The sequence below is a fragment of the Silurus meridionalis genome, chromosome 4 (assembly GCF_014805685.1).
Source record: "Silurus meridionalis isolate SWU-2019-XX chromosome 4, ASM1480568v1, whole genome shotgun sequence".
NCBI lineage: Eukaryota > Metazoa > Chordata > Actinopteri > Siluriformes > Siluridae > Silurus > Silurus meridionalis.
Window position 1 is genome coordinate 14,175,126 of NC_060887.1, and position 72,089 is coordinate 14,247,214.

Genomic DNA, 72,089 nt, shown 5'->3' on the forward strand with positions numbered 1-72,089 from the left:
TAACTGTTTAGTTATTTTGAATTAATTTTTTTTTTCTCTAATTTTATAAATATTAGTTTTTGGGAAAACTGGATAAGGTGATGGGGCCACTACTACTGATTGCCTATTACCTATTTGTTGTACTAACCCACCATATTATAATTGCCTAGAATCTGCCTAAACTAACGTATAACACCACACGTGGTACAAGATTAATTGTTGTGTTCTATCATCAACTTAATGCATACATAAACATTTCTTACATTTTGAAATGTTTGTGGTTGAGTTAGGTAAAATCTGTAGCCATGTTGCTTTGATCCTTGTTGTGGTGGAACAGTGTGTGAGAGGATTTGAATGCTCAATCTGAGCCCTGTGTTGGTTACGAATAAACAAGAAGGTGCAATTCAATGCTGGCTAACGTTTCTTTTATCTAATATATATATATATATATATATATATATATATATATATATATATATATATATATATATATATATACAATTCTAATTCTAGAGTTGCTCGAGTTGCTAGTCAGTATCCAGCCTTCACTGCTGCAATCCAAGCATCACATTGTGTTTAGTTTTTTAGAAATGCAAACACTTTCATTTCTTACTAAAAGTCACTTCCTGGTCTGAGAGAGCACAAATAGCATGGTCCTAGTTTTAATATTGACATTTTTAATCACATGCTGTCTCCCACCAATGTTTTGAATGTTTACGTTAGCTAACCGGAAGCATCCTAGCACCAAAGAAGTCACTTCCTGACATGAAAGAATTGACATTGAAACGGTCTATATCTTTTATGGACTCGATAGGAAATATGAATTGTATTAGTAATGAAGGTTTTTCTGATCGCCCTATCACTTTAGCTGAGGTCCACAAGTCTATCAAAACTTGAAAGATTAATAAATTGCCATGTGTGGATGGCCTAACCTCTGCAAAACATCTGGCCCTCTTTTTATTAGAACTAATCAATGAAAGTATTAATGAAAATTATACATGAATATAAAAGAGAATGGGAAAATGTTATTAAATCCTTTACAGTAGTTAGACCCCATTTGGGTAATACAGAAGTGTTTAAGTGTGCATGCATGCATGTGTGTGTGTGTGTGTGTGTGTGTGTGTGTGTGTGTGTGTGGTGTGGTTTTCTTTTTTTTTTTTACATTTAATATTTACTTCTCTAAAGATTTGTTCTACTTAACTGTTCTACTTATTTCAGTATACTTTAACAAACACACTCTAAATTTAACAGACACACAAGAGTATTTATTACTTATTTATTCATTCAATTTATTCCTTCTAGCTCATCTTCATTCATGCTGTCACTCCCTTGCAATGGGTAATTTTCAGGTACCCTTCTGTTTATGAGAAAATCTTGAAGTTGTACATAAAACGCAAAAGAATCCATATTGCTAAACTGTCAAAAAAATTGTCAATAACAGGAAGTCATCGGTTTTGCGCCTGAGCATTTATCACACATACATTGACATTGCACTCAAAGTGTAAGGCGAAGACTAAACAAACTTACAACCGCTTTCTGTAATATGTTAAACAAGAATTGCATTGCATATGTAAAACAAAAATTTTGCACGTGCCAAAAGTCCTGAAAAAGTGTACGGCATGAAAAAGTGTACGGTCCAGTCAATATTAAAATTAGGTCTCTCTTGATAAAATGTGTGAGGTTTTATCTTTCTCACGCCTGAATGATTTAGAGATGTCCATAAACAGTGTCTGAATCAATTCACCGATTTTCTAATTTACATTATAGAACTGGTGTCTAGTGACCATGTTGAGGACCCAGAGCACGTTTGCTATGATCCAAAAGCTGCACAAAGGTCACTGGCACAGGGTTGCGGAGCTGCTGTGTGGGTCTTGCCTAAGCAGTGTGGAGTCACCAGATATTTGGCAGAACTGGCTGATAGCTGTCATTTGCTAGAGAACCTTCAAAGTGGCTAGACTCAAGTGTCTGTACACCCAACTTTCCCAGTTTAAATTTCTTTCTTGAATACTAAGCAGTAGGCTTCAAATACGAGCCTTAACCAAGCCATAAATGAATGAATAAATTTTTTTCAAGCCATGTATCGCTTAACTTGCACTTTACTAAAGGTGAAAATATACACTATATCACTATAACTACATATTTCGTGGTGCAGAATATTCCATAGATTAAAGTACAGTGCCCCATGCAGGGCAATAAAAATTTCCACTAGTCAGGTTTTTTTTTTTTGCAGTTGCAAGAAGACTGTGACTTGATCGAATTTGTTATACGAGTTTTTATTTTGTGCATATTGTCTAAATATTTGATTGTGACTGAATTAGCTTATCAGCATTGCAACCATTCTCCTATGGAGAAGCATTCATTAAACTGAACTGTGAAACTTACAGGTTAGCGTGTAAGTGTGTGCTGAACTCATGCTGGATGCACACTGTGCTATTTTTATAGTCCTTTGCAATTGTGCTTGTCAGACTGTATGAACATGTCACACTGTAGGATCTCAGTTGTCATAATGTCAGACTGTGCGACAATCAAAAATGTCACACGAGAAAGACTCATCCGAAGTTTTACATCATCAATCCGTGCCACGATCAGACTACTGTTCTCTCGCTAACGGTAGCTAGCAGCAAACAAAAACAATCTGTAGCGTTAATTTTGTTCATGATGTGCCTTGATAATAAACATGTCATACAAACACTCTATTTCCCTCCATAACTCAATAAGTTTCTCTTTTTACTGTACTGTTCACCTGACTCATTTAGACGTTTTCCCTGAGGTGGTTTGAAGTTGTCATGCTAATTGCATCATCGGGTTTGGCGCTTCTATTGGTTCTTGATTGGACAGTTATAGTAGGAAAAGTCACACTGCAGGAAAGTGTCTGAAATCTTCTGACACTGGCAGAATTTCATTAGACGTTGGCTATTGACTGGCTGTCAGAGAACATGTCAAAAAAGCATTCAAAGTGTACAGATTCTAGGATTATAGGAATCTTTTAAGATTTTTAAAATTTCTCTCCAATAACCAAACTGTGGTCAAAATTGCACAATGCACCTGGCTTTAGTTAATATTAGAATTACATAAATTCACATTTGTTTAATGTATAGTATTTTTGACAGGTTTGCCAGTTAGTTTACTTAAACAAAGACAGCAAATATTGCTGTAAGGACATAGATAAAAAAAATTATTCAGAGAATTAATTATTTGTTTGTCTCTGTATCTTAGTTGGAGCTTTTCAGTGAGATGTATACTTTGTTTGTCTGAATGATTTGCACTGGTGTACTTGGGTTGACTGAAACTCTTCACCCTGTTTAGAAAGGGTTGTATAATTGCAAAAAAATATAATTTTTTGGTTTGTTTGTTTCAGGTGGAATTATCTGATGAATAGTTTTAACCTAAGACTTCTGTGTTCAATTTATTTAAAAATTAGTCGTTCAAAATAATTTTTAATCATTCAAAAAATATTTCTCGAAAACCTTCCAATTCTTGATTTACATATACTATCTGAATTATTAGTTAATAAGTGTTAATTGCACTTTAAATGGTAATTAAAAATTATTAAACCTGATATTCCAGGTTCAATGTTGATAAAATGCAATTTTCTGATTTTTGTTTTAAAAAATTAACCTTTTGAAATTCAGAGTATACTTTTGTTCAGTTTCTTGTAGTGATAAAAATAATTAAATTGTAATAATTTAATGAATAATTCAATCTAGAAAAAAAGGGTAATTACAGTATTCCTCATAAACAAAATACAATGTGTTTCTGTAGACAACACAGTTTAATACTGCAAAATTATCTGAAATTACAATAATAAACCACTAAAATTACAGTATTGGTAAATCCTTTATTGCATCCAGGCCATAAAAAGGTTTCCACAATTATAATGTTAAGTAAATAAAGTAAGAAGTGTTGTTTAATGAAGCATTACTGTGAACAACCCTTTTTGTCAACAGCAGGGGACAATTAAAATGTTGTTTTAAGACCAGATGCTTTGGGGCAAAACATGAATGCTGCATAAAGTCATAGGTCTTCAACAATGACAGTAAATTGTAAACAATAATTTATTTATGAAAAACATCATACATTCAACAGGCCATCAATTCCTTAACTTAGCAGTGTATTTCATAAAAATAAGTAAAGTGCATATTTCACACTGAAGTTGAACAATTAAGATTAACACAAGTCAGTTTTTTTATATGCGTAATTTACACACACGTACAAGTCTGTTTGGCTTATCAGCATTGGAAGTGAAATTAATTTTAACGACAAAAATTGTATTAATGTGCGATAAGCACATTTCTGTTTGACCTTTTATATTACAAATATGAATATAAATGAGGCGAAATTAAAAACTTCACACGTTTATTCATGACTTCCTTTCTTTACTCAAAAAAACACCGAAAAATTCTTTTGAATCACTAAACATTTGTTTTACTGATGCACCAAAGTCTCAAATCAGCACCAAAATACACCATGATGCACACGATTAACGCTCTGGGATCCACAAACACGACGCCCATTTTGTGCACTTTTTAGAATATGTTTTAGATGTGAAAGTATGCATATTAAGCTCTCTATTGATATATGAATGATGTCTTTGAGGTAAATATTCACTGAGATTCAGGTTGTTTTATTTAAGTCTGTGAAGAGAGATGACAGCAGAGAGCGCCCCCGGTCTGTTTTCTTTATTTTACAAAAGCACAGCGTTTTGTTGTTTTTATGTGTACACAAATAAAAGTAGACCCTTTACAGATTCTAATGATGTATTGCTCTCATCTGTACGATCAAAAAAGACTGAAATTTTGATTAATCTGATGGAAAAATGGCACAAAATTCCGATGCGTTTGTCAACCACAGAGGGTTCATTGTTTTGTGGATTATGGTGCTGATTTAAAATTTGGTGCATCAGTAAAATAAATGTTGACTGATTAAAAATAATTTTTCTGTTGGAGTATATTTATTAATTTTTTATATATGAGTTAAGAAAGGATGTCATGAATAAACGTGTGTTGTGCTTGTTTATGGGTTTTGTACACAAACATTTCTTGCAAAAATCAGCTTGTTTTAACTTATTTTATTGCAAAAATACTATAAAATGTTCTTCATATATACTGTTAGGCCAACAAAAAGTTTTTGTTTAATTAGGTCAACTGACTGTTCAATGTAATTTAAAGAGTGGGGAAATAACTGTTATAGGATTTTTTTATTGATGTGATTTGTAGAAAGCTTACATACATATATTTGTGTTTGTGTTTGGTGTAGAATAGCGGAGAATAATAATCAAAAATAATGTTGAATTTCTGAACATGCAAAAAGAGCAGATGTACTTCATGCATGATCATGGTTGAGGCTCTGCTGGACACGATGGCGTGCTGGCGTGATGGGACCTAGTGAGGTCATAGAATTCGAACTAAGGGTTAATATTTAAAAAACAGTAGTGCAGAATTTCAGTATTTATTTAGACAATGTAAGAGGCTGTAAAAAGATTGTTCAGAGCTACAATGCATTATTTTATGAGCTCAGCTGGATTTCGGATGTCAAATTTTCCACTGCGCCCCCTACTGTATGTGGTTGGCACTGTAGCCACTGCTGGAATTTTCTTTTACAGTAGAATACATTTTTTGTGTACTTTTTAAAATTTTAAACGTTTTGAAAATCTGTCACTACTTTTACTTAGGTATGTTTTGTTGAAGTACTGTACTTCGCTACATTTTCATTCATAATCGTTACTGAGTACAAAAATATTTTCAAAAATACATTTTAAAATCATTTAAAAATGTATTTTTTACTCAACATATTTTAATCCAAGAAAATACATTCTTATGAACTATTAAGAAAATATTTAATTTTTTATTTTTTTTTTTTTTGGCTAAAACATGTACATACAACTTGTTTCACAAATCAAGCAGGGAACATATCTATATATCTAGTAAATTATATAAAAACGAAAATTAAATATAAAAATTCATTGCAATCCCTAAAGACCCCCTGGACACACTGGGAAACCTCTTCACTGCCACTGTAATAGACAAAAATCACAGCTGTATTTTAAAGGGATGGTTCACTACATACCAACATATAAAGATTAATCAATGCACACATCAGTAATGACAAATAGAAGCTCAAGCATGATTGCTTGAATTATGAGGATGAGTATTAGGTTCAAGTGAAAAATAAAAGCCTAAATTGAATCTGTTTGTCATATAAAGTGATGCTTTTAAAGTATTAATGTCACTAGGGCATTGCGCATGCTCAGGCTCTGCTGCGCACATTAACTTACGGATCTTGATGCAATGTGCTTTATTTTTGCAAAGTGATTTCAAAGTCATTTATGTATATAACAATGTTAATTCTGTCTATTATCATTTAAAAACACACTTAATTGAATATTTAATGGCAAAAAGTCAAATACATTTCATAAACTTTGTTTTTAAACAACTGGCTCTGTTTTATTTGTCGCCATCTATTTTTTGATGTTGTACATAAGATGCATATCTGTTACTGTACTGTAAACTATTTTACAGTGCAGTTTGTCTTTTTTACTTTTATTTTTATTATTTGTTTATTTTTTTATTATTACGTTATATACATTTTAAATAGTGGATACTTCGATCTACATCCTCGTTCTAGTGTAAGGTTGCAAATGTATTTTCTTGACCCCAAAATATATTTTTATATAAATATATTTTGGTTTAAATAAAAAATATTTTCGATTTCAAAAATGTATTTTATTGAGCATCACAGCATACAATTTTGTATTTTTTATTTTTTTTGGCCACATTTTTTTTTTTTTTTTTACTGTATGGCCATGCACGATTTATGGACAAAAAGAGTTGAATCCAGCACGGCAGAGTTGGAACGGTCAGTGGACACAAGGTGGGACTCTAAGTCAGGCTCGGTCACCAAGATCCTGACACTACTGGATGCAATCTTAGAAACATTAGCTGAGTATTCTGAAATCAGCAGTGGTCTAACAAAACTAGAAGCTGACTGTCTTTTGCAACAAATGCAAACAAAAAAGTTCCTGTTTCTTCTAGTAACATTTAAAAAAAAAATTTAATGAGTGCTTTTGTAACAAATGGATTACAGTCACCAGCCATATCTGTCACAGACTGCATTCTTGAATTTAGGGACTGAAATCAAATTGAAAAGTGTTCAAAAAGAGCACAAATCACGATTTTGAGAAAGTGCTTAAATTAACACATGACCTGATGAAAAAACATGATGTACACAAAATAGATGTCGCCTCCACCCGAAAAAGGAAACTTCCTTTTAAATTGTCTGCCTCCATGATCACAAGCTCTCTTAGGAAAAGTGGCAACAGTAGCAACAGAACCTCCCATCACTCATGGAAGTGCTGGATAACAGTCCTGAGGACATCTTTCCAAATGTTAACAAAATGATACGAGCATTTATTACTTTCCTGATGACATCATGGTAGTGTTGACTGTTCTTCACAACAGACTCTAATTAAAAAATATTTACGGTCCTCAATGCTTACTGTTCGTCTAAGCAATTTGTCTCCGCTCTGGTTTAAATGTGAACTGACAGAGACACTTGATCATCCCTGTGTTTATCCCTGTGTTTAACCGGAAGCCCCGTCATCTGAGGTCAGGTAAACGTAAGTTCAATTCCTCAACTTCTCTTCTTCGTAATTCAGCATGCAGCTTTCATAATATACTTTTAGTTTTGCCCACCCTGTTTTATGAAGGCCCACCGATTAAAAAATTTCTGGCCTCGCCCCTGTTTAATATACAGTGAGGAAAATAAGTATTTGAACACCCTGCTATTTTGCAAGTTCTCCCACTTAGAAATCATGGAGGGGTCTGAAATTGTCATCGTAGGTGCATGTCCACTGTGAGAGACATAATCTAAAAAAAAAATCCAGAAATCACAATATATGATTTTTAAACTATTTATTTGTATGATACAGCTGCAAATAAGTATTTGAACACCTGTATATCAGCTAGAATTCTGACCCTCGAAGACCTGTTAGTCTGCCTTTAAAATGTCCACCTCTACTACATTTATTATCCTAAATTAGATGCACCTGTTTGAGGTCGTTAGCTGCATAAAGATACCTGTCCACCCCATACAATCAGTAAGAATCCAACTACTAACATGGCCAAGACCAAAGAGCTGTCCAACCTGAAAAGAGCTGGGACCACCGTTTCCAAGGTTACTGTTGGTAATACACTAAGATGTCATGGTTTGAAATCAAGCATGGCACGGAAGGTTCCCCTTCTTAAACCAGCACATGTCCAGGCACGTCTTAAGTTTGCCAATGACCATTTGGATGATCCAGAGGAGTCATGGGAGAAAGTCATGTGGTCAGATGAGACCAAAATATAACTTTTGGGTCATAATTCCACTAAACGTGTTTGGAGGAAGAAGAATGATGAGTACCATCCCAAGAACACCATCCCTATTGTAAAGCATGGGGGTGGTAGCATCATGCTTTGGGGGTGTTTTTCTGCACATGGGACAGGGCGACTGCACTGTATTAAGGAGAGGATGACTGGGGCCATGTATTGCGAGATTTTGGGGAACAACCTCCTTCCCTCAGTTAGAGCATTGAAGATGGGTCGAGGCTGGGTCTTCCAACATGGCAATGACCCGAAGCACACAGCCAGGATAACCAAGGAGTGGCTCTGTAAGAAACATATCAAGGTTCTGGCGTGGCCTAGCCAGTCTCCAGACCTAAACCCAATAGAGAATCTTTGGAGGGAGCTCAAACTCCGTGTTTCTCAGTGACAGGCCAGAAACCTGAATGATCTAGAGAAGATCTGTGTGGAGGAGTGGGCCAAAATCCCTCCTGCAGTGTGTGCAAACCTGGTGAAAAACTACAGGAAATGTTTGACCTCTGTAATTGCAAACAAAAGCTACTGTACCAAATATTAACATTGACTTTCTCAGGTGTTCAAATACTTATTTGCAGCTGTATCATACAAATGAATAGTTAAAAGATCATACATTTTGTGATTTCAGTTTTTTTTTTTTAGATTATGTCTCTCAAAGTGGACATGCACCTACGATGACAATTTCATACCCCTCCATGATTTCTAAGTGGGAGAACTTGCAAAAGCAGGGTGTTCAAATACTTATTTTTCTCCCTGTATATATATATATATATATATATATATATATATATATATATATATATATATATATATATATATATAAATTACATCTGAGTTAGCCTTTTTTATGCCCACAATGGTTGACAGAGAAAGAGAAATTCATTTGGTCTTGGACATACTAAAAAAAGTTTTCCAGAAAAACTAGACATCGTGAGGAGGTCGGCCAACCCTGAAGCTAGCTAGCTTATCTCAGCCTGGGAAAGGGTTTGTTCTCTACTTCCAGACCAGTGCCTAGGAGCGGTACCACTGGCTTACAGCCTCTGAGGATGCCTAATTGCAGATTCATTCCTGAATCCCCTTTGGCCATACACAGACACTATTACTGCAATTACTGACAGATTCGGACTGCCTAATCAGTTAGCTTTAACTAAGATAGCAGCAGTCATGGATGCTCCTGATGTTCAGCCTGGAGATGTAGCCAGTTTCAAAAAGTTTGCCCTCCAAATTCAAGCTTTTGTGATTCTCCTGAAGTCATTAGGTTCTGAGGGAGATGCGGAACTACAGTGCGGCTCTCATGTAGCCCCTCTACTCGTCAAATTACCCTCGGATCTGTGTGCCTCATTCAGACAAAGTACAACTCCTCCTTTTAATTGGAGCAGACCACCCTCACCTTATAACACCTATTGAGCCTGTACGCCTTGGGCCCCCTGGAGGTGCAGCAGCAATCAGAACTAGACTAGGTTGGACATAACAAGGTTTAACACCTTTTCTGCAGCAACAGCTACAGTCTCAGCAATCTCTTACACCCCTCAAATGGATGTCTTCCGATGTCCATCAGTGTCATCAGCAAAGAATTATCCATCATACAATACCATCAGAGAGGCATCTGACTGGCTCCAAATGTACTCTTTAGCAGGACAATGTACCCAAACATACAGCCAATGTCATTAAGAACTTCAGCATAGAATAAAAGCAAAGAGTCCTGGAAGTAATTTTTGGCCCCCACAGAGCCCTAATCTCAACATTATCAAGTCTGTCTGCTATTACATGAAGAGACAAAAAGATTTGTGGTTAGTTCTGCAAGATGTTTGGAACAACCCACCTGCTGAGATCGTTGTGCAAGTGTACCTAGAAAGATCTCCGCTGCTTTCCATCTTTTCATGGTGAAAATGTATGAAATATACACCAAATAAATATTTTGAAGTACAGCACATTTTTTTTTTATCTTTGTTTTCATCTTTGAATATATTACATTTATTATTGTATAAGTCCAAGGTTTCAGATTTTTAATATCAATTTCAAACTTCATAGTTTTTTTCCCATTTTTTCTTTTTTACATTTATCACAGTCAACTGAACACACAGTATACAAGATCCTTTGCAAGAATATACCATTTAATTTGTCTACTTCATGAAACAGAGTTGCAGAAATACCATTACTTTTTAAGCATTTTTTTTCTTTGTACATTTAACAAGATTCATGCGCAAATAAATGTAAAATGAATGTAAGTTTTCACTGAAGGCCTTAGTAAAGAATGCACAGCCCAACACTGGTGTGCACTAATGGTAAACTGTGTGTTGAGTAATGGTTTTTCGGACACTTGGTCACATTTGGTCATGTTTACTGCTGTACAAAGATCAATTTCTTCTGTGCCAGACACATTTGGTCCCAATTTGCTCTTATAATTCTCTATAACTCTTCAAGGAATTTGTTCTTCTATATTTTGGAGTGTCCTTGAGGACATTTGTGTTTATCAGCCACAAGTGTGTTAGTAAAGTCAGGTACTGATGCAGGTGAGTTGAGGAGGCCAATTCAGGCCATTTCATCCCAAAGTTGTTCAGTAGGGTTTAGATGAGAGCTCTATGCAACGTATATGTTCTTGGAGCTCGCTTTATGCACTGGGGCATTGCCATGATGGAACAAGTTTGGTTTTCCAAATTCAAGTAAACGCAAAATCTTATGCTACCGCATTAAAGGACATCCTATACAATTGTGTGCCTCCAGCTTTGGGGTAACAGTTTGATGGAGAACCACGTATGGCAGGAAAGGTCAGGTGTATGCAAACTTTTGGCAATATAGTGTAACGAACTCATTCGAAATTATTTAATTTCTTTATTCTGCAGCACTGTATTGGAATTTAACACACTTTTCCATCTTTATAATGAAAAAGATTATTATTTTACAATCACAATTTTCTCTTAAACATCAGAACATAACATATGCTTTGTTCTATAAAATAAAAATAAATTATGTTAATATTTTTTGATAAATAACTATCTGTATTTTTTATATAAAAGTATACTTCAGCTTCTATTTGCTAATATTTGATTATGGCACTATACACATAAGTATGTACATTAACACATTTTGTAATTCTCTCTTTTTTCACTCAATTACACACACACACACACGCACACACACACACACACACACACACACACACACACACACACACACACACACACACGCACACACAATGTTTGGCTCGACACTTTAAAGCACTACTGAAGTTAGTAATGTAGTTATTCAAATACAAACAAACAAATAAACAACAAGCCACCTTAAATCCCACCCCCTCTTATTTCTTATTAGCCACAGACAACCAATCACATTTCTTCTCTGAATCTTACACACAACTTCATATTTAAGGATGCATTCAAAACAAACTGAATTTTAACAGAAATAAAAACTGTTACATGCTTACATATAATCTGAGAAATCTGACATACAAGAGGAGGAGAAAGCCAGTGTGTGTGAGTGTGTGTGTGTGTGTGTTAAAAAGAGGAATGGTTAATGGTTGATCACAATTCAGAAGGAGTAAAGCTTTGTTTGCAGTGTGTTTGCAGAGTAAGTAATACCAAATTGCCCAAATGGTTGTTTTTGGTCTACATATAATAATAATAATAATAATAATAATAATTTAAAAAACAAAATAAATCCATTATAGAAATTTAGTGCACTACATAGGGTGCACTATTAAGATATGGCCCTATCCCCTATGTAGTACATTATTACTTCCTGATAGATATATACTAATATATATATATATATATATATATATATATATATATATATATATATATATATTTATATTATTTTAATACCCTATGAACTGCACTTACACAGGAAGTAATAGTACACTACATAGATAATATATATATAGTCATATAGATAACTATACAGGAAGCCATTATTTCATACCCTATTAAAGTACCTAATATGTTAGAATGAAGCAAAATCTTCTATATACTGCACTATATAGGGGCTCATATTTCATAACCTATAAAAAGCAATACTATAATAGGGCAAAGCTAAAATCTCTGTTTTCCACTTGATCAAATATATATATACACGAAATTATAATCAGAAAGCACAGTTCCCTGGCAGACATTTAGTGAACTACACAGAGAGTAGTTTGCGATTATTGCATACATAGAGCCCAAATATATTACGGTGATGGTAAAATTCTGTATAGTAAACTACACTGGGTGCCATTATTTTTATAATCCTATACATTGCACTGTTTAAAAAAGCTAATCCACATTGATTTATTTGTACATTTCCCAGGGTAAGAAATAATACCACCTACATGGAATAAAAAAAAAAAAATAATAATAATGGCACCCTATATAGGGCATTATATGTAGAAAATCTAGCTCTATCTTAATAAAAAAGTTTGCTCCCTGCAACCTAAATAGGTGAACATAGTGTGCACTATGTAGTGCACTATATACATAATAAGAAAAATGTTTATATGTTGGTGTATGTGTGTGTATAAAGCACAGGGATGTGAACAAAATCAGCTGTGCTGAGTCTAGATACGTAAAGTGGATATAAAGCTCATTTTCCTTTATTTAAGGCACCTTCATCACTGTAAATTTAATTTGGCATTCAATTTGGCATAGAAAGGCAGAAAATTCTAGTGCTTTTAAAACAAAACAGACATATACTCGTTTTTAAAAAGGTTCTCATTTTGAGAAAAAGCAAAATAACATTGAGAAAAGAAATACAATTTCTGGTTTTGCTGCAGCTGGGATGAGATTGTTGGCGTTTAGTTTTTAGCTATAGAGCGAGTGTGTGGTGTGTAGCCAGGGCTTAATCAGGGCTTAATCATGATTGATAGAGCCATAGCAAAGCATAGCTGTTGAAATGTTAAAGTCTAAATTCCCAGTCTAAATTCACTTCTTCCATTTAGACTGATGGCAGTCCGTGACTGATGGCATTAGACTGATGGCATTTGTTTGGCTGGAGTATCGGCTGCTCTATCACTGACCTTTGACCCTGACTCAGTGGCGTTTGGCTCTTTGAGCACTTTGAGTGCAGGAGGCACAACAGGCTGACTTGTAGTAGGAGTAAACGCAGAGCCGAGCCTGGACCACCATGAGACAGTTGGAGCCTCGGTCCTTACAGCTCTCATCTGTCAGGAAAACAGGAAAAGGTGAAAATGGGCAAGAAAAAATAACAGCTAGATAGGAATAGGAATAGAAAGAAATGCTAAAAAAATGAAAAAGAGGGATTAAAAGTTCAAGTTCAAGTTTCAAGTTTAACTTTATTAATCCCCGAAGGGAAATTTAGAGAATAAATAAAAGAAAGGAGTAATGAAAAATAAAAACAAATGGATGATGGTAAGGAAGAGGGAAACGCAATGGAGAAAGTGAAAAGAGTAAAAGAGATAAAGTGTAAAATAGAAAACATGCTGATCTTCAAATATAACACACCTAGAGAGGGGCTGCAGGGGCCGGAGTTACACTTCTGTTTGGGGTGTGGTTTATGGGTGGAGTCACAGGCAAAGCTCGGCTGTTTATCCGGCGTCAGACACCGAACATCTCGAATCTGTAGTCCATCACCGCAGGACTTGGAGCACTGTAAAGGAGGATGGAGAGCGAGACAGACACAGAGTTAGACAGATGAACAAACTCCTGCTCTGTTCTACCATATTTTGTGAGCTTTAGTGTCAACAGGAAGTCATTTGGGAAAGCAGATGAAAACCCTATTCCTGCCTCACTTACTTTTTTTCCCAAACTCTTTCATTCTTAGCACCACCATTAATTCTTTTTCTCTACCCAAAAGTTTTTACTGAATTTTTTAATTTTTCCTCCAATTTTGTATTTTTTATCTTTTGTATTGTTTTTATCTTTTGTATTTTATGAACAGCCCAAACTTCTATCCCGGACTCATCCCCTATTTTCAATCCCCTCTTTCTCACCGCACTCCACTCTGTGGTGAACCACTGTGGTTCACATGGCTCCAGCTCACAAGTCTGGATGGGGGATGGCTTTTCCAGGTGCGCACACTCGCTGGCTGGTGTCATGCTGAAATCACTCCCCAGCTTCTGGATACAGATCACGTCTCTGCGCTGGGTTCCGTTCCCACATGGTGCGCTACACTGTAACCGAACACACACATACACAAACATTATGTTAAATATATAAAATTACATTAAACAAGACCCCCCTCCCCCACACACATACAAACTCTCACCTGTCCCCATGGCCCAGCGAACCATTGTGCTTGTGCAACGCAGGGTCCTGAATTACACGCCTTCATATCAACTGGTTTCTCCTTCACACATTCACCAACAGCTCCGCTTGACACACACACAACTTCACGCTTCTGCACACCTGGACCGCAGGGGGCGGAGCACTGACACACACACACACACACACACACACACACACACACACACACACACACAATTAACAAATGCCCACACCATTCATAATTGTTACAATCTAATGAGCTTAAATTTGCTTAGTAGGAACTTACTGTGTTTGTCCAGTCAGTGAAGTACCAGTTGGAGACACAGGGACCCATGTGACAGTCTTCACTTCTTTGTGGGCGGATCCTGGCATTACACTCACTGTCACTCACCTCACTGCCACGGTCACTGACACAGCGGACATTACGTGTCCTTTTACCCGCACCACAGTCTACTGAACACTGAACATGACAATATAAACACATTTAAAACACACACTTCGTATATGTCTGTGTGTATGTGTGTGAGAGACAAACTCACAGCACTCCAGTTTGAGGTGACCTGCCAGTGAGAACAGGAGTGTGTGTGGCAGGCCTGAGTGGTGTTGGGCTGTGGGAGACCGGAGCAGCGTTGAGGGTGGACTCGGGTGGAGCGGCTGGAGAAGTTCTGCCTGCACTGCAGTTGACGGTGTTGCAGACCCCAGCCACATGAAACGCTGCACTCGGACCATGCTCCTGCCTCCCAGCTATACACATTCACACACACACATTAAATATAAACAGCTATAAATAATGACGACTCTATAATATAATACAGGGTAGCTCACTATGGTGGGCAGGGATGGAGGTTACATGGCTCCTCCTCTGCGATGGGCTTAGACGCCGAGTCACACTGCCTCTCATGCACTTCTTCATTAGTGTGTCTGTTCACGCACAGCGTCTCTCTTTGCTGGAAACCTACACACATATACACACACATGCGCACACACACAATTCAGATGTATAATACTCATTTCCACCACAAGTGGGCAGACGAGACAATATAAAACCAGATAGTGGCGCATAATCACGAACAGACATGCAGCGGATATTGTACATACACACGTGCACGCATAGCACACACACACACACACACACACACACACACACACACACACAGCATCATAGTAGAGTCCATAATTAGGCCTAAGTTTGGCACACAGCTGTTTTCCAGAATATTTGGTTTTGGTGTGTGTGTGTGTGTGTGTGTGTGTGTGTGTGTGTGTGGGTGTGGGTGTTTGCTCATCACTTAGAGGGAAAAATCCCAGTGTGACAGAAATGCTGCACAATATGGCAAAAAAGCAGCCAAAGTGTAACGTAATAACCTCAACCTTGAGAAATTGATCAGTGATCAGCACACACGCACACACCCACCCACACACACACACACACACACACACACATATTAATACACTCACTCACTCACTCTCTGCACACGGAAGGGAAAAAGAGCAAGACACACACATACATGCACTGACCTTTGCCACAGGAAGCAGAACACTCACTGAGCTGCCCCAGCCTCCACACAAAAGGACTCTGATTATCTAATGGGATGTCGGTCCTTGGGGGGATGCGAACATTACGATTAGGCCCAATGTTGTGAGGTCGAAGCCTCTCCAGTGTCCAACTATCAGATGTAGAGGGAGCAGAGACAGGGGAAGTGGCAGAGTCTTCAAACGTTACAACAGCACCTGTGTGAGAAAGTACAGATGTTTTCAACATATATGAATATGCGCATGTACAGCACTGCGACACCACTTCTCTTTATCATGTCTATTTGTGTGTATGTAAGACATGCCTCTAATCCTACATTCCTCTCTTTCAGTAATACAACTGTCATACTGTCTATCCCACTTGGTAGTGTATTTTCAGTAAAAATGTGTAATGATGTACTGCTTTTCACTTTTATCATATCTGGTATGATAATTAAAATTAGCTTCTTCATATGATAATCATTTTTAAAACCTTACTTATTTAACAACACAGTGAACTTAAGTCGAACATACACTACCAGTTAAAATGTTAGACACACCTTCCCCTTCAGTGGCTTTTCTTGATTTTCAACATTGTACATTGAAACTAAAGACATCCAAACTATAAAATGTATGGACTTATGTAGCAAACAAAAATTGTTAAACAACCCACAATATGTTTTATATTTTAGATTGACATTTAGCTTTGATGACAGTTTTGTCCACTCTTGGTATTCTCTCATCAGCTTCACAAGGTTGTCACCTAGAATGGTTTTCCAACAATCTTCCCAGAGGTGTTAAGTACTTGTTGGCTGTCTATCCTTCACTTTCAAACCATCTCAACTGGATTTATATTGGATGAAAGTGGAGGCCAGGTCATCTCATGCAGCACTCCAACACTTTCTTAGACAAATAGCTCTTACATAACCTAAAGGTCTGTTTGGGGTCACTGTGCTGTTGGAAAACAAATTGTGCAAACCAGATGGGATGGCATGTCGGTGCAAAATGCTGTGGTAGACATGCTGGTAAAGTTACCAACAGTGTCACCAGCCAATCACCCCCACACTCATCACACCTCCTTCTCACAGTGGGAACCAAACATTCAGGAACCATCCGTTTACGCTCTGAAAGTCTAACAAAAATATGGCAGTTAGAACCAAAAATCTCAAATTTGGAATCAAACTAAAGGACAGTTTTCCACTGATCTAATGTCCATTTCTTGTGTTTCATCATAGAATTTTGGAGACTGCATCATTTTTGCCAAAATATAGATTTGTACAGTAGATGTAGTAGCACTAATATAGCTTTTGACTCTGTACCCACCCTTCTAGACTGACGGGGTAAAAGCACATTTAGAATGTAAGGAATGCCACAAATGAACTCTTGACAAGGAACACTTGTGAATTGCGAAACATTAGTAGTGTTTCCCACGTAATTCCATATGTGTTTATTCATAGTTTGGATGTCTTCAGTATTAATGTACAGTGTTGAAAATAATACAAATACACAATCGCCACTGAAGAGGACGATGTGTTGATGACAACCACATAAATATATAACATTATTTCTAATTAGAATTTAGGAGCATTCTCTACCCTGCTGACTAATATTCCAGGAATCTCTATATAATCACCAAGAAGAATGTAAGAGTGAAAGAGAGAGCAAAAGAGAGACAATGTATTTGTGGTATAATTTTGAAGAGGCGATGCACATAATTGGATAGTTAAGACCAGATGGACGTACATCAGAAGTCACAGCACAAACCGCAAACAGATTAAGTACATCTGGTCCTGACTGTTTTAACAATAACGTATTCACTAGACTGCAAATATAAGAGAGAATAAAACACATGCCCTTAAATTTCAGCTTGTTCTTTGATGCGGATATTTAATGATTTGTAATTAAACAGTGTTTTAATTGACCATTTAAAGGACCCCATATGACAGTACTATAAGTGTGTCCTCGAATACACATGAAGAGATATAAATGTTTGTAGACAAATACAAATGTGATCTTTGTGTAGACGTTTTGGTGTTTGTCAAATAAGACTTACCCGTCTCACGGAGAGATGCGCTCCCTCCATTCCACTCTTTCACTGTATTTTTCTTAACAGGTATATAGTACTCAAAATCTACACCTGAATTTTCCTTGTGAAAAATAATCTATAGAGAGAAAAAAAAGCTTTTTTTGAGACACTGTGTGTGTTTGTGCCTCTGTGTTTGTGTGTGTGTGTGTGTGTGTGTGTGTGTGTTTGTGTGTGTGTTTGACTTACATAGAGCTGCAGCAGTGACTGTGTGGGTCCGGGGGCAGTGAGGATTTCCCCGTGCTTACGAGTGTACACAAATTTTGTTCCTCCTGCTTCATATTCACCTGGAGGATCAACAGCCCAGCGGCCATTCACAATTGACTGACCAGTGCCGCTACGCAAGGCTACACACAAACAAGCACATACAAACACACAAATCAGTAACAATCAGTTGTACATTATGATATACAACCCAAACACTATTAGAATGAGTACTAAATATACACCGAACAGGCATAACATTATGACCCCCTGCCTAATATTGTGTTGCTCCCCCTTTTTTTTGCTGCCAAAACAGTCATGACCCGTCAAGCACTAAAAGCATTTACTGCCTCAGTAGTTTGAGCTACAGTAGCTCATCTATTGGATTTAACCACACAGGCCAGCCTTCTCTCCCCACGTGCATCAATGAGCCTCGGCCACCCATGACCCTGTCACTGGTTCACCACTGTTCCTTCCTTGAAACACTTTTGATAGATACTGACCACTGCAGACCGGGAACAGCCCAGAAGAGCTGCAGTTTTGGAGATGCTCCTTCCCAGTCGCCTAGCCATCACAATTTGGCCCTCATCAAACTCCCTCAAATCCTTGCGCTTGCCCAAATTTTTGTGCTTCTAACACATCAACTTTAAGGACAAAATGTTGACTTGCTGCCTGATATATCCCACCCAATAACAGGTGCCATGATGAAGAGTTAATCAGTGTTATTCGCTTCACCAGTCATAATGTTATAATGCCATAATATTAGTAGGGAACTTATTTAAGCCAAACTAACATGCAGTAAACATATGAACACACAAAAATACACACCAAGGTAGTTAGGGCTGGCACTACGTTCTGTGATGTTGATGGCTGTCGCGCCTGCTGGAATATCAAGAATCTTGTGATAACCCAGAGGAACACTGCTATTCTGAAAACTTCCTGACACTCGAACACATGAGCCATCAGTTCCACCACACACACCACACCGATCACGCACCACGCCGGAGCCTAACAGGCCATCACACCCTTCACTCTGAGAAGGCAAAGATAAAGTGAAAGAGAAAGAGAAAAAGTGAATTTTTTATCAGTCATTTTTTTTGACACTGATAATCAGCAAATTGCAGTTTCTGCAGTGTCTGTGTATGTGTCTATTTGTGTATAAATTTCCTACCATGCATCGGCCTCCAACACACACATCATTGGGGGTATTATTAACACACGGTGTTCCGTCTCTTACTCGCTCTGAATGGCGAACGTAAAAACGATAGCCGACTGGCCGACATGTCAACTCACACTGCTGATCCACTGAGCCTGAAAATGTAAAAAGGGGAACAAGGGATGGAGGGATGGGGTTAAGAAAAGATTAAATGTGATGAGCTATTTCCTGATTTGATGAATTTTCCAAGATTTGCTAGCAATTTTTTTATTTTTTTAATTTATCCATTTATAGTTACATTTGTTGTGGAAACTAAATTTCTGTCATACATTTATTGCTACATTTATCATGCAGCAGTGACACAAAAAGTGATAAGGACATGACATAATTAGACAGCCAAGTTCAGAGATTCCAGAGGCAACACGTAAGTGTGTTTGAGGAAGAGAGCGTGTTTGAGTTGGACAAAATAAAATGCATTTCCTTGGTTTTGCTTTTGCTCTTTGGCTGACATTCCTGTAAGTACACAAACTAGACCTAAAGTCCTTTATTTCAGTTGGGGCAAAGCTTACGATCAACTAGGACTGCAAAAGGATTTCCTGCTTGTCCAATCTGTCACAGTTATCTTTGAGAGATTACAGCAAAGACAATGACAGAACCAAAGCTTGTCTTACTGTCCCACAACCCCCCTTTTTTCTTTTAGTGAATGCTGGAATCTCTGCCATTTAAAGCTGCACTCCTGCTATGTCACTGTCTAAACAAACTGTGGCTGAGGGAGCTTGGCAGAAGAGAGAAAAAGAAAGAGATAAAGAGACAGAGGTTGAGAGAGAGAGAGAGAGAGAGAGAGAGAGAGAGAGAGAGAGAGAGAGAGAGAGAGAGAGAGAGAGAGAGAGAGAGAGAGAGAGAGAGAGAGAGAACAGCAGTACCTGCACAGAGGAAGAGAAATAAAGAGAGAGAGTGAAATATACCACAAGTTTCAATAGACACAAAACCAAACAACAAAAAGCCACTCTAGTATCAAACCTGCAGGCCAATATTAACAATTCAGTGCTAGCACATCATAAACAAAAGTTGATATGCTGAATTAGCAGCAGTAATTGGATAACCTGAGGTAAAATCTAAATGATACATTACAAGATATAGTGTAATATAGATGACCACACACAGAGTGAGTGAGTGAGTGTGTGTGTGAGAGAGAGAGAGAGAGAGAGAGAGAGAGAGAGAGAGAGAGAGAAAGACACACTCTTTCACACTCCCTCTGCTCTAACTGTGTGTAACGAGTATGTGGGAATAACGTTGTATTCTGGTGATATCATGCTACAGCTGCAACTCCCTGCCTTACACACACACACACACACACACACACACACACACACACACACACACACACACACACACACACTTCAGTTCGCTCCCTAAAATCTGTTTATCGTTCCTGTCTCACTGTTGCTCCACCGTTTGAATCCAGAAAACTCCCCTTACACTCGGTTTACAGTTGAACTCTTTGAGTTCTCCTTCTTTAATCAATTTATCTACATTCTTTCTCAAGCAAAAAAGAAGACAAGATCCCTCTATCATTCTGTTGACTACAAGTTTTTGTTGAGAAAGTAGATGCCACAATTAAGTATTTTTATCTATTTTACTTATATAAAGACAAAACTGATTTTAACCAAGCACTTGCTATTATTCAGCTCTTTATTAGCATTTCTTGTTCTAATAACAATGCAAAACACTTCCGTAATGCATCCTCAATGCTGTAAATGTCCTCATGTTTCGCAGTTTGTCTTCCACTCTTCTTGTCTCTCATTTCCTGCCCCCTTGTCTGGCAGATGAAAGTAGCAGATGTGTGCTGTTTTTTTGACACTGTAAGAAAAGTATTAAACATAAGCCTATTTTAATTATCCTGTGGGCCAGGTGTAATCTAGATGTTCTGCTTACTAATAAGTTCCATATTAAACGATTCAGTATTGTCCACAGAAGTCTAGGATCAGGCAATCAGTATAAGAGTGATATATTGAATGTTTACCTCAAAGAACCACACATGGACTTATCCTGTTTGTAAATGTGCAGGTACATGCTAAAACGGTTCAGTTTATAAGCAAAACAAATCCGTTTAAAATGACCATTTGTATACATTACATGTGTCATACAGTTGATGACTAAAACTATATTTGTGCATGCAGAACAAATTTAACAGTTGTATCTCCTGCACCATTTTGCTGTAAGATGTTATCATTTTAATCTTGAATAATTTAAGATAAACTTTATATTAAGTAAGGACCACCGATCCTACTTCATGTGAGCTGAAGTACGGAAAAGGCTCTGCATTACCTGAGGAAAGACTCACCAGCATAAAGCTGAAGGAATGAGAGGGAATGTGAAGAAAATTAACAAACAAGGCAATCCCATGCAGATGTTCTGGCATGAGCATGGATATGACACCGCATTTTAAGATGTTGTGATGACAACCTGCTCTAAAGATTTTAGAATCGATTCCAGAAAAAAAAAAATGCTTACACAAAAAAATTACCTTCAAGACTACAACCTTCAAAATCCTGAAGCTTGTGGCCAGAAAAGTGCCTGAAAATCTTTTCTTCAGCTACCATAGAACTTTTTACAATGTCAATAAAATAAAGAATATAAAATGCAACAATTTCAAATATTAAATAAATAAAAATTACTTTAGTGATTATTTTGGCAATCTGCCAGAATATCAAGTCAATAAAAGTACACAGACTCTTGGATGAATGTAAAATTCAACATGTGGTTATATTTTTTGCAATTATCTTTATAGACATTATTTGCTTTGTCTCTCTATCCTTCTAAATAACCATTAGGTCAACCATCAGATCAACCTTTACTGTCCTCAGATTTCCCTGTCTTAATAACACTCAAGGGTCTATTTGCAGCCCATCTCATAGTCTTACTATAGCATTGTCTCATCAGTAAGTTTCCAGCCAGGCTTGGACCAGATCATCTGTTTGATCTGCTATGTTTCACATGACTAAACACCACCTCTTTGTCATGTTGCAAATGGACATGCTTACTCACCAATATTCCAATTCCAAAACTTCCAAATCAGTTCTGAATATATGAAGCCATGGACCTCTTTCCAGTCAGTTTATTGTGGTACAAATGTACGCAACTTAAGTTAAACAAAACAAATACCAGCTGAAGAAGCAAGACTACAGTTAATCTGATATGATTAACCCAGAATAATTTCTATGCAAAATAAATGAAACAACTCAGACTTTGTATATTGTATGTGACTATGTAATTCAGGCCGAGAAAGTAGAATTTTTACATAATCTTGAATCATTTATAGCCACCCTTTACACATAATCTAGTAGTTGTAAACACTCTTTACATACAATTCAGAAGTTGTAGATACTCTTTACATACAATCCAGAAGTTGTAGATACTCTATACATACAATTCAGAAGTTCTATCCAATCCGGGCAACACTTAAAACTGGCCTTTGCCTAAAGAATAATGCCAACACTGGAGAATCACATGTTTCAAGCATTCTGTTTGTGAACATTTTCATGAAAAATGTTTGTTTAAAGAAGGTAGCTTTAGCAACTATTTACTGTTATCTTCTAAATTAGGGCTCATGTGTTTAGTTCTTCAGACATATTAGACATTGCTTTGTCACTCTATTACTTAATTACCCTTCGTTACCTACAATACAAGTATGGCAAGTCAAAACATTTCAAGAATTTATAGTTATTTTTCAAGTTTGTAATGTTTTCTCTATTGACAAAATTAAAAGAGCCAGATAATATGAGCTAGGAGAAGGTTTTGAAGAGCAAAGGTGGTTTTTTCACTAAACGTTCAATGTGCTCATCTGGGCCAAATACATTTTCTCCAAGGCCCTGCTATCCGAAATATTCTATATATATAATCTATTCTATATTATAGTGGATGGATGTCGAGTGTCTCAGTGTAATTTAAATTATAATTTTTTTTAATGATATTTGTCCTAAGATGCAAAATTACTAGGTTCATTATTTTACAATTATGCATGACATTCTTGGGGTCAATATTGTCAATACAGTCAATTTAATGGGGTTCCAAATGTCTGGTCATGGTCTAACACCAAACAACTGAATATTAAAGCCTTTGCCTAGGCACTGTGTTCCATTCCACTGGAAATCTGATTAGTCTCCAACCTCAAAGGCTTAGTGATACCATGTATTTTCTCAAACTGGAAAAGATTTGATCGTCTGTAGGGTAACTTTTAAAATCATTTGCATTTTTTTAAACTTTAAGCCTCATATAACTCTGCCTTCTATCTAGTCCCCTTCTCTTTTTCCCCCTCTGCTATACTATGTATATTATGTATTATTGTTTTTTGGATAATGATTGTGGTAATGTTTGTTTGCTCATGTGAATACCCATTTACCCAAACTCTACTTGTATTTTCATTATATGTGATATTTCTAATGCTATTTGTGGTTGTATAATAAGAAGGATAATGTATAGTAACATTTTGAATAACCATAATATGGAATGTTGCACAACAAAAAGTTCAAAAACAAGATTCCAAATTTTGCTACCATAAATGTATACAAAATATTCAACGTTATCAAGTAGTGAAGGTCTTAGTTTCTGTTGCTCAATCCTATATGAAAGTAAAACATACTACTTTTTTCTATATATATATTGTAAATATTTTAAACTAGTGTAACTTGTCACACAGCTGAAGTACATTCTTTAGGTAAAAGTATAAAGGAAAATGAAAGCACACTAAGCTATAGAAGCGAGCAGGTTGTGGAACTCGACACGTTAAGTAAACTTCTCAGCTGGTAAGTAGCCCCACATTTTCCATCTCGTTATTCTGTTGGATTGCATAAAAGTGTGAGTGCTTAAACATTAAATCTAAAATCTGAGTTCAGTATGTGTATTAAAACATAACATAAAAGTATTTTCATTTTTCATTATAGTCCCTGGTCTAAAGATCTGCCTTGAGCTAAAATATTTACTAGCGTATGAGATTGGATAAGGTAAAACAAAGCATCTGTAACACTACATTTACATTGTTTACACTTTTTACTGTAGGCCTTCCTACAGTACTTTCCAGTGTTTGGTTTACTCCAGTAATATACTGATATATTTCAACAGGAGAACTTGCTTTCAGGTAATTCTGCAATGGGACAGGGTAACAGTGGCCACAGATACTACACCATGTACCATGGTACAACATTGGATGCAGCAAAAAAAATCGTGCGTAAAGGTTTCAAACGCTCCTCTGATGGTATGCTCGGGCCTGGCATCTATCTGAGCAAAAGTGTGAATAAAGCTGCATGTTACCCTCTGAATCCTAAAGGCAAGAGACTGGCCATCCTGAAACTGCGGGTACGAGTGGGGAAGGTGAAGAAAATTGACAGGCAGGGCCATCCTTTACAGAGAACATGGCATTATCATGGGTACGACACAGCATGGGTGCCACCAAACTGCGGCATGGTGCTAAGCGGCCTGGAAGAAAACTGTGTCTGGGATCCGGACAGAATAGAAGTGCTTAAAATGTGGGAAGTTTCAAGATCATGATGACCTGGTATGCTTGGTTATATGCCTTCCTTCAAATTGTATAATAACATGCTGATATTTTTTCTACTTACTAGAAAGAAACTCTTAGAATATAATATAAAAATAATTATTAGTTGATATTCTGATATTTACATATTTTTCGCTGCTAGGCATCACTGAGCACAAATATATCTTCCTTACATTATTTTATAATTCTTGCTTCTGCATAAGGTCCTGATTTATTTATTTATTTTTTATCAGAAAAGTGTATCAAATACCAGGCACAATATTATAAGGCTATTAGCTCTAAACCAGTAGACTTTCCTCATAAACAACTGGGCAATATGATTTTTTCTGGAAAGTGCAAAATGTACATTCTTTTCTAGAAAGTGCAAAAAGAAAGTAAAAGTACCTCTAAAAATTAAGGTGAACAGTGTGGGAAATGTTATTATTTAAATTAAAACCACCAATTGTTACATAACTCAATCCTTTCTCTCCATCTTTAATGTTTTGATTGTTTTTTGTGTCTTTTGCTACTATGGCTGTGTAAACCAAACTACATGTAGGCTTATATTTAGATTTGTTTGAAATAAATGCTGGACTCTAAATTTATCCTGTTTTTTTTAAAACCTGAATTCTGAGATCGAGTTCAGGATATCCAAACGACCTGATATAAATGCACTTTTGAACTTTGAACTCCTATGCTGTTTATCAAGTTAAGAGTATTTATTCTTAAATAGCAGCATCATGTTGAAGCTGTGGGAATTTTCCAGTAAAACCCGAATGGTTTCAAGTTAAAGATGATAATGAGAATTTTTACTAAATGGTTCAAGTGTATTACTATATCTCAGATCATGGGACATTCATTAAAGCTGATATATATGCCATGTATAGAGATTTGGAGAGAAGCCTTAAATCCTTGCAGCAATATGGAAACCACAGATCTAACATCATGTACCACTGTAAACAGCGGAAGCAGTGCAGAAGATCCAGATAACGTGATCAAAATGTAAATTAGATCTCTAAAAGCTTTTCTTTTTATCATGTTAAATTTTTTTTTTTATTTGAGTTGAGTTAGTTTTGTTGAGATTATTTATAAGCAGTTGCATCATGATAAAATTCTGTGAAATGTTTCTATTAATCCCACAATAATTATCCCATAATGAAATCCATTAAGCTAAAATATTTACATAAGTGTATGCCGATTGGAAAAGCTAAAACAACAGACTTGTTACACAGGCCAGCATTTTTTTTTTCGCTATAGACTCTCCTTCAATACTTTTTCAGTTTTTGGTTCCGTTCACGGATATACTGTGTTGGGTCTGCCACCTGACAACCAAATCTCAATATGTTACATTTCAAATAACATAAATTAACAATATATGAGTTTTCCATCATAAAACAAGCTTAAACATGAAAACTTCAGGTGAATCCTCAATGGCACATAACTATGGCTGCCACAGATACTACATCTTGGATGTCACTGGAGATTTCAGACCCTTTGCTGATGGTATGCTGTGGCCTGGCATCTACATGAGAAAAAGTGTTAAAAAAGCTGCAAGTTACCCCCTAAATCCTAGGCCTGGTGAGAGACGAGCCATCTTAAAATTGTGAGTACGAGTGAGAAAAGTGAAGAAAATGGACAGGCAGGGCCATCTTCTACAGAAGACTTGGCATGAGCATGGGTACAGCACAGCATGGGTGCCACCAAACTGCAGCATGGTGCCAAGCCTGCCAAGCCAGTTTTCCTCCAAGCGGCTTGGAGGAAAACTGAGTCTGGTATCCGGACAGAATAGAAGTGCTTGACGTGGAAAGTTGAAGAGAAAACCAAAGACAACCCGAAGTGCCAAATTCTTTGATGAGGTTCTACTGTTATTTGACATGAAACAAAAGCTGACTGTTCTCACAAAGCACATTCAAAAGGCTTTGTACTAAAAGAAACACAGGGCTAGTGGTGCTATTCTTTTGAAGTCTTATGTTTATATTATGTATAAAGACAAAACTGATTTTAACCAAGCACTTGCTATTATTCAGCTCTTTATTAGCATTTCTTGTTCTAATAACAATGCAAAACACTTCCGTAATGCATCCTCAATGCTGTAAATGTCCTCATGTTTCGCAGTTTGTCTTCCACTCTTCTTGTCTCTCATTTCCTGCCCTCTTGTCTGGCAGATGAAAGTAGCAGATGTGTGCTGTTTTTTCGACACTGTAAGAAAAGTATTAAACATAAGCCTATTTTAATTATCCTGTGGGCCAGGTGTAATCTAGATGTTCTGCTTACTAATAAGTTCCATATTAAACGATTCAGTATTGTCCACAGAAGTCTAGGATCAGGCAATCAGTATAAGAGTGATATATTGAATGTTTACCTCAAAGAACCACACATGGACTTATCCTGTTTGTAAATGTGCAGGTACATGCTAAAACGGTTCAGTTTATAAGCAAAACAAATCCGTTTAAAATGACCATTTGTATACATTACATGTGTCATACAGTTGATGACTAAAACTATATTTGTGCATGCAGAACAAATTTAACAGTTGTATCTCCCTGCACCATTTTGCTGTAAGATGTTATCATTTTAATCTTGAATAATTTAAGATAAACTTTATATTAAGTAAGGACCACCGATCCTACTTCATGTGAGCTGAAGTAAGGAAAAGGCTCTGCATTACCTGAGGAAAGACTCACCAGCATAAAGCTGAAGGAATGAGAGGAATGTGAAGAAAATTAACAAACAAGGCAATCCCATGCAGATGTTCTGGCATGAGCATGGATATGACACCGCATTTTAAGATGTTGTGATGACAACCTGCTCTAAAGATTTTAGAATCGATTCCAGAAAAAAAAAAAATGTTTACACAAAAAAATTACCTTCAAGACTACAACCTTCAAAATCCTGAAGCTTGTGGCCAGAAAAGTGCCTGAAAATCTTTTCTTCAGCTACCATAGAACTTTTTACAATGTCAATAAAATAAAAATATAAAATGCAACAATTTCAAATATTAAATAAATAAAATTACTTTAGTGATTATTTTGGCAATCTGCCAGAATATCAAGTCAATAAAAGCACACAGACTCTTGGATGAATGTAAAATTCAACATGTGGTTATATTTTTTGCAATTATCTTTATAGACATTATTTGCTTTGTCTCTCTATCCTTCTAAATAACCATTAGGTCAACCATCAGATCAACCTTTACTGTCCTCAGATTTCCTGTCTTAATAACACTCAAGGGTCTTTTGCAGCCCATCTCATAGTCTTACTATAGCATTGTCTCATCAGTAAGTTTCCAGCCAGGCTTGGACCAGATCATCTGTTTGATCTGCTATGTTTCACATGACTAAACACCACCTCTTTGTCATGTTGCAAATGGACATGCTTACTCACCATTACTCCAATTCCAAACTTCCAAATCAGTTCTGAATATATGAAGCCATGGACCTCTTTCCAGTCAGTTTATTGTGGTACAAATGTACGCAACTTAAGTTAAACAAAACAAATACCAGCTGAAGAAGCGAGACTACAGTTAATCTGATATGATTAACCCAGAATCATTTCTATGCAAAATAAATGAAACAACTCAGACTTTGTATATTGTATGTGACTATGTAATTCAGGCCGAGAAAGTAGAATTTTTACATAATCTTGAATCATTTATAGCCACCCTTTACACATAATCTAGTAGTTGTAAACACTCTTTACATACAATTCAGAAGTTGTAGATACTCTTTACATACAATCCAGAAGTTGTAGATACTCTATACATACAATTCAGAAGTTGTAGATACTCTTTACATACAATTCAGAAGTTCTATCCAATCCAGGCAACACTTAAAACTGGCCTTTGCCTTAAGAATAATGCCAACACTGGAGAATCACATGTTTCAAGCATTCTGTTTGTGAACATTTTCATGAAAAATGTTTGTTTAAAGAAGGTAGCTTTAGCAACTATTTACTGTTATCTTCTAAATTAGGGCTGACAGAATCTCATGTGTTTAGTTCTTCAGACATATTAGACATTGCTTTGTCACTCTATTACTTAATTACCCTTCGTTACCTACAATACAAGTATGGCAAGTCAAAACATTTCAAGAATTTATAGTTATCTTTCAAGTTTGTAATGTTTTCTATTGACAAAATTAAAAGAGCCAGATAATATGAGCTAGGAGAAGGTTTTGAAGAGCAAAGGTGGGTTTTTCACTAAACGTTCAATGTGCTCATCTGGGCCAAATACATTTTCTCCAAGGCCCTGCTATCCGAAATATTCTATATATATAATCTATTCTATATTATAGTGGATGGATGTTGAGTGTCTCAGTGTAATTTAAATTATAAATTTTTTTTTAATGATATTTGTCCTAAGATGCAAAATTACTCGGTTCATTATTTTACAATTATGCATGACATTCTTGGGGTCAATATTGTCAATACAGTCAATTTAATGGGGTTCCAAATGTCTGGTCATGGTCTAACACCAAACAACTGAATATTAAAGCCTTTGCCTAGGCACTGTGTTCCATTCCACTGGAAATCTGATTAGTCTCCAACCTCAAAGGCTTAGTGATACCATGTATTTTCTCAAACTGGAAAAGATTTGATCGTCTGTAGGGTAACTTTTAAAATCATTTGCATTCTTTTAAACTTTAAGCCTCATATAACTCTGCCTTCTATCTAGGCCCCTTCTATTTTTTCCCCTCTTCTTTACTATTATGTATTATTGTTTTTTGGATAATGATTGTGGTAATGTTTGTTTGCTCATGTGAATACCCATTTACCCAAACTCTACTTGTATTTTCATTATATGTGATATTTCTAATGCTATTTGTGGTTGTATAATAAGAAGGATAATGTATAGTAACATTTTGAATAACCATAATATGGAATGTTGCACAACAAAAAGTTCAAAAACAAGATTCCAAATTTGCTACCATAAATGTATACAAAATATTCAACGTTATCAAGTAGTGAAGGTCTTAGTTTCTGTTGCTCAATCCTATATGAAAGTAAAACATACTACTTTTTGCTATATATATATATTGTAAATATTTTAAACTAGTGTAACTTGTCACACAGCTGAGGTACATTCTTTAGGTATAAAGGAAAATGAAAGCACACTAAGCTAAGCACACTAAGCTATAGAAGCGAGCAGGTTGTGGAACTCGACACGTTAAGTAAACTTCTCAGCTGGTAAGTAGCCCCACATTTTCCATCTCGTTATTCTGTTTGATTGCATAAAAGTGTGAGTGCTTAAACATTAAATCTAAAATCTGAGTTCAGTATGTGTATTAAAACATAACATAAAAGTATTTTCATTTTTCTTTATAGTCCCTGGTCTAAAGGGCTGCCTTGAGCTAAAATATTTACTACCGTATGAGATTGGATAAGGTAAAACAAAGGACCTGTTACACTACATTTACATTGTTCACACTTTTAACTGTAGGCTTTCCTACAGTACTTTCCAGTGTTTGGTTTACTCCAGTAATATACTGATATATTTCAACAGGAGAACTTGCTTTCAGGTAATTCTGCAATGGGACAGAGCAACAGTGGCCACATATACTACACTATGTACCATGGTACAACATTGGATGCAGCAAAAAAAATCGTGCGTAAAGGTTTCAAACGCTCCTCTGATGGTATGCTCGGGCCTGGCATCTATCTGAGCAAAAGTGTGGATAAAGCTGCACGTTACCCTCTAAAACCTAAAGGCAAGAGACTGGCCATCCTGAAACTGCGGGTACGCAGTGGGGTGGTGAAGACAATTGACAGGCAGGGCCATCCTTTTCAGAAAACATGGCATTATTATGGGTACGACACAGCATGGGTGCCACCAAACTGCGGCATGGTGCCAAGCGGCCTGGAAGAAAACTGTGTCTGGGATCCGAACAGAATAGAAGTGCTTGAAATGTGGGAAGTTTCAAGATCATGATGACCTGGTATGCTTGGTTATATGCCTTCCTTCAAATTATATAATAACATGCTGATATTTTTTCTACTTACTAGAAAGAAACTCTTAGAATATAATATAAAAATAATTATTAGTTAATATTCTGATATTTAAGTTTTTTTCGCTGCTAGGCATCACTGAGCACAAATATATCTTCCTTACATTATTTTATAATTCTTGCTTCCCGCATAAGGTCCTGAATTAAATTTTTTTTTATCAGAAAAGTGTATCAAATACCATGCACAATATTATAAGGCTATTAGCTCTAAACCAGTAGACTTTCCTCATAAACAACTGGGCAATATAATTTAACACAGCTGAAAAAGAACATGTGTACATTCTTTTCTGGAAAGTGCAAAATGTACATTCTTTTCTAGAAAGTGCAAAAAGAAAGTTAAAGTACCTCTAAAAATTAAGGTGAACAGTGTGGGAAATGTTAATATTTAAATTAAAACCACCAAATATTACAAACCTCAATCCTTTCTCTCCATCTTTGATGTTTTGATTGTTTTTTGTGTCTTTTGCTACTATGGCTGTGTAAACCAAACTAAATGTAGGCTTATATTTAGATTAGTTTGAAATAAATGCTGGACTCTAAATTTATCCTGTTTTTTTTAAACCTGAATTCTGAGATCGAGTTCAGGATATCCAAACGACCTGATATAAATGCACTTTTGAACTTTGAACTCCTATGCTGTTTATCAAGTTAAGAGTATTTATTCTTAAATAGCAGCATCATGTTGAAGCTGTGGGAATTTTCCAGTTAAACCCGAATGGTTTCAAGTTAAAGATGATAATGAGAATTTTTACTAAATGGTTCAAGTGTATTACTATATCTCAGATCATGGGACATTCATTAAAGCTGATATATATGCCATGTATAGAGATTTGGAGAGAAGCCTTAAATCCTTGCAGCAATATAGAAACCACAGATCTAACATCATGTACCACTGTAAACAGCGGAAGCAGTGCAGAAGATCCAGATAACGTGATCAAAATGTAAATTAGATCTCTAAAAGCTTTTTATCATGTTCAATTTTTTTTATTTGAGTTGAGTTAGTTTTGTTGAGATTATTTATAAGCAGTTGCATCATGTTAAAATTCTGTGAAATGTTTCTATTAATCCCACAATAATTATCCCATAATGAAATCCATTAAGCTAAAATATTTACATAAGTGTATGCCGATTGGAAAAGCTAAAACAACAGACTTGTTACACAGGCCAGCATTTTTTTTTTTTTGCTATAGACTCTCCTTCAATACTTTTTCAGTTTTTGGTTCCGTTCACGGATATACTGTGTTGGGTCTGCCACCTGACAACCAAATCTCAATATGTTACATTTCAAATAACATAAATTAACAATATATTAGTTTTCCATCATAAAATAAGCTTAAACATGAAAACTTCAGGTGAATCTTCAATGGCACATAACTATGGCTGCCACAGATACTACATCTTGGATGTCACTGGAGATTTCAGACCCTCTGCTACTGGTATGTTGTGGCCTGGCATCTACATGAGAAAAGTGTTAAAAAGCTGCAAGTTACCCCCTAAATCCTAGGCCTGGTGAGAGACGAGCCATCTTAAAATTGTGAGTACGAGTGAGAAAAGTGAAGAAAATGGACAGGCAGGGCCATCTTCTACAGAAGACTTGGCATGAGCATGGGTACAGCACAGCATGGGTGCCACCAAACTGCAGCATGGTGCCAAGCCTGCCAAGCCAGTTTTCCTCCAAGCGGCTTGGAGGAAAACTGAGTCTGGTATCCGGACAGAATAGAAGTGCTTGACGTGGAAAGTTGAAGAGAAAACCAAAGACAACCCGAAGTGCCAAATTCTTTGATGAGGTTCTACTGTTATTTGACATGAAACAAAAGCTGACTGTTCTCACAAAGCACATTCAAAAGGCTTTGTACTAAAAGAAACACAGGGCTAGTGGTGCTATTCTTTTGAAGTCTTATGTTTATATTATGTATAAAGACAAAACTGATTTTAACCAAGCACTTGCTATTATTCAGCTCTTTATTAGCATTTCTTGTTCTAATAACAATGCAAAACACTTCCGTAATGCATCCTCAATGCTGTAAATGTCCTCATGTTTCGCAGTTTGTCTTCCACTCTTCTTGTCTCTCATTTCCTGCCCTCTTGTCTGGCAGATGAAAGTAGCAGATGTGTGCTGTTTTTTCGACACTGTAAGAAAAGTATTAAACATAAGCCTATTTTAATTATCCTGTGGGCCAGGTGTAATCTAGATGTTCTGCTTACTAATAAGTTCCATATTAAACGATTCAGTATTGTCCACAGAAGTCTAGGATCAGGCAATCAGTATAAGAGTGATATATTGAATGTTTACCTCAAAGAACCACACATGGACTTATCCTGTTTGTAAATGTGCAGGTACATGCTAAAACGGTTCAGTTTATAAGCAAAACAAATCCGTTTAAAATGACCATTTGTATACATTACATGTGTCATACAGTTGATGACTAAAACTATATTTGTGCATGCAGAACAAATTTAACAGTTGTATCTCCCTGCACCATTTTGCTGTAAGATGTTATCATTTTAATCTTGAATAATTTAAGATAAACTTTATATTAAGTAAGGACCACCGATCCTACTTCATGTGAGCTGAAGTAAGGAAAAGGCTCTGCATTACCTGAGGAAAGACTCACCAGCATAAAGCTGAAGGAATGAGAGGAATGTGAAGAAAATTAACAAACAAGGCAATCCCATGCAGATGTTCTGGCATGAGCATGGATATGACACCGCATTTTAAGATGTTGTGATGACAACCTGCTCTAAAGATTTTAGAATCGATTCCAGAAAAAAAAAAAATGTTTACACAAAAAAATTACCTTCAAGACTACAACCTTCAAAATCCTGAAGCTTGTGGCCAGAAAAGTGCCTGAAAATCTTTTCTTCAGCTACCATAGAACTTTTTACAATGTCAATAAAATAAAAAATATAAAATGCAACAATTTCAAATATTAAATAAATAAAAATTACTTTAGTGATTATTTTGGCAATCTGCCAGAATATCAAGTCAATAAAAGCACACAGACTCTTGGATGAATGTAAAATTCAACATGTGGTTATATTTTTTGCAATTATCTTTATAGACATTATTTGCTTTGTCTCTCTATCCTTCTAAATAACCATTAGGTCAACCATCAGATCAACCTTTACTGTCCTCAGATTTCCCTGTCTTAATAACACTCAAGGGTCTTTTTGCAGCCCATCTCATAGTCTTACTATAGCATTGTCTCATCAGTAAGTTTCCAGCCAGGCTTGGACCAGATCATCTGTTTGATCTGCTATGTTTCACATGACTAAACACCACCTCTTTGTCATGTTGCAAATGGACATGCTTACTCACCATTACTCCAATTCCAAACTTCCAAATCAGTTCTGAATATATGAAGCCATGGACCTCTTTCCAGTCAGTTTATTGTGGTACAAATGTACGCAACTTAAGTTAAACAAAACAAATACCAGCTGAAGAAGCGAGACTACAGTTAATCTGATATGATTAACCCAGAATCATTTCTATGCAAAATAAATGAAACAACTCAGACTTTGTATATTGTATGTGACTATGTAATTCAGGCCGAGAAAGTAGAATTTTTACATAATCTTGAATCATTTATAGCCACCCTTTACACATAATCTAGTAGTTGTAAACACTCTTTACATACAATTCAGAAGTTGTAGATACTCTTTACATACAATCCAGAAGTTGTAGATACTCTATACATACAATTCAGAAGTTGTAGATACTCTTTACATACAATTCAGAAGTTCTATCCAATCCAGGCAACACTTAAAACTGGCCTTTGCCTTAAGAATAATGCCAACACTGGAGAATCACATGTTTCAAGCATTCTGTTTGTGAACATTTTCATGAAAAATGTTTGTTTAAAGAAGGTAGCTTTAGCAACTATTTACTGTTATCTTCTAAATTAGGGCTGACAGAATCTCATGTGTTTAGTTCTTCAGACATATTAGACATTGCTTTGTCACTCTATTACTTAATTACCCTTCGTTACCTACAATACAAGTATGGCAAGTCAAAACATTTCAAGAATTTATAGTTATCTTTCAAGTTTGTAATGTTTTCTCTATTGACAAAATTAAAAGAGCCAGATAATATGAGCTAGGAGAAGGTTTTGAAGAGCAAAGGTGGGTTTTTCACTAAACGTTCAATGTGCTCATCTGGGCCAAATACATTTTCTCCAAGGCCCTGCTATCCGAAATATTCTATATATATAATCTATTCTATATTATAGTGGATGGATGTTGAGTGTCTCAGTGTAATTTAAATTATAAATTTTTTTTTAATGATATTTGTCCTAAGATGCAAAATTACTCGGTTCATTATTTTACAATTATGCATGACATTCTTGGGGTCAATATTGTCAATACAGTCAATTTAATGGGGTTCCAAATGTCTGGTCATGGTCTAACACCAAACAACTGAATATTAAAGCCTTTGCCTAGGCACTGTGTTCCATTCCACTGGAAATCTGATTAGTCTCCAACCTCAAAGGCTTAGTGATACCATGTATTTTCTCAAACTGGAAAAGATTTGATCGTCTGTAGGGTAACTTTTAAAATCATTTGCATTCTTTTAAACTTTAAGCCTCATATAACTCTGCCTTCTATCTAGGCCCCTTCTATTTTTTCCCCTCTTCTTTACTATTATGTATTATTGTTTTTTGGATAATGATTGTGGTAATGTTTGTTTGCTCATGTGAATACCCATTTACCCAAACTCTACTTGTATTTTCATTATATGTGATATTTCTAATGCTATTTGTGGTTGTATAATAAGAAGGATAATGTATAGTAACATTTTGAATAACCATAATATGGAATGTTGCACAACAAAAAGTTCAAAAACAAGATTCCAAATTTGCTACCATAAATGTATACAAAATATTCAACGTTATCAAGTAGTGAAGGTCTTAGTTTCTGTTGCTCAATCCTATATGAAAGTAAAACATACTACTTTTTGCTATATATATATATTGTAAATATTTTAAACTAGTGTAACTTGTCACACAGCTGAGGTACATTCTTTAGGTATAAAGGAAAATGAAAGCACACTAAGCTAAGCACACTAAGCTATAGAAGCGAGCAGGTTGTGGAACTCGACACGTTAAGTAAACTTCTCAGCTGGTAAGTAGCCCCACATTTTCCATCTCGTTATTCTGTTTGATTGCATAAAAGTGTGAGTGCTTAAACATTAAATCTAAAATCTGAGTTCAGTATGTGTATTAAAACATAACATAAAAGTATTTTCATTTTTCTTTATAGTCCCTGGTCTAAAGGGCTGCCTTGAGCTAAAATATTTACTACCGTATGAGATTGGATAAGGTAAAACAAAGGACCTGTTACACTACATTTACATTGTTCACACTTTTAACTGTAGGCTTTCCTACAGTACTTTCCAGTGTTTGGTTTACTCCAGTAATATACTGATATATTTCAACAGGAGAACTTGCTTTCAGGTAATTCTGCAATGGGACAGAGCAACAGTGGCCACATATACTACACTATGTACCATGGTACAACATTGGATGCAGCAAAAAAAATCGTGCGTAAAGGTTTCAAACGCTCCTCTGATGGTATGCTCGGGCCTGGCATCTATCTGAGCAAAAGTGTGGATAAAGCTGCACGTTACCCTCTAAAACCTAAAGGCAAGAGACTGGCCATCCTGAAACTGCGGGTACGAGTGGGGGTGGTGAAGACAATTGACAGGCAGGGCCATCCTTTTCAGAAAACATGGCATTATTATGGGTACGACACAGCATGGGTGCCACCAAACTGCGGCATGGTGCCAAGCGGCCTGGAAGAAAACTGTGTCTGGGATCCGAACAGAATAGAAGTGCTTGAAATGTGGGAAGTTTCAAGATCATGATGACCTGGTATGCTTGGTTATATGCCTTCCTTCAAATTATATAATAACATGCTGATATTTTTTCTACTTACTAGAAAGAAACTCTTAGAATATAATATAAAAATAATTATTAGTTAATATTCTGATATTTAAGTTTTTTTCGCTGCTAGGCATCACTGAGCACAAATATATCTTCCTTACATTATTTTATAATTCTTGCTTCCCGCATAAGGTCCTGAATTAAATTTTTTTTTATCAGAAAAGTGTATCAAATACCATGCACAATATTATAAGGCTATTAGCTCTAAACCAGTAGACTTTCCTCATAAACAACTGGGCAATATAATTTAACACAGCTGAAAAGAACATGTGTACATTCTTTTCTGAAAGTGCAAAATGTACATTCTTTTCTAGAAAGTGCAAAAAGAAAGTTAAAGTACCTCTAAAAATTAAGGTGAACAGTGTGGGAAATGTTAATATTTAAATTAAAACCACCAAATATTACAAACCTCAATCCTTTCTCTCCATCTTTGATGTTTTGATTGTTTTTTGTGTCTTTTGCTACTATGGCTGTGTAAACCAAACTAAATGTAGGCTTATATTTAGATTAGTTTGAAATAAATGCTGGACTCTAAATTTATCCTGTTTTTTTTAAACCTGAATTCTGAGATCGAGTTCAGGATATCCAAACGACCTGATATAAATGCACTTTTGAACTTTGAACTCCTATGCTGTTTATCAAGTTAAGAGTATTTATTCTTAAATAGCAGCATCATGTTGAAGCTGTGGGAATTTTCCAGTTAAACCCGAATGGTTTCAAGTTAAAGATGATAATGAGAATTTTTACTAAATGGTTCAAGTGTATTACTATATCTCAGATCATGGGACATTCATTAAAGCTGATATATATGCCATGTATAGAGATTTGGAGAGAAGCCTTAAATCCTTGCAGCAATATAGAAACCACAGATCTAACATCATGTACCACTGTAAACAGCGGAAGCAGTGCAGAAGATCCAGATAACGTGATCAAAATGTAAATTAGATCTCTAAAAGCTTTTTATCATGTTCAATTTTTTTTTATTTGAGTTGAGTTAGTTTTGTTGAGATTATTTATAAGCAGTTGCATCATGTTAAAATTCTGTGAAATGTTTCTATTAATCCCACAATAATTATCCCATAATGAAATCCATTAAGCTAAAATATTTACATAAGTGTATGCCGATTGGAAAAGCTAAAACAACAGACTTGTTACACAGGCCAGCATTTTTTTTTTTTTGCTATAGACTCTCCTTCAATACTTTTTCAGTTTTTGGTTCCGTTCACGGATATACTGTGTTGGGTCTGCCACCTGACAACCAAATCTCAATATGTTACATTTCAAATAACATAAATTAACAATATATTAGTTTTCCATCATAAAATAAGCTTAAACATGAAAACTTCAGGTGAATCTTCAATGGCACATAACTATGGCTGCCACAGATACTACATCTTGGATGTCACTGGAGATTTCAGACCCTCTGCTACTGGTATGTTGTGGCCTGGCATCTACATGAGAAAAAGTGTTAAAAAAGCTGCAAGTTACCCCCTGAATCCTAGGCCTGGTGAGAGACGAGCCATCTTAAAATTGTGAGTACGAGTGAGAAAAGTGAAGAAAATGGACAGGAAGGGCCATCTTCTACAGAAGACTTGGCATGAGCATGGGTACAGCACAGCATGGGTGCCACCAAACTGCAGCATGGTGCCAAGCCTGCCAAGCCAGTTTTCCTCCAAGCGGCTTGGAGGAAAACTGAGTCTGGTATCCGGACAGAATAGAAGTGCTTGACGTGGAAAGTTGAAGAGAAAACCAAAGACAACCCGAAGTGCCAACTTCTTTGATGAGGTTCTACTGTTATTTGACATGAAACAAAAGCTGACTGTTCTCACAAAGCACATTCAAAAGGCTTTGTACTAAAAGAAACACAGGGCTAGTGGTGCTATTCTTTTGAAGTCTTATGTTTATAGCATCAAAATGCTACAGGTCTATTGATATAAAATCGAAAGAAATGCTCTTAGCCAGTGGACAGAAGACTGTAGTGAACCAGCTTGTACTTTTATTATCTGTAATGTAAATAGTGGTGAGTCACTGCTGGAAAGCACCTCATGTACAGACCCCCAAAAAAACAAGTCCACCAGATTTTTTATACTTGATCCTGAAGCACAATACATTTAATAGCTCTTAATTATGTTATAACTGTTATAAACAGTCATTCATCAGCAGTCTCTATTCAGTTTCTCTCTTGATGTTTATGACCAGAAAAAACCCCCAGCAGGTCATGTTACTAAAAAACATGTAAACAAACTTAAACTCCTCTGTCCTCGGGAATGAAGCCCAAAAAACAGATTGCCCTTTACAAAGCACTGGACACATGAGTGGAAGGATGGACAGATGGATGGATGGATGGATGGATGGATGGATAAATGTAGTAATATATGAAAAAGTGTATAAATAGGTAAATAAATTAATGGATGGAGAAACACCTGTTGGCTAAATGATAAAACCAATAGATGGATGGATGACTGACTGACTGACTGACTGATTGAATGGTAGGAAAGGTAGGTAGATAAATAGATAAAGAAATGAATAGCTGTTCAGATGGTTTGAAGATCTACAGATGAAAAGATAAGTTGTTTAATAGATAAACAAACAAAGTGATTAATGTATGCATGAAAAAAAAAAGTTGCAGTAGAAAGATGTTTTTGTATATATATATATATATGATCTGTTGAGTGAAAAAACTACATAAGAAAGGAACTAGATGTAGAAACAAAACAAAAATTTGAGACATAGTATGTAAATTCAGTTCATTACTAAATTCTAATTAGTCTATCTATGCTTGTTTTCTATTTTTCTTCATGTGACAGTCCTGGCCTCCGTGTGTGTGTGTGTGTGTGTGTGTGTGTGTGTGTGTGTGTGTGTGTGTGTGTCCTTATAATTCTGAAATTCTTTCTTCTTTATTCAGCTTCTCTGTTTCTCGTTGTCTCTGTCTTATCCTCTATCTGTCTATCTGTCTCTTTGTTTTCGGTCTCACCTTCAGTAAAAGGCTCCCAGTCATAAATGCGACCCGTGAACTCTTTGCTGTTGAACATGGCACACTGTTCAGCTCGTGGGTCCACCTGGGAACTGGAACATGCCTGCAGAAAGAAAATTGTGGAATGAGTGATTAGAGAAGTGCATCAGTTTATTATTACTCAACCACAATTCTGAATTCTAACCATGGCTCTGGCAATTAGCACGGCTTGAACATTTTCCTCTGCAGGAACGTTATTTGGGAATAAGATGTCTGAAAGCTGATCTAAAGATTAAATTAACATACATGGACATATGCACTGCTAGAAATGTTGCATGGCTATCCTGATCTAAACAGAGAGAGGAAGAAAGAAAAAAGAGAGCGAGAAGCAAGAAATTTTGAGTGTGTGAGAGAGAGAGAGAGAGAGAGAGAGAGAGAGAGAGAGAGAGAAAGAAAGAGCAGGGAGTGAGGTTGGAGAGGAAAAATTCAATAACAAGGCACAGAAGTGAGTGATAAAATACAGTAGGAGGGGGAAAATGAGGTGAAAGAAAAACAGAGGGGCAAAAGAGAAACAGATACACAGACAGAGAGAGGGGGTAGAGACAGAGAGCGAGAGAGAAACAGACAGTCGGACCAAGAGGTTTCGATACAGTATGCTGCACTGCATAAGTGATGCTTTAGTCACCATATGGAAGTAATCTAAACCTTGGAAATACACACTCTAAATTTCTTGCAGGAGACAGACTGAGAACGTGAGAGAGAGAGAGAGAGAGAGAGAGAGAGAGAGAGAGAGAGAGAGAGAGAGAGAGATTGATAGAGTACGAGTGACAGGTGGAAGAGAGACTAAGGTTTGAGTCAAAAGTTCAAAAAAAGCAAGAAAGAGCCAAGAATGTGAAATATAGCAGATGAATAAAGGAATGTTTCAGAATGGAAAGAACACACACACACACACACACACACACACACACACACACACACACACACACATACACACTCACACAAAACTCAGACAGACAGGAAGACATCTCAAAGGACTCATAGATAAATACAGACATAATAAAAAAGTCACCTATTAAATCCAGTGATTAACTGGCGAGGGTGAGGGTGATACAGTGGATGTATGAGCTCATGATAGTTTAATGCAAATTAAATGCTAATTTCTGATAGAAACATAAAATATGATTTGTGTGTGTGTGTGTGCTAAATGCTCTTCATGGCTGCGTCTCAAGCCACATACCACTGTAATACATGTGGTAAGCCAAATATGGTGATTGCGGGGTCTTATTATTTTGCACACTCTTTTCTACAGTAGGGTGCGGTTTGGGATGACATGGAAAGACTATGAACTACACACACCTACACACATATAGAAACTAACCAAAAACCAACCACCCCAACCCCACACACAATCTTCTGTTTAGCATGCAGGTGCTGTGGGCAAGCTTAATGTCTAGCAGTGTCGGTTACAGTGAAGTTTCTTCCTGTGGCTGCATCCCAAACACATTAACACACTTCACAGTGAATGCTCTGACTAAATAAAACATTTTTACATTACAGCACAGTGAAATTATTTCCACACATATCCCAGTGATGTTAGGGAACTGGGGTCAAAGCGCAGGGTCATTTAGGATACAGCTTCCCTATAGCACACACGGTTAAGGCTCATCTTTCTCAAGGATTCAAGCGTGGCAGCTTAACGATACTATTGCTTGAACCCCCGACCTTCCGATTAGTCATCCAGATCCTTAACCGCTGAGCTACCATTTCCCATAAATACATCAAAGCTTAACATGTTTAGGCCAGATAGTGCATGTACAAAGTTTTGCAACAATTTTTGCTCTCTAGCTATTAACAATTACAACTATGTTATTTGATTTAGTACTTTTAGTAATTTAGTAATACTACACGGCCTGTGACATGACCACACACCATGTTGTCATGGTAACTTTGGTTTAAGGTAAGAATTAAGAATATAGTGGGATTTAGTCTGGAGCACAAACATATGCTATGTTTTTAGGTTAGCCACTGGGAACTCATCACATTTTATTCTCAAATCTTTATATTATAATTCATTAAGGGGTGCCATTAATTATGTCTGTTAGGTAATTTTGTTTGCTAAATAGATATTAACACTGACTGCTTTGACACCTGCTGCTAATACACACCTGCTGTGAACGGAAGACACACACACACACACACATACCCACAAACAACTCAATCAAGTCTCATTATCCAAAAGAGTCTTAACTCAGTGTGTGAGCTGGGTGTAGGGTTCTCTCTCACCCCCCAGCACACACACACGCACGCACACATACACAGGATTAGATGTCCATAGAGGATGAATATGCTGGGAACTTGTGCTGACAAAAAAAAACCAGCTGTCACACACACACACACACACACACACACACACACACACACACACACACACACACACACACATACACACACGCCACTATCAGCAGTGGGTCACTTACAGTGTATGCTAAGCTGAAATATTTACAGTGATCACTAACTGCTTCTCCCACATGAACAAAAACACAGCTGATTCCACTACAAGTATATGATATACTTGATAATAACTGTGTGTGTTTGTGTGTGTGTGTCTGCATGTGTGTAGTTCATTGTGTGTGTGTGTATGGGGCTTCTGTGGATTTTGTGTCTGCTCACAAATTCTTTTGCACCTCTGGAGGGAGTGATATCTGGTGTGTGTGTGTGTGTGTGTGTGTGTGTGTGTGTGTGTGTGTGTGTGTGTGTGTATGCATGTGTGCTTTAATAACTATAGAAATCTGAGCAGCTGCTTTCAAACTTATGCAGCTGGAAAGTACAATTCAGAGAGATATGAGTGACATAAAATGATGCACAGACACACAGACACGCACACACGCACAGAGCATTCCCGTGAGAGGATTCTCGGGAAGATTCTGACTCAGCAGTGTTTCCATGGAGAGAGAAAACAGGATAGACACAGGTGATAGACAGCTGTCTCAGCTGGTATGCTTCTTCATTTCCTGTCCGAAGACTCAGCCGCTACAGGCTGTGTCCCAAATGTTAATGTTAAGTGTTCTTTACTGGAATTTATTGTGTGGTTTGAAACAGTGTATACATACTAATTTAAAGGAGCAGTAAGTAAATAGGATGCAGAATTCTAAACAATATTGAGAACTACACCTTTTAACCATGTCCCTTCACACACACCACTTCATGCCTATGCCATAAATCTTCATCCCTTACCTCTTTATCTCTTCACTTCCCACAACTTCATCCCACACCCTCTTATCCCACACCCCTTCATCCTTTCATCCCACACTAGTTATCCCACACCACTTCATATTTTCATCCCACACTCTGTTATCCCACACCTCTTCATCCTTTCATCCCACACAGTCATCCCACACCCCTTCATCCTTTCATCCCACACCTCTTCATCCTTTCATCCCATGGTTATCTCTAACCCCTTCATCCTTTTATCCCACAGTTATCACACACCCCTTCATCCTTTCATCCCACACAGTTATTCCACACCACTTCACCCTTTTATCCCACAGTTATCTCGCGCCCCTTCATCCTCCTTTGTCCCAAAATGTCATCCCTTTATCCCATTCCACAATCTCTTATTCCACACATTTTCTTCATTTATTTTCTTATAAAACTTTATTACTTTATATCAAACACTCTTATCCCACACATCTTAAGCCAACAATGTACATCCTCTCTTTTCTTTATCCCACAACCCTTACCCCACTTCCCTTTATCCCACACAACTTCATCTCAATTTCCAACCTGCCTAACTTTCTAACTAAATTTTGGCATATGAATATCCATTTCATTTCACGACTTTGTTTTAAATGATAAGGTATTTGCCCTCTGATTGCCCACTTTGGATGATTTTTGGTAGAAACGTGTGGTTGATCACAGGTTTGTTAATATTTACTCAGTAACTATGGAGGAAAAGGAATGAGGCATAAACAGTGAGAGAGATAGTGCTGTAACACATCTCTCTCACCTCCTCTCTCTCTCTCTCTGTTGCTCTCATTTCCTCCTTTGCTCTGTTTTTCTGAAACTCCTGAAGTGTGTGTGTGCGCAAAAACAGTGCCCTCTTTCATTGCGATATAACTTAGGTGCGTCATTTCTGCTGCTGCTTTCATTCTTTTTCTTAGTCTTGGTTCCTCCTTCTCTCTTTCTTTCACATGGAAACACACAAACATACACACACAAACAGAGGAAGTGAATCTCAGCCATACATTGGTGAAATGGATGATTCATCCATCATGCGATCACACACTTTTGCCAGAAGTGGTTAAGAGAACAGCTTCCTGAATATGTGTGTGTGTGTGTGTGTGTGTGTGTGTGTAAGTTTCCTTTATTTCCACTCACACCCTTTTTAAAATAGTGCAACTGTGACACACACACACACACACACACACACACACACACACACACACACACACACACCACAAACACAGCTATGGGTAACCTCATGTCATTTTAACAATGCCTTTTATGGGGTTATTTACAAGAGCTATAATAATGCCAATTTTAGTGTTCAACTGCCATAATTTCTGAACCATAAATAACTGAATAAATGAGCAGCTAAATATAATAAGATAAATGTGACGCATAGTAAAAAAAACACAGAAAATAGACCCATTCCAATTCAAGTCATGTATAAATGATTACACGAATAACATTCGTGCCTTAAGTTGTCAGAACTGAACCGGGAAATTGATATCAAACAGAATGGGTTTTACAGAAAAGAGCTATGGATTGAAAACATGAAAAAAAAAAAAACCACAAAACCACAAAATGTGCTCGGAGGAGAAATGTCCAAGTCGGGCTTCCATTCAGTCTGAGAATACGATGACCTGAACACTACCTTACAGACCTGTCTCTGTTTCACATCCTGCATCCTTCATTAATAAAAATCATATCTAGGAAACGTGGATGGTCTGGCTTCCATTCACCACGAAGGAGTGAGCAGGGAATAATGTATAAAAACTAAGTTGTGGATAGCAGACCAGAGATGCAATGATTATTAACAGACAGATAAGCAGACAGACAGATATAAAGACAGATAGGTATATAAGAAAACAAATAGACAGACAGAGAGATAGACAGACCAACATACAGGCATATACACAAGCAGACAAAGAGATAGAGGCTTCCATGGATCACAATTGTTTGTCCAGCACATCCCACAGATCTGGGGAATTTGGAGGCTACGCACACACACACACACACACACACACACACACACACATACACACACACACAGATGCCCATGTGCCCATCATAGATGTTTTTGGTGGTAGACAGGAGCATGGGAACTCTGGGAACTCTCTACAACCACACTGCCCAACACACAGAAGACTGTGATGCACTGCAAATTCTGAATCCTTTTTATCATAGAATTCTTTTGAACCTTTCCAGCATCAATGCTATCTGCACTGTGCTACAGCAGCTCTTTTGTAGGATTGGACCATTCATACTAGCTCTCACACACCACCCCAGCCTTCAACTCACACGCATCAATGAGCCTCATTGCCAATGATTCTATCAACTGGTCACTGGTTCTCCGAAGCCGATTACCTTTAGTAGGTTCTAAGAACTGTACTCTAGAAAACACCACACATGATAAACATGATCAAATTTGACAACTAGCTGTTTAAAAAATTAGCCTACCCAGCATAACTTTATGGCCACCCGCCTAATATTGTATTGGTCCCTCTTCTGCTGCCAAAACAGTCCTGACCCTTTAAACATTAACAGCATTCTTCTTCAGAAATTTAAGCTATAGTCTTCACTCAACACGTGAATTAATGTGCTTTTACCCTGTTTCTGGTTCACCTCTCTTCCTTCCTTGGACAACCTTAAATAGATACTGACCAATGCAGAACAGGATCACCCCACAGGAGCTGCAGTTTTGGAGATGCTCTGACCCAGCCATCTGACCATCACAATTTGGCCCTTGTAAACTCGTGCAAATCATTCCACTTGCCAATTTTTCCATCAACACATTAACTTTGAGGACAAAATGTTCACTTGCTGCCTAATATATCCCACCCACTAACAGGGGCCATGTTGAAGAGATATATTCAATGTTTTTCACTCACTGGTCATAATGCTATAATGTCATAATCTTATACCTGATCAGTGTAGATAGGAAGACAGAACGGTGACCATAAAGAGAAAAGACAGAGAAATATAAAGACAGAATGATTTATACACATACAGACAATCTGAGAGAGAGATACAGATAGCATAGGCATTCATGCTCTCAGACCTTTCATTTCTTTTTCAATAATGTCCAAATACTGTAGCCACTTTGTGTATATAAGTATGTGTGTGCGTTGCTGCACCCTGCCAACAATCTCTGAAGTATGAAATGCTGCCTCGCTCCAATGTAAGACGTGTCTGAAGCTCTTCCAGCTTGGAGCACACAGGGTGGTACTGCAGTAGTAGATGAGGCTCCAGCCGTCTGAGCACACTCCCAATAGCACTAACTTGTTCCAGCACTTCCAAACACTTCGGCCAATTCATCTTTTTTCTCAATACATTTAAATCTTAGTGCACTTCAGAATTTTGGAGCCTATTGTACGAGGTGCTTTGCTCCAGACCGCAGGAAGTGGATATGCTAAAGGATACATGGGAGAAAGTCCACAATTTTTGGACAAATAAATAAAGCAGAGGCACGTGAGAAATCTGAATTTCCTTTAATCTGCTTAGACAGAGTTTCAACAAACTCATAGCTTTTCTTCTAATTCAGGCCCCTTCTTACTTCCCCAAACTGCAGAAATGTCATAATGAGTGTTCAGCGTTACCAACATGCACTCATTAATGTATTTTCAAGTGCTATTATCTATGATAAATGCAAGAGTTTTCTAATCTAATCTAAAAGCAGCACAGAAATGTCGGTTTATTTTTCCAATATAGAAACCCCAATAACTTAAATTCACAAAAAAAATAAAAATAAATAAAGCAATTACTAAAACTTTGCGTGGAACGTTAGTTACTATAACACTTAGAAATGTATTTGATGGTTTTTGTCCAAAATGCAATTTGTACCTCTGGAAATATTTTGGCTCTTACCTCCACAGTGCACTTCCGAAACTCTCTGTCTTTCCCAGAACACCTATAGTGCTGTACAGGAACAACAGGGGGTGGAACGTAAGGTGGTTGGGCATAGGGTTGCGTGTCTGAAAGTGGGTGTGGCCTGTGGAGAGGTGACGAGTAGGGGGAGTATGAGGCTTGAGGAGGTGCACGCCTAGTGATAGATCTCTGTCTCGGTCGCTCCTTTGGCTGTGTATCTCCTTTGGCTGTCTCCTTTGGCTGTGTATCTCTTCGGTCATTGTTATCTTCTCGTTGGCTCTCTGCTTCCTGTATAGCTGCAGGTCTTTTGACTTGCAGTAGTTCTGTGGTTGCATTTCCATGGAGACGGGCATATCGCGTGCGCCGGTTTTGGCGGTGAAGTGGGAGTGAGTATGGGACCCTGCCGTAACCAAACTGACCAGGGCGGATTGATCTGTGGGGAAGAAAGGGATAGAGAGAGTTATGTCAGAAATAAAAAGAGAAAGAAAGAACAAAAGAAATAGTTAACCCAGTTACACTCACCTCCTCACAGATGCTGGATCTCTGTTGTTCGAGACTGATCTCCTACTCCCACCTACTCCAACTCTTCCAGTCCCTTCACTGGCTGGCCGTCTGGATCCTCTTCCAGACTGACCATATAAAGGCAAGGATGAAGAAGATGGTGAACGGTAAATTGAAATGGGCTGGTGACTGGTCGATATGGCATCTGGTCGGTAAAAAGAAGGCACATGATTGGGCAGCTCCTGTCCTAGCCCTTCAGGGGTATCTCGATATAGAGGTAGTCCAGGACTCTGATTAGCTGAGTAAATTCTGTCATTGCCAGGATAAGAGGAAGGGTAATAAGGCATGTGAGGGGGAAGTAAGGGGTTGTGACTTGATACACCTGGCGGCAGGTAACTCGGCCCATTCCAAGTTTGGGGTGGTTGCACGCATTGTCTGCGCCGCTCAGTGACACCCATACCACAGCTCTGAGAACATTCTGCCCAATCACTCCATGCGCCCCATACACCTTCTAGCCACACCGCTTCTGTCTGTCGAGGTGGCGACCAATCACCTGTAACAAACAGGGAGAGAGAGAGCAGGTAAACAATGTGAAAGGAACACTTCATATTCTGATAACATCTGTCTGTTTTCTGTTATCTCAAAAAGAAACAATGCCTTGGGCAATTAGAACCTGTAGTGTGCACAACAGTAGGTAATGAACAGCTGTAAGTAGCGATTGAGTAATGCAGTGGAATGTGCTGGAACTTGCCTCCTATCAGGTGTGGCACTGTCCTTGCTCGGAAACACATCCACAAAAATAACATTTCCAGCTCGTTTGTTTGTTTTTTCACTACCGTGTGGCATGTCTTTCCTGTAGCGTTGACTCTTTAGCACTCTATTCTCCTGTTGCCCCAGGCATCCCCACTGATTTGGAAAATTACCCTCATGCTTCTGCTTTACATTTGGACACACATGACCCAAATTCTATATCTATAGATAGATAGATATATATTAGTTATGTTCAAGTTAACCTACTATAGAACTTGTGCTGCAGAAGACTTATCTTCTTAACTTTAGCTTAGGAGCTTAATCCAAGGAATTTTAGCTCAAGGCTACAGTTTCTGGTACTTTTATTGCAGTCTCTGTTTCTAGCCTTCTGATAGTGGTTCCAGAGCTGCTGCATAAACTATTCCTAAAACATAGAGCCAGTTTTCAATCAGCAATATTTGTTCAGTTCTGGAACCAAATTGCTTTAGGTCTGGAAACAAGAACGAGTGATAATAGTTTGAGTAAATCTGATGCCTTGAAAGAAAAGCTGTTTTTATTCAGTTGTTTGCCTGAGACCTTCTTTCAGAGGAACCTAAAAACATTAACTTTAATGTATTAAATGCCAGAAAATTTCAAACCACAACCTCAAGAATATATATCCAGACATTTCACCAACAAACATTACTTTAGGATAATTAACAAAGGAACAAAGACATTTAAGACTAGAAACTCCAACCCGAAAATGATACTATTTTGTAATTATCAATTTTCTTGGCATAATCTAGGAACAGTAACACAGACATTTTAGATTTTAATGCAGGATTTTAAGCCCAGAAACTGATTTAAGGATGTGCAGTCCAGGAGTTTTCACCCAGGAACCTAAGCCAAGAGACTTTAGTCAAGAAACTTTGGACCAGCTTCATGCTCAAAATTAATTCCCAAAAGCAATAAACCATGAATCTTTCTTCTTGAGCATAATTGTGTGTTGTATTCAAATGCTGAAATAATCGACTATGGACTGTGATAAAATGTTCCTAAAGACAAAACTAAAACCTATTAAACCCTTCACAGTTGTTGCTTTCACACAGGAGGATACACCTAGAAATGATGACAAAATAGTTCAGCTCTTATGAAAAGTTCTTTAGTTCCCTGAACAAACACCACTGTGTTAGTGAAGAAGGCACCGTTTGTGATCTAATGTGGTTTGTATTAGTGTGCTACATAATTCTCCAGTGTAGGAAACAGGGGTATGTGTTTATATATAGTAATATATTTTTTAAACAGGATCTTTTAGAGAACCTGAGCTGAGTTCCATGGTCGACATGGGGACACACTTTCTTAGGCAGCAAATGGACTGCCACAGCTGTAGGACTCAAAAAAATGAATTTATTTTATGGGTTATTTAATAATGCATAAAAATGGTAGGAGAGTTTTTCAGTTTAGTGAGAGCCAAAAAAACTGGAATCATAAGACAAATGTTTCCAATCAGGATGAAAATTCTGTGCTACACACAGAGACAGAAAGTATATATTAATAAAAAAATTTAAAAAAGATATAGAGAGAGAGGAGAGAATAAATGAACTAAACCTATTTGAAAGCAATGTGTGCCAAAACAAGAAAAAATTATTTTTTCTTTTCTTTTTTTTCTTTTTCTTTTTTTACCATTTATGTCAATGAAATGTTCAAAATAAATTTTGGGTTACTAATTCAAAAGCTGTTAAGATTTTTACATTGTCAAATTAGTTTGAATCATTTTAAAAACACACTTAATTAAAGACAGATATATATATATATATATATATATATATATATATATATATATATATATATATATATATATATATATATAATCACAAAAGAACAGAAGACCCAAAAATATTAAATAGGATAATTAATACAAGATCTAAACTGAAACTGTATCCCTTTAAACTAGCTTAAACGGGAAAAAAGGCATGTTCAAAGGTTCAACAATTTGTCAGAACCCTGACCCTTAAGAGGTCACCACAGCTAAAACTTTCAGGGCACTGCTTAAAGTTGTAAATTCCATGAAGGCAGTTTTGAAGTTCAGGTTATGAACAGAGCAAAGGGAAAGAGACAGACAAGAGACAGTGTGTGTGTGTGTGTGTGTGTGTGTGTGTGTGTGTGTGTGTGTGTGTGTGTGTGTGTGTGTGTGTGTGTGTGTGTGTGTGTGAGAGAGAGAGAGAGAGAGAGAGAGAGAGTTTGTATGTGTGATGATTACTAAATTCACCACAGCAGTGATGCAAGTGATTTACAGTAGGTTACAGAGATTTACATTGAGCAGAGGATTATGTGTGTATGTGTGCCTTTCTGTAACACCTATTATAAAAATTAGAATTTCCTGAGCCACATAATGGATGACAGAGAAGCCACAGACACACACACACAGACACACACAACAAAAACTCTTACTGAGTCACACACAGATTTCACCCATTCCTTCTGCAAACAATAACAGGCATGCACTTGCGCTCCAGGATAAATACACCTACACACACATATACACACACACACACACACACACACACACTCACACACACACACACACACAGACAGGATGAAATCACGCCATTGGTCTAAATGTCAAAATAACGGAAAGGACCGTTTAGATTCGCTATTTCAGGGGGCAGTAACATTGTGTGTTTGCGTGTGTTCTTAGTGAACTCAGCCTTTAAAAGGAATGCAACACTTATAGACTTCATTCATAAAAGCCTTGAGACAAATCCACATACAGACATAAAATCCACAGCTTCATAATAACTCCCTACTACATGCCAGGACCTACACAAGGTTAATTAATAACATATTTTATAATCGAATGGAGCGATAAAAACTGCTCAGGCTAGGTAGGTACACTATATAGTATATAGACAGAGGTTTGTGAAAACCTGACCATAAGATTTGAATGAGCTTTTCAAACATTCCTTTTTACATTTGTTGTTATATTAACCTCCACTTTTCTAGGAATATGTTCCAGAGTGTGCTTGTAGGATTTGTGCTCAGTCAGCCACAAAAGCATTAGTAAATCAGGTACTGATGTAGTTAAGGACGCCCGGGATGCACTTAGCATTCCAATTCATCCCAAAGGCGTTTTCTAGGGTTGAGGTCAGAGCTCTATAGCAGGCCACTCAAGCTCTTTCACTCCAACCCATGTAAACCACATCATGTGGAAGCTAGTTTTGTGCAGATATTCATACTGGAACAGGTTTGGGTCTCCCAGTTTAAGTAAGGGTTAAATGTAATGCTAATGTACTACATCCATAGACAACCTATACAATTGTGTGCGTCTAACTTTGTGATAAAAGTTTGAGGATAAAACCATATTTGGCTGAAAAAAGTCAGGTGTGCCAATACTTTTGTTCATATAGTTTATATTTAACATTCAGACTGAACAGCAATAAAACAAAACCAGTATAAAACATTTAATAAAATTCAGCTTTTGAGACACAGCCGAAACACAGACACATATTCATGGTTAAATTACATTTTGAGTCTTGATCTGATTTATCTGATCCCAAACCACATGGTTTAAGAATTTTTTAATTGACACTAGTTACAATCAGATTTATCTGATCCCAAACCACATGGTTTTAGATTTTTTTAATTGACACTAGTTACAATCAGTACTCCAAGTAAGAATAAAAGTGCATTTATAACACAGCCTGGTATTCTTTAGTGCATTGAAGTCAATTGAAATCACTAGAGTGAATCATCAGTAAACAGCAAACAGAAAAAAGTTTCTAAGTTATCGACTTTTTCTATAATCATCATCACTTACTGTTTTGTTGGCCTTTTCGATGGCGCTCACACACACTGCGCTCAGCACTGTGCTCCATAACACACACCACCTGCACAAAGATAAGCAACACACACTGAGACACAGTGAAAAAAACAAAACACAAATAACAGCAGTTTGACTGTTGACTGTCGACATATTTACTTTACAAAAGAGCTCATCAAATAAATAAAAATAAATGTTTTATTTTTATAATTAGGTCCAAATTTTGAACAATTAAAAATGCCATAAAGTGTTACATCCTGCACATGGGACAATTTCATGAACTTGATTTTGTATCTTGCAGCTTCATTTGTGGCTTCACAAGTGTCTGAGCCTGATATAAATAAATACAATGATAAATAAGAAAATGCACTGAATCATATCCTACAAGGGGTGTGGAAGCCTTTTAGTTAATATTTGCAAAAATATTCATAGACCTTATATTTAGATCAGTGCTTACCAACTTCTTATTAATGTTCATATCATCATATTAGACTTTATTTATTTTTTGTATTTTTTAATTTTTTTATGAAATGTCTTTTTTTACATCCAATGGTCTCACAATTTGTCAAACTAAAGCCCTTAAGAGGTCAGCACAGCTAGAACAGTCATGGTACTGGTTAAAGTTTTAAGTTTCCATGGCAAAAATATTGAAGTTTAGGTATGACCAGAGTAAAAGAAAGAAGACGAGAGAGACAGTCTGAGAAAAAAAAGAGAGAAAGAGAGAGAGAGAGACACAGAAAGAGCATGATGATTGTGTTTTTATGTTACAGAGGATTACATTTGAATATATTCATCTTCATTGCCTATCTAAATTTGTCAGGTTCAAAAAAAGAGTGCTTGTGTTTAAAAGTGATGGATGTGACTTCAATAGCTCAGAAATACTGCAAAAACATGTGCATAACCCAATTCTGAGGACCATGAACTTTCCCACCATTTACCACATTTTAGACATAACACACAGCTAAACCTATTTTTTCGCCTGAGACACAGCAATACACTTTATGATACACTTTTATTCCTTCTCTAAACTATTACTCCTTCACATGTTCTAATGCAGACATGGACATGTGTATTCCTAACACACAAAAAGCAATCCTATTTTGTCTCCAAAACTTGTCACACAAGAACAGAACCTCCAGTGTATGTGTCCATTCTTATGACCAATCACAGTAATTGTGTTTACAAAGTAGCACACATGCTTCTTGTTATTGGTCCAACACACACACACACACACACACACACACGCGCGCGAATACAATAAAACACTCTAAGCCACGTTATCTGAAAGGCTTGTTAATTAGCTAATGAGCTGTAGTGTGTGTGCTTCAGCGAGAGTGTTTATTGATCTAATTGTCAATCTATCTGATTTGAAAAGTCTTATCATAAAGACACACACGCACAGCCGCTGTTGGCCACACACACACACACACACACACACACACACACAGATTTAGCGCGATAATCACTTCTGACTCAGTGTTTGTATGTGTGTGTGTGTGTGTGTGTGTGTGTGTGTGTGTGTGTGTGTGTGTGGCCAACAGCGGCTGTACTAGGTCAATAATAATAGTGTAAAGCGACAGTATTTCATTCTGAGTGCTACCACAAACCATACACACACACACACACACACACACACACACACACACACACACACACACACACATTTTGGATGATCACGTCTATCAGTCTTGTCTCCACTTCTGTAACTTTGATGGGGAAATGTGGTGTGTGTGTATGTGTGTGTGTGTGTCCATTAGTGGTCATGTTCTTGGTCAATAATGACAGTTTACTACATTCCGCGTGCTGCCACAAACCCATCTCTCTCTCTCTCTCACACACACACACACACACACACACGCACAGACAAACGTCCATGCTTCACTCGCGAGCCTCGGTGCAGCTCAGCGCGAGCCTGTAATTACCGCGGAAACCGGCGAGCCCCTCGCGCGAGCCTCAAGTCAACACTCTCCCCCTTTTCCAACCCTCGTAAAAAAACGGAGCACAAAGCGTCTCAGTGGGACAGTACCAGCGCGCGCGCGTTTTTTTTCTTCCCCTCTCCGTTTTCCATTTCGTGCGCCAGCGATCCCGTTAAAGAGCAGCTGATAGCGGAGAGAGCGCGAGAGCGTGGGTTTAGAAAGCAACAACTTAACCGGAAACAAGTTGAACAGATATCAAAGGCAGAAAATAAAGACAGGTTTACAAACAACAAAAAGTTAATAAAAGTGTTTTTAAAAAGCAGATAGAAATGTGCACGAGTTTAATGCTCCTGATCATTAACACCACTGTAGCAAAACTTACCTGCACGTGGACCCTGTCCTCATTTCTGCCTCTCGCGCTCTATTCTTTGAACTTCGGCGCGTGCGTCCACATTAAAGCCCCGCGACTCTGCGAGCGACTTTTTCCGAAGTGGCTCACCAACTTCTCTTTCTCCCTCCTTCTCTCTCTCTCTCTCTCTCTCTCTCTCTCTCTCTCTCTCTCCCTTTCTCCCCTCTCTCTGTCGCCTTCCTCTGTCAACTGACAGCCTGCACCCTCACTCTCTCTCTCTCGCCCTCTCTCCCACTCTCTCTCTCTCACACACACACACACACACACACACACACACACACACACACACAAACACCTCTCTCTCTCTCTCTCTCTCTCTCTCTCTCTCTCTCTTTCTTACTCTCTCTCCCTCTCTCTCTCTCTCTCTCTCACTCTCTCTCATTCTCTCCTTTCTCCCCTCTCTCTGTCGCCTTCCTCTGTCAACACACAGCCTGCAATTTCTCTCTCTCTCTCTCTCTCTCTCTCTTTCTCTCATTCTCCCCGGACTAGGGGCGTGCTGTTTTTACTTTTTGTCCTTGTGAAAATCCGATGTGACGTTGGACAGTTCAAAGGGGTGTTCTCTAAGAATGGTCTCGCACGCACGCACACACAGACGGTGCTCATATGATACATTACCAATCAATAACCACCCGAGCAACAAAACAAATATATTAACAGCCTGTAAACATTTAGCACTGCTAAATTATATACTTTTTATACTACATTGTCACTGTGATCGAGTGTTGCAATGGGTTACAGGTTCCTAGTAAGTAATTGCATGAGTTACAGTGATACATTGAGTGTTACAACGTGTTATGCGTCTCCAGTTACAAGAGAGTGTTACAATGGATTTCAGTTTCTACTAAGTGATGGCATGCGTTATAGTGTTACATTGAGCCTTACAGTGTGTGTTACAATATGCTACATGTTCCTATTTAATGAGTGAATGGTAAAATGTGTTATGTGTTTCCAGTAAATTATATGATGTTACAGTGATGGTTATAATGTGTTACAGTTTCCTAGGAATTGATGGCATGCGTAACAGTGTTATACTGTGTGTGACAATGTATGTGTTTCCAGTTAATTATATCATATTACAGTGTATGTTACAAGTTTCTAGTTAATGACTGCAGTTACTGTTGAGTGTTTCAATATGTTACGTGTCTCCAATGAGAGATGCACTATATGGACAAAAGATTTGGGACATTTTCCCGATCATATGCTTTTTTTTTGTCAAACTGTTATCGCAAAGCTGAAGGAACACAATTGTATAGGGTGTCTTTGGATGCATATGTGTTATTAGTCAGATATATCATGTGATGTAGAGTGTTACAATGTGTTACAGGTTTCTAGTTAATGATTGCAGTGTTACATTGAGTCTTACAATGTGTTATGCAGCTCCAGTGAAAGATTTCATTTTACAGTAAGTCTTACAACGGGTTACATGTTTCTAGTAAGGTATTGCATGCATTACAGGGTTACATTTCATTTTATGTTACAATGTGTTATGTGTTTCTAGTTAATGATATCATGTTACAGTGAATGTGTTACAGGTTCCTATGCAGTGATAGCATCTGTTACAGTGCTACAGTGAGAGTTACAGTGGGTTACAGGTTCCTAATAGAGGTTCCCAGTAAGTGACTGCTGGTGTCACATTATTACACTAAGTGTTGCAATGTGTTTCGGATTCACAGAGATTTGATAACATATTACAACACTACTAGTGTGACAAATATATTTAAATGTGTTATTGGTGTCTAGTCATTTATAGCATGCATTGCAGTGATACAGTGAGTGTACCAATGTGTTTTTGATTTCCAGGAAGATATAGCATGTGCTACAGTGAGTTTTGCAGTGGGTTTTCATTTGTTATAGGTTCCAGGGTGTTTCACTGGTTTACAGTGATGGGTCACACAGAGTTACAATGAGCATTACTGTCTTACATTGATTGCTAGTCTGTAAGAGTGAGTTTTACAGTGAGTATTAAAGTAGGTTTGTGCACTGCAGTATGATACAGTATATGACAGTGTGTTGTACATGTTACAGAATAACAAGTAAGTATTAACAGAAGTCTTACAGTGAGTCATTGTGTTACAGTATGTGTTATATGTTTGTGTTCCAATTAGACTTCTTATGTTAAAATGTACACAGTACCTTTCTACTATACATAATGTAGAGCTTTGTAAAGCTTTGCAGAGACACACTTGATGTCCAACAGGTTGCATATAATTTGATTCTGTGATTCAGAAGCAGCTAAAAAAGTCAAATCAAGTCATTTTGTTTAATTGATAAACATTCTGGAAACTGACAGAAGTATTAAAATATATATTTCAATTATAAACATAAAAGTAGTACCAGGTTTCTTGGTGTACACATCTCTGGCGACTTTACCTAGACTACCAACACCAACTCCACTGTGGGAGTTGGAAGAAGACCTAACAACGTCTTCAGATCCAGAGTAGCCAGAAGAAAGCCAGCCTCCCCCACCACCCAGCCTTACCACCTTTTGTGGAGAGCATCCTGGCCAGCTGCATCACTGTGTTGTTCGAATATTGCAAAACCTTAGAACGCAAGACACTACAGTGCATAGTGAGAACAGCTGAGAGGATCATAGTGGTCTCCCTCCCCTCTATCCAGGACATCTTCAATACTCGGATACAAAGGATCCCTCTCACCACTCTCACAGTCTGTTCAAAACACGGCAATCAACCAGTAGGTTCAGAAGCATCAGGACCCACACTATAATGTTCTGCAACAACTTCTTCCTCCAAGCTGTTAGAGCCCCAAACACCCTGGTGCCAACCATGACCTTGCTTCAAGTGCCTTTACTGTGCACTATAAAAAGTAATGGTCACTACATGGACATTAACACACTGCACATTGGTCATTGTAGCACATCCGCAGATATCTGCACTCAGGTACTTTAACTGTTTACTGTTTACTACAGACATCCACTCATTCTGCTGAAATATGCACAAGGTCACCTCAGACTGTACTCACATTTTACTCTGTTCTTACATTACTTACATTTCAACCTCATATTTATCACATCTACCTATTTATTGCACCCTAACTCTGCAATGTTTTTTGTTTACTCTTGAGTTGAGTTGAGTTGAGTTGAAAAGTTGAATCCAGAAAGGGGAGAGAAAACTGAAAGTCTTGGACATCTCACAGTTTCTACAATTACATACAGTAACTTATTTCTGCAGAGGAGAGAGAGCTACAGAGAGAGAGAGAAAGAGACAGCGACTTGTTTCCTCTTTGCTATGACAGTGTTGGGATGTTAAACAGTATTCCTGACTATTAAACATTAATGGCATGGCAGTGCACGTGTAAACACTACTAGTACTCTGCGTGCATGTGTGTGTGTGTGTGTGTGTGTGTGTGTGTGTGTGTGTGTGTGTGTGTGTGTGTGCATGCCATAATAACATTTAACACACAGTAAGAAAGGAAGGGTGGAGCTCTGCATACACATATCATTTTTTTTCAGCTGTTTATAGTTACATTAAATGTTGTGGAACCCCCATCAAACAAGTTAGTTCCTGTTCTCACTCGTTAGCGTAACTATGATTGCTCTCTTTTCATATCTATTGAAGTTAATAAGATAAGGTGTCACTTAGGTGACTAAGTAATTAAGCTGTAACCATGTGCACTGTAACCATAACGAGAAACCTAAATAATGGTGCAGGGCCAGGACTGTATTTACTCTGTGTTTACAATGTGATGACAGGAGAAATGAGACAGTGTTGTCTTAATGTATTTTTTTTTAATTGGGAGGTAGCCATAGCTTACACAGGGAAAGACCTGGAAAAAATATCTAAACAATTATTTTTATTCATGCACATTCATCACCACATCCTTATAACACCTTACTCACTCAGATACACACTTGTATTTAAAACATTTGTGAGGTGGAATTAATGTAGAGCATTAATGATAATAAAATATTAATCATTAATGCAAATACAATTGTTTAGTTAAAAAAATATACTTATACCATCCAGACGTACTCTGGATGGTGATTGTAAAAGATAGCAGGTAGGTAGAGGGATGGTGTAAACTATATTGGCAAAAGTATTGGGTCACCTGGTCATAAGTGTGGTATGTACTCTTTGAGCATTGCAGTCCACATTTAGTCCAAATTTGCTCTTATAATTCCTTCCTTTCTTTTGAGAAGATGTTCCACTAGATTTTGGAGTGTGCGTATAATTATTTGTGTTAATCAGAAACAAGGGTATTAAAAAAGGCAGGTACTGATGAAGGTGAGGAGATCTGGGGTGCAGTCAGCGTTCCAATTCATCCCATAGGTGTTTAGTAGGGATGAGATCAAAGCTCTATAGCAGGCCACTCAAGATTTTCCTCTCCAAAGCATGTAAACTAAATCTTCAAGGAGATCGCTTTGTGCACAGGGGCATTGCAAAGCTGGAACAGGTTTCGAACCTCAAGTGAATGCAAAATTGTATTTTAACGCACCTTAAGATGCCCTATACAGTTGTGCACCTTCAGCTTTGTGCTGAGAAAGAAAGAAAGAAAGAAAGAAAGAAAGAAAGAAAGAAATAAAGAAAGAAAGAAAGAAAGAAAGAATTTTGAACACACACACACACACACACACACACACACACACACACACACACACACACACACACACACACACACACACACACACACACACACTCCTTTATAAGTGGCTATAAATGCTCCACCTGAGCCTCAGGGTTTTGGGTTTGGGTGGGCAATGGGGGTGTGTGTTAATGTGTTATCTCCCATTACATCACTAATCTATGCTCCGTAATCCCCACCCAATTAGGTATATGTGTGTGTATGTGCTATGAAAACAGTTTTGGTTCTTATACTTTTGTTTGTTTTAAAGGGTGTGTGTTTTTCTTTTTTTTTTTTTTAAGATTTCACAAGTTTTATCAAATGATCGCACACCAGTAGCATTAACATGCACATATACAGACACACATACACCCACACATACACACACACACACACACACACACACACACACACACACACACACACACACACACACACACACACACACACACACACCACTATTCATGCTGAACATATTTCTGTGTCTTAACATAACACCATTATTCTGTTAGAGTGTGACAGTGTGTGATTTTTTAGTAGTGGAAAAAGGGACACAGACACACAGAAGAAAAGTGATAGGAAGATGAAGTAAGAGGAAAAATTTGGGCAGAAGTGTGAAAAACAGAGTTAGAGGGAGACAATGGGAAGGGGGTGAAAGGGAAAGTTGATGAGTTGATGAGTGTTGAAAGAGACTTGGAGAATATCCAGACCAGAAAGGGATAAAGCAGGAGAGACAAAAACACAAAGAAAGAAAGAAAGAAAGAAAGAAAGAAAGAAAGAAAGAAAGAAGAAAGAAAGAAAGAAAGAAAGAAAGAAAGAAAGAAAGAAAGAAAGAAAGAAAGAAAAAGACAAATATGGGGGGATAAAAGAGGAGTAGATGAATATTTGGGTTGGAAAAGATGATTGTTGAAATAAGGAAAAAAATAGGGACTAGAAAAAGAGAAAGCATGACAGCTGGCAATAGAGGAAGAGAAAAAAAAGCGAGTGGGAAACAATGAAAGGGTGAGAGAGACAGAGAGATGCATGGGGAACAACCTTTTTTGAGCTGTAATCCCAGTGTTAACAACACAGTACTGTGACACTGACAGATGTTTATCTCCATTACATTACACTTATTACACTATACTACTCACATTAACATTATACTACACTACATTACACTGTACTACTCACACTAACAATATACTACACTACATTACACTGTACTACTCACACTAACATTATACTACACTACATTACACTGTACTACTCACACTAACATTATACTACACTACATTACACTGTACTACTCACACTAACAATATACTACACTACACTGTACTACTCACACTAACATTATATTACACTACATTACACTGTACTACTCACACTAACATTATACTACACTACATTACACTGTACTACTCACACTAACAATATACTACACTACATTACACTGTACTACTCACACTAACAATATACTACACTACATTACACTGGACTACTCACACTAATATTATACTACACTACATTACACTGTACTACTCACTAACAATATACTACACTACATTACACTGTACTACTCACACTAACAATATACTACACTACATTACACTGTACTACTACACTACACTATATTATACTACACTACATTACACTGTACTACTCACACTAACAATATACTACACTACATTACACTGTACTACTCACACTAACATTATACTACACTACACTACACTATACTACTCACATTAACATTATATTACACTACATTACACTATACTACTCACATTAACATTATACTACACTACATTACACTGTACTACTCACACTAACATTATACTACACTACATTACACTGTACCACTCACACTAACAATATACTACACTACATTACACTGTACTACTCACACTAACATTATACTACACTACATTACACTGTACTACTCACACTAACATTATATTACACTACATTACACTGTACTACTCACTAACATTATACTACACTACATTACACTGTACTACTCACACTAACATTATACTACACTACATTACACTGTACTACTCACACTAACAATATACTACACTACATTACACTGTACTACTCACACTAACATTATACTACACTACATTACACTGTACTACTCACACTAACATTATACTACACACATTACACTGTACTACTCACACTAACATTATACTACACTACATTACACTGTACTACTCACACTAACAATATACTACACCTACATTACACTGTACTACTCACACTAACATTATACTACTACATTACACTGTACTACTCACACTTACATTATACTACACTACATTACACTATACTACACTACACTATATTATATTATACTACACTACATTACACTGTACTACTCACACTAACATTATACTACACTATACACTGTACTACTACACTAACATTATACCACACCACATTACACTGTACTACTCACACTTACATTATACTACACTACATTACACTGTACTACTCACACTTACATTATACTACACACATTACACTATACTACATTACACTACTACACTACATTACATTACATTATACTACACCACATTACACTATACTACTCACATTAACATTATATTACACTACATTACACTGTACTACTCACATTAACATTATACTACACTACATTACACTGTACTACTCACTAACATTATACTACACTACATTACACTGTACCACTCACACTAACAATATACTACACTACATTACACTGTACTACTCACACTAACATTATACTACACTACACATTACACTGTACTACTCACACTAACATTATACTACACCACATTACACTGTACTACTCACACTAACATTATACTACACTACATTACACTGTACTACTCACACTAACAATACTACACTACATTACACTGTACTACTCACATTAACATTATACTACACCACATTACACTGTACTACTCACACTAACATTATACCACTACATTACACTGTACTACCACACTACATTACATTATATACACTACATTACACTGTACTACTCACACTTACATTATACTACACTACATTACACTGTACTACTCACACTTACATTATACCACACCACATTACACTGTACTACCACACTAACAATATACTACACCACATTACACTGTTCTACTCACACTAACAATATACTACACTACATTACACTGTACCACCACACTAACATTATACTACACTACATTACACTGTACTACTCACACTTACATTATACTACACCACATTACACTGTACTACTCACACTAACATTATACTACACTACATTACACTGTACTACTCACACTAACATTATACTACACCACACACTGTACTACTCACACTAACAATATACTACACCATTACACTGTACTACTCACACTAACATTATACTACACTGCATTACACTGTACTACTCACACTAACAATATACTACTACACTACACCAACAATATACTATTACACTACATTACACTACATTACACTGTACTACTCACACTAACATTATACTACACTACATTACACTGTACTACACCACACCAACAATATACCACACCACATTACACTGTACCACTCACACTAACATATATACACTACATTACACTGTACCACTCACACTAACATTATACCACACTACATTACACTGTACTACTCACACTAACAATTATACTACACCACATTACACTGTACTACTCACACTAACAATATACTACACTACATTACACTGGACTACTCACACTAACATATACTACACTACATTACACTGTACTACTCACTAACATTATACTACACTACATTACACACTACTACTCACACTAACATATACTACACTACATACACTGTACTACTCACACCAACATTATACCACACCACATTACACTGTACTACTACACTACACATTACACTACTACACTACATTACATTACACTGTACTACTCACACCAACATTATACTCACACCACATTACACTGTACTACTCACACTAACGTTATACTACACTGCATTACACTGTACTACTCACACTAACAATATACTACACCATTACACTGTACTACTCACACTAACATTATACTACACTACATTACACTGTACTACTCACACTAACATTATACTACACTCACATTACACTGTACACTACACTACACACTGTACTACACACTAACATTATGCTACACTACATTATACTACACTACATTACACTGTACTACACACTAACATATATACACTACATTACACTGTACTCACACTAACATTATACTACATTACACTACTCACACTAACGTTATGCTACACTACACTACATTACGCTGTACTACTCACACTAACATTATACTACACTCACATTACACTGTACTACACCACACTAACATTATACTACACCATTACACTGTACTACTCACACTTACATTATACTACACTACATTACACTACCACTCACACCAACATTATACTACACCACACTACACTGTACCACCACACCAACAATATACCACACCACATTACACTGTACCACCACACCAACATTATACTACACCATTACACTGTACTACTCACACTAACGTTATACTACACTACACACTGTACTACTACACTAACATTATACCACACTACATTACACTACACTACTACTCACACCAACATTATACTACACCACATTACACCGTACTACTCACACTAACTTATACTACACTACATTACACTGTACTACTCACACTAACATTATACTACACCATTACACTGTACTACTCACACTAACATTATACTACACTACATTACTACACTACTACACTACATTACACTGTACTACTACTCACACTAACATTATACTACACTACACTACACTAACATTATACTACACTACATTACACTGGACTACTCACACTTACATTATACTACACTACATTACACTGTACTACTCACACTAACATTATACTACACTACATTACACTGTACTACTCACACTAACATTATACTACACTCACATTACACTGTACTACTCACTAACATTATACCACACTACTACACACTGTACTACTCACACTAACAATATACCACACCACATTACACTGGACTACTCACACCAACAATATACTACACTACATTACACTGGACTACTCACACTAATATTATACTACACCACATTACACCGTACTACTCACACTAACATTATACCACACCACATTACACTGTACTACTCACACTAACATTATACATACTACACTACACACTGTACTACTCACACTAACATTATACTCACACCACATTACACTGTACTACTACACTACACATTACACTACCACCACACTACACTGTACCACTCACACTAACAATATACTACACACTACATTACACTGTACTACTCACACTAACATTATACTACACTACATTACACTGTACTACTCACACTAACAATATACTACACTACATTACACTGTACTACTCACACTAACAATATACTACACTACATTACACTGGACTACTCACACTAATATTATACCACACCACATTACACTGTACCACTCACACTAACATTATACTACACCACATTACACTGTACTACTCACACTAACAATATACTACACCACATTACACTGTACCACTCACACTAACATTATACTACACTACATTACACTGTACTACTCACTAACATTATACTACACCACATTACACTGTACCACTCACACTAACAATATACTACACTACATTACACTACATTACACTGTACCACTCACACTAACATTATACTACACTACACTACATTACACTGTACCACTCACACTAACATTATACTACACCACATTACACTGTACTACTCACACACCAACAATATACTACACTACACATTACACTGTACTACCACACTAACATTATATTACACTACATTACACTGTACTACTCACACTAACGTTATACTACACTACATTACACCTGTACTACTCACACTAACATTATACTATACTACACTACATTACACTGTACTACTCACACTAACATTATACTACACTACATTACACTGTACTACTCACACTAACAATATACTACACTACATTACACTGTACTACTCACAATAACATTATACTACACTACATTACACTGTACTACTCACACTAACATTATACTACACTACATTACACTGTACCACTCACACTAACAATTATACTACACTACATTACACACTGTACTACTCACACTAACATTATACTACACTACATTACACACTGTACCACTCACACTAACATTATACTACACTACATTACACTGTACTACTCACACTAACATTATATTACACTACATTACACTGTACTACTCACACTAACATTATACTACACTACATTACACTGTACTACTCACACTAACATTATACTACACTACATTACACTGTACCTACTCACACTAACATTATACCACACTACATTACACCGTACTACTCACACTAACATTATACTACTACATTACACTGTACTACTCACACCAACAATATACTACCTACATTACACTGCACTACTCACACTAACATTATACTACACTACATTACACTGTACCACTCACACTAACAATATACTACACTACATTACACTGTACTACTCACTAACATTATACTACACTACATTACACTGTACTACTCACACTAACAATATACTACACTACATTACACTGTACTACTCACACTAACATTATACTACACCACATTACACTGTACTCACTAACATTATACTACACTACATTACACTATACTACTCACACTAACATTATACTACACTACATTACACTGTACTCACACTTACATTATACTCACACCACATTACACTGTACTACTCACACTAACATTATACCACACATTACACTGTACCACTCACACTAACAATATACTACACTACATTACACTGTACTACTCACACTAATATACTACACTACATTACACTGGACTACTCACACTAACAATATACTACACCATTACACTGGACTACTCACACACTAACATTATACTACACTACATTACACTGTACTACTCACACTAACAATATACTACACTACATTACACTGTACTACTCACACTAACATTATATTACACTACATTACACTGTACCACTCACACTAACATTATACTACACTACATTACACTGTACTACTCACACTAACATTATACTACACTACATTACACTGTACCACTACACTAACAATATACTACACTACATTACACTGGACTACTCACACTAACATTATACTCACACTACATTACACTGTACTACTCACACCAACATTATACACACTACACCACATTACACTGTACCACCACACTAACAATACTACACTACACTACATTACACTGTACTACTCACACTTACATTATACTACACTACATACACTGTACTACTCACACTAACATTATACTACACTACATTACACACTGTACCACTCACACTAACAATATGCTACACTACATTACACTGTACTACTCACACTAACATTATACTACACTACATTACACTGCTACTCACACTAACAATATACTACACCATTACACACTGTACTACTCACACTAACATTATATTACACTACATTACATTACACTGTACCACTCACACCAACATTATACCACACCACATTACACCGTACCACTCACACCAACAATATACTACACTACATTACACTGTACTACTCACACTAACATATACTACACTACATTACACTGTACTACTCACACTAACATTATACTACACTACATTACACTGTACCACTCACACTAACAATATACTACACTACATTACACTGTACTACTCACACTAATATTATACTACACTACATTACACTGTACTACTCACACTAACATTATACTACACTACATTACACTGTACTACTCACACTAACAATATACTACACTACATTACACTGTACCTACTCACACTACATTATACTCACACTACATTACACTGTACTACCACACTAACATTATACTACACTACATTACACTGTACTACTCACACTAACAATATACTACACTACATTACACTGTACTACTCACACTAACATTATACTACACTACATTACACTGTACTACACACACTAACAATATACTACACCATTACACACTGTACTACTCACACTAACAATATACTACACTACATTACACTGTACTACTCACACTAACAATATACTACAATACATTACACTGGACTACTCACACTAATATTATACTACACTACATTACACTGTACTACTCACACTAACATTACTACACTACATTACACTGTACTACCACACTAACAATATACTACACTACATTACACTGTACTACTCACACTAACATTATACTACACTACATTACACTGTACTACTCACACTAACATTATACTACACCACATTACACCGTACCACTCACACAACAATATACTCACACTACATTACACTGTACCTACTCACACTAACATTATACTACACTACATTACACTGTACTACTCACACTAACAATATACTACACCACATTACACTGTACCACTCACACTAACATTATACTACACCACATTACATTACACTGTACCACTCACACTAACATTATACTACACACATTACACTGTACCACTCACACTAACATTATACTACACTACATTACGCTGTACTACTCACACTAACAATATACTACACTACATTACACTGTACTACTCACACCAACAATATACCACACTACATTACACCGTACTACTCACACTAACATATACTACACTACATTACACTGTACCACTCACACTAACATTATATTACACTACATTACACTGTACTACTCACTAACATATACTACACCACATTACACTGTACTACCACACTAACATTATACTACACTACACACTGTACTACTCACACTAACATTATACTACACTACATTACACTATACTACTCACACTAACGTTATACTACACTACATTACACTGTACTACTCACACTAATTATACTACACTACATTACACTGTACTACTCACACTAACATTATACTACACTACATTACACTGTACTACTCACACTAACAATATACTACACTACATTACACTGTACTACTACACTAACATTATACTACACTACATTACACTGTACTACTACACTACATTATACCACACCACATTACATTACACTGCTACTCACACTAACAATATACTACACTACATTACACTGGACTACTCACACTAACAATATACTACACTACATTACACTGGACTACTCACACTAACATTATACTACACCACATTACACTGTACTACTCACGCTAACATTATACACACTACATTACACTGTACTACTCACACTAACATTATACTACACCATTACACTGTACTACTCACACTAACATTATGCTACACTACGTTACACTGTACTACTCACACTAACATTATACTACACTACACTGTACTACTCACACTAACAATATACTACACTACATTACACTGTACTACTCACACTAACATTATACTACACTACATTACACTGTACCACCACACTAACATTATACTACACTACATTACACTGTACCACTCACACTAACATTATACTACACTACATTACACTGTACTACTCACACTACATTATACTACACTACACACTGTACTACTCACACTAACATTATACTACACTGCATTACACTGTACTACTCACACCACATTATATTACACTACATTACACTGTACCACTCACACTAACATTATACTACACTACACTACACTGTACTACTCACACTAACATTATACTACACCACACTACACTACACTGTACTACTCACACTAACATTATACTACACTACATTACACTACTCACACTAACATTATACTACACCACACTACACTATACTACTCACATTAACATTATATTACACACATTACACTATACTACACTACACTATATTATACTACACTACATTACACTGTACTACTCACACTAACATTATACTACACCACATTACACTGTACTACTCACACTAACATTATACTACACTACACTACACTGTACTACTCACTAACATTATATTACACCACATTACACTGTACTACACACACTAACATTATACTACACTACATTACACTGTACTACTCACACTTACATTACACTACACCACATTACACTATACTACTCACACTAACAATATACTACACCACACTACACTACACTGTACTACTCACACTTACATTATACTACACTACATTACACTGTACTACTACACTACACTGTACTACACTAACATTATACTCACACCACATTACACTGTACTACTCACACTAACATTATACTACACCACATTACATTACACTGTACACTCACACTAACAATATACTCACACCACATTACACTGTACCACTCACACTAACATACTACACTACACCACATTACACCGTACTACTCACACTACATTATACCACATTACACTACTCACACTAACATTATACTACACATTACACTATACTACTCACATTAACATTATACTACATTACATTACACTGTACTACTCACTAACATATACTACACTACATTACACTGTACTACTCACACAACAATATACTACACCACATTACACTGTACTACTCACACTAACAATATACTACACCACATTACACTGTACTACTCACACTAACATTATACTACACTGTACCACTCACACTAACAATATACTACACTACATTACACTGTACTACTCACACTAATATTATACTACACTACACTACATTGCTGTACTACTCACACTAACATTATACTGCACTACATTACACTGTACTACTCACACTAACAATATACCACACTACATTACACTGTACTACTCACACTACATTATATTATATTACACTACATTACACTGTACTACTACACCACACTAACATTATACTACACTACACTACACTACACCACACTAACAATATACTACACTACATTACACCGTACTACTCACAATAACATTATACTACACACACTGTACCACTCACACTAACAATATACTACACTACATTACACTGTACTCACACTAACATTATACTACACTACATTACACTGTACTACTCACACTAACATTATACTACACTACATTACACTGTACTACTCACACTAACATTATATTACACTACATTACACTGTACTACTCACACTAACATTATATTACACTACATTACACTGTACTCACACTAACATTATACTACACTACATTACACCGTACTACTCACACTAACAATATACTACACACATTACACTGTACCACTCACACTAACAATATACTACACTACATTACACTGTACTACTCACACTAACATTATACCACACCACATTACACTGTACCACTCACACTAACAATATACTACACACTACATTACACTGTACCACTCACACTAATATTATACTACACCACATTACACTGTACTACTCACACTAACATTATACTACACTACACTATACACTGTACTACTCACACTAACAACATACTACACTACATTACACTGTACCACTCACACCAACATTATACTACACTACATTACACTGTACTACTCACAGTAACATTATACTACACCACATTACACTGTACCACTCACACTAACATTATACTACACTACATTACACTGTACTACTCACACTAACATTATACTACACTCACATTACACTGTACTACACACACTAACAATATACTACACTACATTACACTGTACTCACTCACACTAACAATATACTACACTACATTACACTGTACTACTCACACTAACATTATACTACATTACACTGTACTACTCACACTAACATTATACTACACTACATTACACTGTACCACCACACTAACATTATACTACACTACATTACACTGTACTCACTCACACTAACATATACTACACTACATTACACTATACTACACTACACACACTAACATTATACTACACTACACATTACACTGTACTACTCACACTAACATTATACTACACCACATTACACTATACTACACTACACCACACTAACAATATACTACACTACACCACATTACACTGTACTACTCACACTAACATTATACTACACTACATTACACTGTACCACCACACCAACAATATACTACACTACATTACACTGTACTACTCACACTAACATTATATTACACTACATTACACTGTACTACTCACACTAACATTATACTACACTACATTACACTGTACTACTCACACTAACATTATACTACACTACATTACACTGTACTACTCACACTAACAATATACTACACTACATTACACTGTACTACTCACGCTAACATTATACTACACTACATTACACTGTACTACTCACACTAACAATATACTACACTACATTACACTGTACTACTCACACTAACATTATACTACACTACATTACACTGTACTACTCACACTAACAATATACTACACTACATTACACTGTACTACTCACACTAACATTATACTACTACATTACACTGTACTACTCACACTAACAATATACTACACTACATTACACTGTACTACTCCACACTAACATTATACTACACTACATACACTGTACTACTCACACTTACATTATACTACACTACATTATACTACACTACATTACACTGTACTACTCACACTAACAATATACTACACTACATTACACTGTACTACTCACACTAACATTATACTACACTACATTACACTGTACTACTCACACTTACATTATACTACACTACATTACACTGTACTACTCACACTAACAATATACTACACTACATTACACTGGACTACTCACACTAACAATATACTACACTACATTACACTGGACTACTCACACTAACATTATACTACACTACATTACACTGTACTACTCACAGTAACATTATACTACACTACATTACACCTGTACTACTCACACACTAAGAATATACTACACACCATTACACTGTACTACTCACACTAACATTATACTACACTACATTACACTGTACTACTCACACTAACATTATACTACACTACATTACACTGTACTACTCACACTAACAATATACTACACTACATTACACTGTACTACCACACTAACATTATACTACACACTACATTACACCGTACTACTCACACTAACATTATACTACACCACATTACACTGTACCACACACACCAACAATATACTACACTACATTACACTGTAC

General features: G+C 36.7%; 1 protein-coding gene and 2 long non-coding RNA genes across 3 annotated transcripts; 2 read left to right on the forward strand and 1 right to left on the reverse strand.

Moving 5' to 3' along the window:
* Window positions 1-11,145: 11,145 nt before the first annotated feature.
* adamtsl4 (ADAMTS-like 4) lies at window positions 11,146-54,624 on the reverse strand. The gene is made up of 17 exons (XM_046847882.1): window positions 54,353-54,624; window positions 52,052-52,121; window positions 47,527-48,058; window positions 47,005-47,437; window positions 39,937-40,039; window positions 19,501-19,640; window positions 19,158-19,362; window positions 18,315-18,472; window positions 18,096-18,204; window positions 16,049-16,261; window positions 15,359-15,488; window positions 15,073-15,277; window positions 14,820-14,993; window positions 14,535-14,696; window positions 14,260-14,439; window positions 13,772-13,916; window positions 11,146-13,470 (listed from the first exon to the last, which is right to left on the reverse strand). Exons 2-17 carry the CDS (start codon window positions 52,107-52,109, stop codon window positions 13,340-13,342), a joined length of 3,078 nt encoding a protein of 1,025 aa, XP_046703838.1. The 5' UTR covers window positions 52,110-52,121; window positions 54,353-54,624; the 3' UTR covers window positions 11,146-13,339.
* LOC124384909 lies at window positions 29,202-30,749 on the forward strand. Its single transcript, XR_006925647.1, has 3 exons — window positions 29,202-30,202; window positions 30,341-30,400; window positions 30,519-30,749. It is a non-coding gene; the product is annotated as an uncharacterized LOC124384909 (long non-coding RNA).
* On the forward strand, window positions 33,686-37,215 carry LOC124384907. Its single transcript, XR_006925646.1, has 3 exons — window positions 33,686-36,141; window positions 36,280-36,339; window positions 36,458-37,215. It is a non-coding gene; the product is annotated as an uncharacterized LOC124384907 (long non-coding RNA).
* Window positions 54,625-72,089: the final 17,465 nt, after the last annotated feature.

Coding starts and splice junctions, on each gene's coding strand:
- adamtsl4 (XM_046847882.1), bottom strand. CDS start 52,109: ATGGAGCACAGTGCTGAGCGCAGTGTGTGTGAGCGCCATCGAAAAGGC. Junction 18,205..18,314: donor AGTCACTGCTGCAGCTCTAT/GTAAGTCAAACA, acceptor TTCTCTCTATAG/ATTATTTTTCACAAGGAAAA. Junction 15,489..16,048: donor TTCTGCTTCCTGTGGCAAAG/GTCAGTGCATGT, acceptor ATATGTGTGTAG/GTTTCCAGCAAAGAGAGACG.